At 43.5% G+C, this 72,089-nt stretch overlaps 4 protein-coding genes across 5 annotated transcripts in view; 3 read left to right on the top strand and 1 right to left on the bottom strand.

Moving 5' to 3' along the window:
• The window catches only part of LOC138788011 (microtubule-associated proteins 1A/1B light chain 3A-like), a 5,655-nt gene extending 4,380 nt beyond the window's left edge, over positions 1-1,275 (top strand). The window contains exon 4 of the mRNA XM_069965426.1: positions 809-1,275. Within this exon, the coding sequence (XP_069821527.1) occupies positions 809-968 (160 nt within the window). The 3' untranslated portion in view covers positions 969-1,275. The remainder of the gene's footprint in view (positions 1-808) is intronic.
• Positions 1,276-30,101: 28,826 nt separating this feature from the next.
• ZBTB3 (zinc finger and BTB domain containing 3) lies at positions 30,102-39,595 on the bottom strand. Of its 2 annotated transcripts, none has more exons than XM_069965417.1 (3): positions 39,306-39,595; positions 38,531-38,663; positions 30,102-32,934 (listed from the first exon to the last, which is right to left on the bottom strand). In XM_069965417.1, exon 3 carries the CDS (start codon positions 32,930-32,932, stop codon positions 30,824-30,826), a length of 2,109 nt encoding a protein of 702 aa, XP_069821518.1. In that variant the 5' UTR covers positions 32,933-32,934; positions 38,531-38,663; positions 39,306-39,595; the 3' UTR covers positions 30,102-30,823. The 2 variants fall into 2 exon arrangements, with proteins under 2 accessions (XP_069821518.1, XP_069821519.1); XM_069965418.1 differs by lacking the exon at positions 39,306-39,595 and adding an exon at positions 39,094-39,297.
• On the top strand, positions 39,424-59,102 carry POLR2G (RNA polymerase II subunit G). Its single transcript, XM_069965424.1, has 8 exons — positions 39,424-39,730; positions 46,484-46,593; positions 48,496-48,655; positions 48,965-49,015; positions 49,973-50,038; positions 54,860-54,931; positions 58,182-58,215; positions 58,957-59,102. Exons 1-8 carry the CDS (start codon positions 39,479-39,481, stop codon positions 58,968-58,970), a joined length of 759 nt encoding a protein of 252 aa, XP_069821525.1. The 5' UTR covers positions 39,424-39,478; the 3' UTR covers positions 58,971-59,102.
• Positions 59,103-66,582: 7,480 nt separating this feature from the next.
• Positions 66,583-69,253, top strand: LOC138789243 (mRNA decay activator protein ZFP36L2-A-like). The gene is made up of 2 exons (XM_069967847.1): positions 66,583-66,606; positions 68,528-69,253. The coding sequence occupies exons 1-2, from the start codon at positions 66,583-66,585 to the stop codon at positions 69,251-69,253; spliced, it is 750 nt and encodes a 249-aa protein (XP_069823948.1).
• The last annotated feature ends 2,836 nt before the right edge of the window (positions 69,254-72,089 follow it).

Genomic DNA, 72,089 nt, shown 5'->3' with positions numbered 1-72,089 from the left:
GCTGTCTCTGCAGAGACTGGCAAAAAGCCAGAAGGAGACTGGGGGAGTGTGGAGAGTTAAGCACAACATCTTTATTAATTTACCAGATTGTTGCTTGCTTACCCCACTGATCATGCTGTGTTATACAGCCCTAAGCCTAAACAAGGCTTAATTGTGTGGAAAGGCTGCACAAAATATCAAATTAGCAGACAAACAACTATTTGCTTGTTTGTTGGCTGATTGCTGAACTTTCTGGACAAGATGATCTTTAAGATTTTTGGAATAAAGTAGCTGTGATTTTTCTAACCCTGGATAACCCCTTTGACAGCTGTTTATGGGGGCCTTCTGACTCTCCCCTTAAGGATCTAAAATCTTGGATTTTCACGGCTAAATGAGCCGAGTCTTGAAGCGGCTTACTCCCCCTTTCCCCACTTAGTATAAATGAATAAAGCATCGCTGCTTACTTCTGAAAGGCAATCTTGCTGGGCCAGGTGCTCTGTGCCGCCCAGTGAACACGAGCAGTGAGATATAAACGTATGCCTTGCTGCTCAGGAAGTACTGGGCATTTGTTACTTTTAGGTGAATAATTTCATGCAGTTTCAATGTACTCTGCTGAGATGCAAATACTTCCTGGTTATGTAGAATCCATTTTAGTTACTTTTAGGTCAGCCTTACTTTCATTTTCCTATATGAACACCAAACCCTCTCTATATTTATCATTAACAGCTGGATCATTGTGTTTCTACGGTTACATCCCCAGTAACAATACCAAATTAAAATAATTTATCCCACACCGCCATGGTTCTAATGGACCTTACTGTCTACACAGGTGCAGACTCTCCTTGCCTCCGTCGCATTCACTCTGTGTACTGGTCAATGAACATCAGATGGCAAGTTTATCCCTGACAATACTGGAAGTTTACACAGAGCACCGGGACCAGGATGGATTTCTATACATGACTTATAGGTCACATGAAGTGTTTGGGTGAAGGTCCCTTCCCATTGACAGTGCACTGTAGATGTTAATCCATCTAGACTCAAGGTGTGTCCACACAGAGTTCTGGCAGAGAAGACCCCATGATCTCATAACCTCTACAGGGACAGTAACAAGGAGCAGTGGTATTTAGGGGAGGAATTACAATTCTTACAGGCATGTTAATAAATACTGCACACAATTAGAATGATATGTGTTTCACTAGTGACTACAGGTACATAAAAAATAGCAGATTGCTCTTAAAAGAGATACTGGTCAAAATATGTTTTAGTATAGTAATATTTTAATTGAATATTTGACAACCAGAGGATGCCCAACTGGACAGTGTTGTGAGAGGGTACTGACTACACCATACCTTGGCAACAAGTGATCTTTTTACTAGAAATAAAACTGTAGTGTTGCTGAGAACATAATTCTTCTACTCGTTGCACAAATATGCCTTCATACAGAATGGAAAACAATTGATTTCCTACAAATTACAAGAATATTCTTGCATTTGTGTAACCTAAAAAAATATACTATTTGTCCAACAGCAAACTAAACGTGTAAGAAACTTTTGTCTCAACTGTATGTCAATGGCTACTTAACATGCTTTGCCCAACTTCAGACAGATTTGGAGCTGCCTAATTCTGTATCTTTCAGATACCTTCAGTTAAGACATGCAGTGGAAGGGCAATTTGGAGGTGTCTCTCTGACTATTTCAGCTCAACCACTTTTTCATACAGTAATGATGGGCACAGAGTCTAAGGACCTGATCTCTGGGATTTATAGAGTACTACTGCATTAATCACTTATCATGAAGAAAGGCCTTTGGTAGTCAAAGCAGTGGGAGAGTGATATAAAGCCAATAACTGGGAAGCATTAGTCTGATATATTGTGGTTCACAGCTAAGTGTGCGGTCTGTGAGGCCCACAGGATATCTCAGATATTCTTAATTCATCGGGTGTCTAGATTCCTTCACAGAATAGGTATTCGTCGTAACTCTACATGTCCGCATTGTGGAGAGGATGATGCCCATAAAGTACACTTAAAGTCCGGCCAAAATTAATTTTTGATATGTTGTTACTTATGAAAAGTTATACAAATTTCTAATGTACATAAATTATGGGAAATGCACATATAGGGCTATTTCCCTTAATTTAGTAGATCAAGATTTAGTGTCTCAGATCCAGTGACGTCACGACGAAAGGTGTAATTCCTATGGAGTGTCCAGCAGGGGGCGCTCTTTATATAGAAGTCTATGGGACTTTATTGTTTCTATGGATTTCTATGTAATGTAATGTAGTGTAGTGTACAGTGCTTTATTGAATGAATACATCTTTGGAATACTTTGGGGAGCAAGTGTCCTTGCTCCCCAAAGTATTGCATAAATGTATTCATTCAATACATTAGGATATCACAGTAAGCCCGCTGATCCGCCGCATTCCCGCCGATCCGCCACATATACACTGAACTACAGCTCCCATCATCTGCTTATAGTATGAACAGGTGATGGGAGCTGTAGCTGGGTAATGGATATCACTTGCCTGCGATGCCACTGCTTATGCCGCCGGGCGCAGGGGGGAGCCGCTCAGTACACAGGAGCGCTCCCCCCTCCTCCTCCTCCCTGGATACCTTCCCCCTATAGCACTGCTGACTCCCCGTCTGGCCGCCGCTCTCCGCTCTCATATACCGCCTCCCGATGCTTCAGCGCGGACACCAGGAAGCATCGGGAGCCGGTAAATGAGAGCGGCGGCCAGGCGGGGAGTCAGCAGTGCTATAGGGGGAAGGTATCCCGGAAGGAGGAGGGGGGAGCGCTCCTGTGTACTGAGCGGCTCCCCCCTGCGCCTGGCGGCATAAGCAGTGGCATCGCAGGAAAGTGATATCCATTACCCAGCTACAGCTCCCATCACCTGTTCATACTATAAGCAGATGATGGGAGCTGTAGTTCAGTGTATATGCGGCGGATCGTCGGGAATGCGGCGGATCGGCGGGCTTACTGTGATATCCTAATGTATTGAATGAATAAATTTATGCAATACTTTGGGGAGCAAGGACACTACATTACATTACATAGAAATCCATAGAAACAATAAAGTCCCATAGACTTCTATATAGAGAGCGCCCCCTGCTGGACACTCCATAGGAATTACACCTTTCGTCGTGACGTCACTGGATCTGAGAGAATTCTAACACTTCCTGATCTACTAAATTAAGGGAAATAGCCTTATATGTGCATTTCCCATAATTAATGTACATTAGAAATTCGTATAACTTTTCATAAGTAACAACATATCAAAAATTAATTTTGGCCGGACTTCTCCTTTAATGTGAAGTTGCAGGGAATAAGAGATGTACTGGCAGTAAGTCTTAACTCCTCTTAGAAGAGTATATGGTATTACAATTCCACCTGACCCGTTGAAATGTTTACTGGGTTTGATAACATCTGAGAGAAGCCCTCAGGCATAGCGGTGGCAATATGCAGGATATTGTAGCAGGCTAGGAAACTCATAGCAAGATACTGAATTCAGTCTACCGTGCCAACTATTGCTGAGCTGACGGCTAGACTGATATTATTAGGCTGTTCCCTCTGTTGTTAGCTAGATGTAACAGGGAGCTGTTAGAGAGAAGCTGATAGGTGGGGGAGGAGGGTAGGTAGGCCAACTGGTGGGTGCGGTGAAAGGAGCGGAATCACTTGGTTCTCCTAAACATTTCATGATAAGGTTACCTATTTTCCAATTTTTATGTATTAGGGTCCATTTACACAGAAAGATTATCTGTCAAAGATTTGAAGCCAAAACAAGGAACAAACTATATACAGAGATCAGGTCATAAAGGAAAGACTGAGATTTCCCCTCTTTTCAAATCCATTCCTGGCTCTGTCTTAAAATCTTTGGCAGAAAATCTGTCAGATAATATTTCTGTGTAAACGAACCCTTAGAGACTTATGTATGATTACCAGGAAGGGTTGATGGGTGAGCTTCAAAATGTTCTACCCTCCACTTGCCATGTAGTAAAGTTCCTTATTTGTGTACTTCCACGTTGTTGTTTCACATAAGTTACTACTGTTTGTTGTGGGGTGGTGGGTGGGAAGAATGTAAGAGGGGGTTCATGGGATTGTAAAAATGTAACTTGCTTTTATGAAAAATTTTGCAATAAAAAGAATCTGATTAAAAAGAAACTAGATAATGATCTACATTTAACAGGTATCAGACAGGGTTGTGCTTTCCCCAAAAATTAGCTGTAGCTAGAGCATGGTCACCTTAATATACTCTGCTTTAAGATGTATTACCATGCGGGACATATATGGCATATACTACCTCTGCACCCAGACCTTGAGCCCCGCCCATCCAGGTTGCATTCGATAGTTGTAGTTGGAAAGCTCAAAACAGCTAAGCTGCAGTTTGACATTGCTCCCATTGGCAATTATAGTTGTCACAATAGCAGAATTTGGACTTCAATGCCAGAACTGTGTTTAGTATCATGGTTCTCAATACCAAAATGATAATTTAACAAAAAAAAAACAAAAAAACACAAGTGCTAAAATCTGTCCATTTTCTTAACATAAAATGAGAATTGGTTTATTGAAGGGGAACTAGAAGCAGGTTAGACAAATCTAACCTGCCGATAACTCCCTAATGGGCACGGAGAGCTGAGGATGAATGTAGGTCTCTGTTCCGATGCTGCCAGTAGTGCCCTGTAAGCCCTTAAGCGCACAGGGGGTGTGGTTACCAACACTCCTAGCACCATTCTGGTCTATCCGCTCTATTGATAATGATTGGAGGGGATGGGTGGGCCCCCATAACAGCAATCAAGCCCCTCCCTTCAGTGCTTCTAACAGCTTACTGGGCACAACTAACAGCAAGGAAACAGCACTGAGGATTAAGGTAAAAGACATACCTTCATCCTCAGCACCCTGTGCCCACTAGGGAGCTATTAGCAGTTTAAACTTGTCTAACCTTCCCTTTAAGGCTTAAGACAACAGTCTTAATATTCCCCCACCTGTACACAGGCACACCGGATTTATGTAGTGGCGCACCCCCCTGAGCTGCCCATGTGCCGTTAGTGAAATCTATATCTGATTAGGACTTTCAGTCACAAATGTACATTGTACAAAAATGCCCCAAATGGCAATACTCCTTTAAAGGTCAGCATATTAAATTTACAGGCTGAAGCCTAAAGAGTAATGTGAAGATGTTTTTGTGACATAGGTAGGGCAAATATGTAAGTCAACTGTATTCATAAGCCCAGTGTTGCACTCAACCCCTGGGTGATAGCTGCCTGGCTATACAGGTAAATAACTGCAGAAGCTCTATTATTACTCAGGGTAAGGTGTCATGCATATTGCTACATAGTTTATCTTACAATCTGACAGGGAGCCACACAAATGATTTTTCTTTTTTTGCAGAAATTTGATTTCTGCACACAAATGCCTACTTTCAGGTGAAACAAAAGGTATTAATAATTCTGGCAACTAATCAACCTGTACATCAGTGCTTCTCAAACTTTTTGTACTGGAGCCTCAACCAACAGAGCAAAACGATGCCTGGACCTCACCTGACTCACCAAGAGGATGTCGGGGCCTCACCTTCTGGGGTCAAAATCCATGAAAAAAATTTAAACTATTGCTTAGTCTACCATTTATTTGACTGAAAAACTGTGTATAACATTAAAACCAGTACAAAAAGAGTAATGTTCTTAAACCAGAGACTGTCTGAGCCAGGGAAAGGACTGTGCAGCTTTTAATCACTTTTGTGAAAACTGCCTCCCCAGCTGTGACACACCAGCAACTAGGGGATCCTGCTACCCAACATCTCTGGATGATATTCCAGCGAAGCACTGCGCAGTGTAAACTGTGAATCCAGTACCAGAGTGATATCTACTATTCACTATAAGCTCCCACAGTCACTGTGCAGTCTCTGTCTGCTTCTGGCTTTCTCCAGTCACTCCTCCCTCCTCTCTTGCAGGGCTGTGGAGATGGTAAGCCGCAGCTCCAGGGGAGTTAATTTTCACATTGGTAAAGTATAAATGTCTCAGCAGCTTCTTCCTAATGTTCTACATGATCCTGGGGCAACATCTGAGTGAATAAAACAAAGATATGAAGCAATTTTTCTGTGTGCGCGCAGTGGATACAGCTAGGAACTGAAAACAAGACTAAATAGACCAGGTGGTCTTTTTCTGCTGACAATCTTCTATGTTTCTAAGTAAATATTCACCATACAAAAAAGAAGACTGCTAACAGCTTGCTCACTGCTGTGGTTTGCTGACAAGTGGTTGATATAAGTAGAGTTTAACCCCTTAACGACATCGGGCGTAAACTTACGCCCTCGCGCCCTGGTACTTGGCGCATCAGGGCGTAAATTTACGCCCGATGTTTCCCCGATCGCTGCGTGTTCACACACAGCGGTCGGGGAAGATGGCCTGCTATAAATCATAGCAGGCCATCTTAGCTTCACGGCACGGGGGGTGGTTAACACCCCCCGTGCTTACGATCGCCGCTATAGGCTGATCAATTCAGATCAGCCAATAGCGGCGATCGGAACCTTTCCGGGTCATCGGCGACCCGATGACCCGGAAAAAAATGGCGGTCGGTGCTGTCCGAGGACGGCACCGACCGCCATTACTGTAAAAAGTAATGGTGATCGCCGTGCCACCGGCCCGATCGCCGTGAACGGCCGGCCGGTACCGGCCGGCCATTCACGGCGATCGGGCCGGTGGCACGGCGATCAGAGTCCCACAATATAGTAAATACCTGCCCTGGACCCCTCAGCTAGGTAGCCGAGGGGTCCAGAGCAGGTATTTGTACATTACTCACCTGTCCCGGGCTCCTGATCGGCGTCTTCCGGGTTCGCGGCATCCTCGTCTTCGTTCGGGTCTTCGGCTTCTTCCGTGACGTCACGTTCGGCTTCTCTCGGCTATTTTCGGCTCCAGCGTCGGCTCTTTCCGTATTTTGCGCTCTGCTGCCCTCTAGCGGCTGATATGTGTAATACACTTATCAGCAGCTACAGGGATGTTCAGAATGTAGATTTTTTTTTTTTTTTTTTCAATTTTTTTTTTTTCTATTTTCCGCACCCTATCGCCGCTGAGTGTTGATCAGCATCGCACGAAAGTGCGCTGCTAATCAGCAACTCCTCCTTTTTGGCGTAGGGTGTTTTTTTTCTATATTCTACTGCCAGTCTGCTAATAAGTGCCGCACATAAGTGCGGCATTTATCAGCAACTCCTTTGTTGGCGTAGGTTTTTTTTTTATACTTACTGTAAAAAAACACGTAAAAAACACTACATTACACCATACTACATTGAATAAAGTTTGACACTACACCACTACATACCCCATATACCAATCCCCGTATACAAATGGCCCCCAGGGTGTTTTCGGCGTCAGAGGGATACGTTATTATTGCCTCCGACACCGAAACAGCCAGTGAGGATGAATGGGGGGATCCTTCTTTCCTCCATTCATCCTCATCATCCTCATCATCCAGTGACGTGTCTGGGGGTAGCGTAGCGTACGCTGCCCCCCAGACACGTCTTTTCCGCCAGTACCGTCCCAATAAGAGATGACGGTATGGTGTGAAATTCTACACACTCTGTGAGAGTACCTCAGGGTACACTTACAGATTTAGGGTACGTACACACTGCGGAATGGTGCAGGATAACCCTTCGTGCATTCCGCAGCTGGCACCCACCGGCGGACTGATGGAGGCGCGCGTCTCCACCCGTGTCATAGACTCCATTATATGCACGGGCGGATTCCGTCGTCCATCCAAAGAATGAATACGTTGGACGGAGAGCGGAATCCGCCCGTGCATAGAATGGAGTCTATGACACGGGTGGAGACGTGCGCCTGCATCAGTCCGCCGGTGGGTGCCAGCTGTGGAATGCACGAAGGGTTATCTGTCGCGATTCCGCAGTGTGCATGTACCCTTAGAGTGTATGTAGGAAGGGACACCCGAATCCAGCCCCAGATGCCCCCAGATGCCCCCTCCACCCCCCATCCTCTGAGTTAGTGGGGAGATCGTTTGGGAACTGATCTTCCCACTGCTGGATAAAGGTCACCACCTGTACGGGGATAACTTTTATACCAGCACCCCCTCTTCCGGTCCCTCGCTGCCCTGTAGCTTGCGGCACGATCCGAAATATCAGAAGCAGTAATAGAGCCCTAATATTTAGCAGCCATGGAGAGGACCCAGCGCTTCTGGATATGAGGGACCCCGTATCGCACCAGGACAACATTTTCCAGGTGACGTCCCCCACACTGGAAAACAGGAGACCCCAGAAGAAGTGCAGAGTGTGGCGTAACAGGGGGATCAGGAAGGACGCCATTTTCCCGTGTGACACCTGTCCTGATCACCCCGGCCTCTGCATACAGGATCGCTCCAAGGCGTACCACACGTCATTGGGGTTCTACATTTTCTAAATTCTGTCCCTTATTCCTATTTTAGGGGTCACGTTGATCCGGGGATTATTCTGATCGCCATTATGGAGTCGGGAAGGAATTTTTTCCCTGTGATGAGGCTACTGTCGTCTGCCTCACGAGGGTTTTTTGCCTTCCTCTGGATCAACACAGGTTGAGTTTGATGGACACCTGTCATTTCCAACCTTATAAACTAATAATTGGCCTAATACCCCCAAATAAATTAGAATTGTCCCTTTTCCCCAGCTAAGTAGTTATGGCCGCCATTCCCATTAGAGGATGCCATGATGCAATTACAAAGCCTCTGTGCGGCCAGGACAGTAGAAACCCCCCACAAGTGACCCCATTCTGGAAACTACACCCCATAAGGAATCTAAGAAGGGGGGCAGCGGGGATATGGCCCCCTGGTGACGGCCACATTTGGGACGTGAAAATGAAAAAAAATTTATTTTTTATTTTCTCGGCACATGTTCTACGTAAGTGCCCGTCACCAGTGGGGTCCATATGCTCACTGCACCCCTTGTTAGATTCCTTATGGGGTGTAGTTTCCAGAATGGGGTCACTTGTCGGGGGTTTCTACTGTCCTGGCAGCACAGGAGCTTTGTAATTGCGACATGGCCTCCATCCTCCATTCCAGCCTCTAAATGGCGCTCTGTCCCTTTGGTGACTTGCCCTGTGCCCATATGGCACATTATGCCCACATGTGGGGTATTTTCGTACTCAGGGGACACTACCCTACACGTTTTGTGTTCATTTTCTTTTTTAACCCCTTGTGGAAATGGAAAAAAATCAAGGCTAGACCAACATTTAGTGTAATTTTTGTAAAATTTTACTCTAAATCATTAATCTTGTCATGTTTTTTCATTTTCACAAGGGGTCAAAAGATAAAAAAAACATTTAATGTGTAGAGCAATTTCCCCTGAGTACGGAAATACCCCACATGTGGACATAAAGCGCCATGCGGGTGCAGGGAAAGCCTCCGAAGGGAAGAAGCGCCATTTGGTTTTTGAAGGCTGGATTTGGATGGAATGGATTTCGAGGGGCCATGTTGCATTCAAAAGGCCCCTGTGTTGCCAAGACAGTTGAAACCCCCCACAAGTGACCCCATTATGGAAACTGCACCCCTCAAGGAATGTAACAAGGGGTGTAGTGAGCATATGGACCCCACTGGTGACGGACACAAATGTGGAACAATGTGGCGTGAAAATGAAATATTACATTTTTTACACTATAATGTTGGTTTAGCCTTGAATATATCATTTTCACAAGGGGTTAAAAGAGGAGAAAAAAAAGAAAATGTGTAGAGCAATTTCCCCCGAGTCCGTAAATACCCCACATGTGGACATAAAGCGCCATTCGGGTGCAGGGTAAGCCTCCGAAGGGAAGGAGCACCATTTCGTTTTTGAAGGCTGGATTTGGATGGAATGGATTTTGAGGGGCCATGTTGCATTCAAAAGGCCTCTGTGTTGCCAAGACAGTTGAAACCCCCCACAAGTGACCCCATTATGGAAACTACACCCCTCAGGGAATGTAACAAGGGGTGTAGTGAGCATATGGACCCCACTGGTGACTGGCACAAATGTGGAACAATGTGGCGTGAAAATGAAATATTACATTTTTTACACTATAATGTTGGTTTAGCCTTGAATTTATCATTTTCACAAGGGGTTAAAAGAGAAAAAAAACACACAATATGTGTAGAGCAATTTCCCTCGAGTCCGTAAATACCCCACATGTGGACATAAAGCGCCATGTGGGCGCAGGGCAAGCCTCCGAAGGGAAGGAGCGCCATTTGGATTTTGGAGGTTGGATTTGGCTAGAATGGATGATGAACGCCATGTCGCATTTACAGAGCCCTCGTGCTGCGAAAACACTGGAAACCCCCCACAAGTGACCCCATTCTGGAAACTGCACCCCTCAAGGAATCTAACAAGGGGTGCAGTGAGGATATGGACCCCTTGATGACGGGCACATTTGTGCCATGAAAGTGAAAAAATGAAATTTTTCCCTTTCACGTCACATTGTTCCACATTTGTGCCCGTCACCAGTGGGGTCCATATGCTCACTGCACCCCTTGTTAGATTCCTTGAGGGGTGTAGTTTCCAGAATGGAATCACTTGTGGGGGGTTTCCAGTGTCTTGGCAGCACGAGGGCTCTGTAAATGCGACATGGCCCTTGAAATCCTTTTCAGTGAAATTCAGCTTCCAAAAGCCAATTGGCGCTCCTTCCCTTTGGAGGCTCGTCCTGCGCCCCCTTGGCACTCTATCGCCACATGTGGGGTATTTCTGTACTCGGGAGAAACTGCGCTACACATTTTTTGTCTTTTTTTTGCCTCTTATCCCTTTAAGAAAATGAAAAATTGAAGGCTAGAACAACGTTTTAGTGTAAAAAATAAATTTTTCTTTTTTTACGCCATATTGTTCGGAAAATCTGTGAAGCACCTGTGGGGTCCAGATGCTCACCGCACCCCTTGTTACATTCCTTGAGGGGTGTAGTTTTCTAAATGGTGTCCCTTTAGGGGTGTTTTTTAGGTTTTGACACCCCAGAGCCTCTGCCAACCTGAAGTGGTACAGTCAAAAATGACCAAATATAACGGAGGCGTTGAAATTCACTAGGCGCTCCCTTATATCTGAGGCTTGTGGTTGCGTCAAATAGCGCAATAGGGCCACATATGGGGTATTTCTATAAACTGCAGAAACGGGGCAATAATTATTGGGGTGCATTTCTCTGGTAATAGGTTTATAATTATGAAAAATATTGGATTACAATAAAATCTCTGCACAGAAAATTAAAATTTTCAAATTCCTTACACACTTAGCTTTTATTTCTGTGACTCCCCTAAAGGGTTTAAAACACTTTCTGGATGTGCTTTTGCAGAGTTTGGGGGGTGCAGTTTCTGAAATGGGGTGCTTTGTGGGGCTTTCTAACATACAGGCCCCTCAAATACACTTTAAATCTGAACAGGTCCCTAAAAATATCTGATTTTGAAATTTTACTGAAAATTTGGAAATTTGCTGCTAATGTTTTAAGCTTCCTATCGTCTAAAAAAAATGAAAGATAGTTTAATAAATGCCGCCAACATAAAGAAGACATGTTGCTAATGCTATTTAATATATAATTTATGTGGTATAACCACTTTCTGTATACGCAAAGAAGTTTCAAAGTTGGAAAAATGCATTTTTTCACATTTTTTCACATTATTTGGGTTTTTTTCATAAAGATTTGTTATGAGTATCGACTCCAATTTACCAGAAATGTAAAGTACAATATGTCACGAGAAAACAATCTCAGAATCAGCCGGATAGGTAAAAGCATCCCGAAGTTATTAATGACTAAAGTGACACTGGTCATATTCATAAAATTTGTCTCTGTCATTAAGGCCATTTCAGGCTCTGTCCTTAAGGGGTTAAAGAGGAGTTGCTGGTGATTCAGTGGGTTTGGAGTGACTGATATATTGCTGTTTTTGTGCAATTGTGTGGTGTTCATTGCTGCAGCGCATAGATAGTTAGTACCATAAATGCATAGTTAACCCCTTAGCGACCCATGACGTATCTGATACGTCATGGTGCCGCGGGGGATGTTTAGAGCGGGGTCCTGACATGTGCAGCCGGGCAGTGCCTCTATTAGCCGGCGCGGGTCCCGTTGCCGGGCCGGCTAATTAAGCCTCTAAGTGCAGTGTCAAACCTGACAGCTGCACTTAGAGGCTTCAGACCTCACGTCCCTGGTGTCTAGTGGGACGGATCTCCCCCCCGCGATGCGATCGCGGGGGGGGGATCCGTTCTTCTGCCCGTGCCCGGCCTCAGCGTCGGAATGACGCTGATCCCGACTCGGCAATAGATTGCTATGGCCTGCAGCAGGCCATAGCAATCTATGACCGATCTCATCGATCTGTGCTGTGTATATACACAGCATTGATCTCTATGAGAGATCATTGCTGTTTATATACAAGTCCCCCAGGGGGACTTCTAGTTAAAGTAAAAATAAAAGTAAAAATGTTTATTAATAAAAAATCACCCCCCTTTTCCCATTTTATAAATATAAATTAATAAATAAACAAATAAACATATTTAGTATTGCCGCGCGCGTAATCGCCCGAACTATTAATTAATCACATTACTGATCTCGCACAGTAAACGGCGTAAGCGCCAAAAAATTCCAAAGTGCAAAATTGCGCATTTTTGGTCGCCTCAAATCCAGAAAAAATGTAATAAAAAGTGATCAAAAAGTCGTATATGCGCAATCAAGGTACCGATAGAAAGAACACATCATGGCGCAAAAAATGACACCTCACACAGACCCATATACCAAAGGATAAAAGCGCTGTAAGCATGGGAATAGAGCGATTTTAAGGAACACATATTTGTTAACAATGGTTTGAATTTTTTACAAGCCATCAGATAATATAAAAGTTATACATGTTATATATCATTTTAATTGTAACGACTTGAGGAACATGCATAACAAGTCAGTTTTACCATAGGGCGAATGGCGTAAATGCAAAACTCCCCGAAATCAAAACAAATTCCTTTTTTTTTTTCAATTTGACAGCGCAAATGATTTTTTTCCGGTTTTGCAGCATATGTTATGGAAAAATAATGCCTGTCATTGCAAAGTACAATTGGTTTCGCAAAAAATAAGCGCTCATATCCGTCTATAGGTGAAAAAATGCAAGCGCTATGGACTTTTAAACATAAAGTGGAAAAAGCAAAAGTGCAAAAACGAAAATTGGCTTGGACCTTAACCCCTAGACGACCCTGGACGTAGGGTTACGTCATGGAAGTCTGTCCCCAGACGACCCATGACGTAACCTTACGTCATGGGTGTTATTCCCGCTATGAAGCGCGCTCCGGAGCGGAGCGCGCTTCATAGGAGGTGGGGGCCGGCTGCAGTGAGCAGCCGGGACCTCACCGGCAATGACACGCTGCAGCGATCGCGCTGCCGCGTGTCATTAACCCCTTAAACGCCGCGACGGCGCGACCGCGGCGTTTAAGTGTAGGTGACAGGGGGAGTCCCCTGTCACTTACCGATCGGGACCCCCGCAGTGTGACTGCGGGGGTCCCGATCGGTAAAACGGGCCGCCGGAGCTCTCTCACCTGCCTCCGTGCGGTCCGATCGGCGCTCTGGTCACTGAGCCTGCACAGGCAGGCTCAATGAGCAGAGCGCCGATAACACTGATCAATGCTATGCCTATGGCATAGCATTCATCAGTGTAAAAATCCAAGTAGTGTATGTAAAAGTCCCCCAAAGGGACTTCAAATGTGTAAAAAAAAAAAAGTTAAAAACACTAACACACTACCCCAAAACCCCTCCCCCAATAAAAGTCTAAATCACCCCCCTTTCCCATTATATAAATAAAACATATAAAAATAAATAAATAGATAAACATATAATATACCGTAGCGTGCGGAATTGTCCGATCTATTAAAATATAACAAGCGTCATTGCGAACGGTAAACGGCGTACACGAAAAGAGGGAAAAAAGTGCGCGGATTACCGATTTTATGTTACATTATATATATAAAAAAATTAATAAAAAGTGATCAAAACGTCCGATCTTCACAAATATGGTATTAATAAAAACTAGAGATCATGGCGGAAAAAATGACACCCCATACAGCCCCATAGGTGAAAAAATAAAACCTTTATAAGCGTCACAATAGTCCCATTTTATTTATAATTAATTGCCAAAAAAAAGGATTTCATTTAAAAAAAATATATAACATTAGAGAATCTGCGTAAACCTGCATATGGTTGTGTTCGTACTGACCTATAGAGTAATAGTGTCATGTCGCTTTTACCATATAGTGCATTACGTAGACACAGGAACCCCCCAAACGTTACCATATTGCATTCTTTTTTGCGATTTCACCAATTTATATCTTCATAAATAATATATTTGGAATTCCATCATACATGTTATGGTAAAATGAATGACGCCATTACACAGTACAACTATTCCTGTAACAAATAAGCCCTTACATGGCCTGTAGATAAAAAACTGAAAGTGCTGGAGCTCTTAGAAGGGGAGGAGGGAAAAACGGAAACACTAAGATCAAAATTTGCGCGGTCCACTGGGTCATTTTGGGCCTGGTCCTCAAAGGGTTAAGGGGTTAAACAGCTCCAAACTGTTTTGTTTTTTTTCTCTGGTCTGCTCTGCACCTGGGGGTGGGGTTAATTGATCTCAGGTGCTTAAATCAAGCTCAGTGCTCACTGTGTGTGCTTGCTCACTGCTGTGGTTTGCTGGCAAGTGGTTGATTTAAGTGGAGTTTAAAGAGGAGTTGCTGGTGATTCAGTGGGTTTGGAGTGACTGATATATTGTGGGTTTTTTTTTTGCAATTGTGTGGTGTTCATTGCTGCAGCGCATACATAGCTAGTACCATAACTGCATAGTTAAACAGGTCCAAACAGTTTTTTTTTCCTCTGGTCTGCTCTGCACCTGGGGGTGGGGTTAATTGATCTCAGGTGCTTAAATCAAGCTCAGTGCACACTGTGTGTGCTTGCTCACTGCTGTGGTTTGCTGACAAGTGGTTGATATAAGTGGAGTTTAAGGGTACAAACCCACTTGACGTATTTGCTGTGTGAATCAGTCTTAAAAATAAGCAGGCAAAACGCAGGTTGGCTTTATACAATTGTTCTGCGTTAAAATACGCAATTGCGTATTTTTGAAGCGTGAAGCTACATGCGTTTTTCGCACAGGTTGTTAACAACTGATGCTTTGCTAACAACAAGCTTCACGCTTCAAAAATACGCAATTGCGTATTTTAACGCAGAACAATTGTATAAAGCCAACCTGCGTTTTGCCTGCTTATTTTTAAGACTGATTCACGCAGCAAATACGTCAAGTGGGTTTGTACCCTAAAGACGAGTTGCTGGTGATTCAGTGGGTTTGGAGTGACTGATATAATGTTGTTTTTGTGCAATTGTGTCGAGTTCATTGCTGCAGCGCATAAGTGGAGAAAAGAGGAGTTAAAAGAAGGAGTTACAAGTTCTGGTAAGTGCTAAATCTTTCTTCTTCACTTTTTTTGCACTGAGGATGATGGCTAGTGAGATGGGAGGTTTCATTCAGTGCGCAGTCTGCCGCATGTACGCACAACTGGAGCAGGAGTTCCAGGGTGATTACCGCTGTGACAGATGTGAGCATGTTGCCCATCTAGAAGCTCGAGTTAGAGATCTGGAGAAGCATATTGCAACACTGAGGGAAATTCACCAACTTGAGAGGGAACTGCGGCTCACTGAGCAGGAGGTTAGTGGGGTAGAGATGGAGGGTGATGATACAGAGCAGGAGGCCCAAGTAAGTAGCTGGGTTAATGTAGTTAGAGGGACCAGAAAGGGATCCAAGAAAAGGAAGGCCACTTCTCCTACTATATGCCCAAGCAAAATTGCCAAGTTAGGTGATGATGCGAGGGCATCAGTGTCAGAAATGGCAGCTCTAGTGGATCCTATTCTCCCTAACAGCCGGGGGAACAGTCCAACTAGTAGTGGGCGGGATGGTATTGTAGGTAGGCCTAAACAGCTAGTGGTTGTAGGGGATTCTATAATCAGGAAGACGGATAAAATAATTTGTCGCCAAGACCACCTCAACCGAATGGTTTGCTGTCTCCCTGGCGCCAGGGTTCGGCATGTGGTGGAAAGGGTGGATAAATTACTTGGGGGGGCTGGGGATGACCCAGCTGTCGTAGTCCATGTGGGAACCAATGACAGGATACAAGGTAGGTGAAGGTCTAGTAAAAATAATTTTAGAGAACTAGGTGCTAAGTTGAAGGGAAGGACCTCCAAGTTTGTATTCTCTGGAATACTGCCTGTGCCATGCGCATCGCAGGAAAGACAGTGGGAGCTTAGGTAGTTAAATGCATGGCTCAAGTCATGGTGTAGAGAAGAAGGGGTTTGGGTTTTTAGAGCACTGGGCTGAATTTTCATTGGCGTACAAACTGTTTTCCGCAGATAATTTGCACCTTAATGGAAGGCGGTCCGCTGTGCTGGGGGAGAGAATCCTAGAAGGGGTGGAGGGGTTTTTAAACTAGGGATGTGGAGGGAGGACAATGTAATATGTAATATAGTGGCGGATAGGTTAGAGAGGGGACAGAACATTGAGGTGGGAGGAGAAGGGTCATGTGGGGAGAGGATAAGAGCAGTGGATAGGGAGATCTATCTGTTGCAGATGAGCAGTGAGGATGATTGTAGCCACAGCACTGTAATAAATCCTATTTCTTATAATGAAGTGGTTAAACTCGATGGTAATATAAAGTGTATGGTTACTAATGCCAGAAGTATAGCCAGCAAGATGGGGGAGCTAGAGGTCTTGGTTCTTGAGGAGTCCATTGATGTGGTTGGTGTGACTGAGACATGGCTGGACTCCTCACATGACTGGGCTGTCAATATTCAGGGATTTGTGTTGTTCAGAAGGGACCGGGTGGGCAGAAGGGGAGGAGGAGTATGTCTGTATGTCAGAAATGATATTAAAGTGAGTGTAAAAGATGCAATAGTGGGCGATTACGGTGATGATGTGGAAGCATTGTGGGTAGAATTACAGAAGGAGGTAAAGAGTGAAAAAATTATTCTTGGTGTAATCTATAGACCCCCCAACATTACTGAGGTAATAGATGGTCAGCTAAATAGACAAATAGAGTGGGCTGCCTGGGAGGGGACAGTAGTGGTAATGGGGGACTTCAACTACCCAGATATAGATTGGGGTCACGGTTCAGCTAAAACCACAAAGGGGAGGGAATTTCTTAACCTTCTGCAGGATAATTTTCTGGGCCAGTTAGTGGAGGAGGCAACTAGAAGTAATGCCTTGTTGGATCTGGTTATTTCTAACAACGCTGAGCTGGTTGGGGAAGTCACTGCCCATGAACACCTGGGTAATAGTGACCAAAATATAGTGACTTTTAGCTTAAAGTGTAGAAAAGAAAAACATGTTGGTAGGGCAAAAAATTCTAATTTTAAAAGGGCCAATTTCCCAGGGTTAAGGGCTGAACTTCACGGCATAGACTAGAAGCGGCTGCTGGCACATACTGATACAGCTAATAAATGGGAAATCTTCAAATCCACATTAAAAAACTGTACTGCCAAATATATTCCTATGGGTAACAAATATAAACGGTTAAAATCAAATCCCACATGGCTTACAACCGAGGTTAGAAGGGCTATAAATGACAAAAAGGGGCATTCAAAAAATACAAATCAGAGGGGTCAGCTATAGCCTTTAAACATTACAAAGAAGTCAACAAAACCTGTAAAAATGTAATAAAAGCAGTAAAAATTCACAATGAAAGGCAGGTAGCCATAGATAGCAAAAGAAACCCCCCAAAATTCTTCAAATATATTAATGCAAAAAAAACAAGGTCAGAGCATGTAGGACCCCTAAATAATGGTGATGGGGAGTTAATAACTGTGGATCATGAGAAAGCTGAGTTACTTAATGGGTTCTTCAGTTCTGTATATACAAAAGAAGAGGATGGAGCTGTGGTGGGTGGAGCCAGTACTGCTAACACATGTAATGTACTGAACTGGTTTACTATAGATATGGTCCAAGATAAATTAAATAAACTCCAATGTAACCAAAGCTCCAGGGCCTGATGGATTACACCCCAGTTCTTAGGGAACTCAGTTCTGTAATTTCTCTACCCTTGTATGAAATATTCAGTGATTCTTTGCTGACTGGTATTGTGCCAAGGGACTGGCGTAAGGCAAATGTAGTGCCGAACTTCAAAAAGGGCTCTAGGTTTTCCCTAGGTAACTATAGACCCGTAAGCTTAAAGCGTAACTGTCATGTTTTTTTTTATTGCAGAAATCAGTAGTATAAGCGATTTTAAGAAACTCTGTAATAGGTTTCATCAGCCAAAAAAGCCTCCTCCTGTACTCAAGAAGCAATCTCCCAGCCTCCCCCCCTGACTTCTTATCTGTGCATTATCAGGCAAACACGTCTTCATTACAGAGAAGCCAGTGAAGACGGGTTCTGCTCTCTCCATTGTAAACCAAGAAAACACAAAATTGAGTATTGTAGCATAAATTTATTTCACACCATATTAAAATACAAAAAGAATCTAACAAAAATGTGATCAACACTAAAAGCAGGGCGGCAATCCTGGAGAGATATCATATGTAACAACCAAATGTAAGAACAATTCATGAAAAAGAACACTGAGACTGGACAACAAAGTGCTAAGTGCAAGATAGTAACGCTGGAACAATGTCCTAAGTATATAATACAAGTCCGTCCCACCCCATATCTGAACTGTATATATTACCAACAAGTCACAGGAATCAAACCACTCTCCAGGACGCCACCACCCCGACGCGCGTTTCGTGTCCTTCCCCCGGACGAAGGACACGAAACGCGCGTCGGGGTGGTGGCGTCCTGGAGAGTGGTTTGATTCCTGTGACTTGTTGGTAATATATACAGTTCAGATATGGGGTGGGACGGACTTGTATTATATACTTAGGACATTGTTCCAGCGTTACTATCTTGCACTTAGCACTTTGTTGTCCAGTCTCAGTGTTCTTTTTCATGCATTGTTCTTACATTTGGTTGTTACATATGATATCTCTCCAGGATTGCCGCCCTGCTTTTAGTGTTGATCACATTTTTGTTAGATTCTTTTTGTATTTTAATATGGTGTGAAATAAATTTATGCTACAATACTCAATTTTGTGTTTTCTTGGTTTAGTTTAGCTATGTTGAGGTAGCATCACGGCTTAGGCACCATCTTTTGATGGATACCCATTTGGGGATTATATATGTGTAACAGTGGGTGCCTTACGTTTATGCGATTTTGGTTAATATATCTCTCCATTGTAAGCCTATGAAGGGGGGAGGGGCTGAGGGAGATGAGGGAGCAGGAAGAGGTGACATGAAGGTTAGCTGTTTGTAGACTCTCTGGGCACCCAAACCGCAGGATTCTGGGGTCAGAAAGGTCAGTGCTTCTCTATGAACTTACTGAGAGAAGATTGCAGGGTGTTGTGCTTTGCAGAACTCCTCCGTGCTCAGTCACTCCTAACAGCCCCTCCCCTCTCCATAGCCACATAATGGAGACAGAAATCCTGCTTCATTTGATGTGAGGGGGGAGGCTGGGAGATTGCTTTTTCAGTCCAGAAGGAAACTCTTTTAGTACATAAAACCTATTACAGAGTTTCTTAAAATCGCTTGTACTGTTGATATTTAATCAGAAAAATGACCCTGAAATGACAGTTACGCTTTAACGTCCATTGTGGGGAAACTATTTGAGGGGCTTATAAGGGACTACATCCAGGCATATGTAGTGGCTAATATTATTATAAGTGATAACCACCATGGTTTTTTTAAGGACAGAAGCTGTCAAACCAACCTAATATGTTTCTATGAAGAGGTAAGTAGAAGCCTGGATGGCGGTGCGGCTGTGGATATCATGTACCTGGATTTTGCAAAAGCGTTTGACACAGTTCTTCCAGCTCAGAAACAAGTTGCCAAATATTAACCTCCAACTTTTCCCCCACCACCCTTATCTAATAGGGTTAGAGCTTTATTACTGATATATGTAGAAAATTCTTCACCCTTTTTAACCAAATGTATGTGAAAAACTGTTTTTCAGTTTTTAATAAATAAGGGACATACAATGCTTGATGACACTGAAATTTGTGGTGATAAAAAAAATTGGTATGCTTAACTGAAAGTGCTGGAGTTCTTAGAAGGGGAGGAGGGAAAAAACGAAAACACTAAGATCAAAATTTCCGCTGTTCACTGGGTCATTTTGGGCCTGGGGTAAAAACTATGACAATACCAAATGGCTTTCCAAATCTCTAAAACAGTAGAATGACAACCTAGCTACAACTAAATGAACATTGTAAAGGCTTAAGGCCCAATTACGGTCTGCTTTAACCTCTTAAGGACCCATGTCGTACCGGTACGTCATGGATCACTGTCACTTAAGGACCCATGACGTACCGGTACGCGGGTCCTTTAAGAGGGCGCCGCGGACCGGCCGCATGCGATCGGGAGAGATGGCCTGCAGAAATACACTGCAGGCCATCTCTCCCTGTCGGCATGGGGGGCTTGTTAACCCCCCCCATGCCGACGATCGCCGCTATTGGCTTATCAGTTCAGATCAGCCAATAGCGGCGATCGGAAAAAATGGCTATCGGTGCTGTCCGAGGACGGCACCGACCGCCATTACTGTAAAAAGTAATGGTGGCCAGGTGCCACCGGCCCGGCCGGCCGTTCACGGCGATCAAAGTCCCCACAAGTAATAAATACCTGCTCCGGACCCCTCAGCTAGGTAGCTGAGGGGTCCAGAGCAGGTATTCGTACATTACTCACCTGTCCCGGGGTCCTGATCGGCGTCTTCCGGGTCGCGGCGTCCTCGTGGTCTCGTTCGGGTCTTCGGCTTCTTCCGTGACGTCACGTTCGGCTATTTTCGGCTCCAGCGTCGGGTTTTCGGGATTTTCCGCTCTGCTGCCCTCTAGCGGCTGATATGTGTAATACACTTATCAGCAGCTACAGGGATGTTCAGTATGTAATAAAGTTTTTTTTTTTTTTTTTCCAATTTTTTTTTTTCTATTTTCCGCACCCTATCGCCGCTGAGTGTTGATCAGCATCGCACGAAAGTGCGCTGCTAATCAGCAACTCCTTCTTTTTGGCGTAGGGTGTTTTTTTTCTCTATCCTACTGCCACAGTCTGCTTATAAGTGCCGCACATAAGTGCGGCATTTATCAGCAACACCATTTTTGGCGTAGGTTTTTTTTTTTTTATACTTACTGTAAAAAAACACGTAAAAAACACTATATTACACCACACTACACTACATTGAATAAAGTTTGACACTACACCACTAGATACCCCATATACTAGTCCCCGTATAAAGATGGCCCCCAGGGTGTTTTCGGCGTCAGAGGGATACGTTATTATTGCGTCCGACACCGAAACAGCCAGTGAGGATAAATGGGGGGATCCTTCGTTCCTCAATTCATCCTCATCCTCCAGTGACGTGTCTGGGGGATAGCGTAGTGTATGCTGCCTCCCAGACACGTCTTTTCCGCCAGTACCGTCCCAATAAAAGATCACGGTATGGCGTAAAATTCTACTAACTCTGTGAGCGTACCTCAGGGTACTCTTACAGATTTAGGGTAGGTGCACACTGCGCAATGGCGAAGATAAACCTTTGTGCATTCCGCAGCTGGCACCCGCCGGCGGACTGATGCGGGCGCATGTCTCTACCCGTGTCATAGACTCCATGTTATGCACAGGCGGATTCCATCGTCCGTCCAAAGAATGAATATGTTGGACGAAGAGCGGAATCCGCCCGTGCATAGAATGGAGTCTATGACACAGACGGAGACGCACGCCTGCATCAGTCCGCCGGTGGGTGCCAACTGCGGAATGCACGAAGGGTTATCCTTCGCCATTCCGCAGTGTGCACGTACCCTTAGAGTGTATGAAGGAAGGGACACCCGAATGCAGCCCCCAGATGCCCCCTCCCCCCCCCATCCTCGGAACAAGTGGGAAGATCGTCCGGGAACTGATCTTCCCACTGCTGGATAAAGGTCACCACCACCTGTATGGGGATAACTTTTATACCAGCACCCCCTCTTCCGCTCCCTCGCTGCCTGAGCTACTGTAGCTTGCGGCATATTCCGAACATATCAGAAGCAGTAACAGAGCCCTAATATTTAGCAGCCATGGAGCGGACCCAGCGCTTCTGGATATGAAGGACCCCGTATCGCAGCAGGACAACATTTTCCAGGTGACGTCCCCCACACTGGAGAACGGGAGACCCCAGAAGAAGTGCAGAGTGTGGCGTAACAGGGGGATCAGGAAGGACGCCATTTTCCAGTGTGACACCTGTCCTGATCACCCCGGCCTCTGCATACTGGATCGCTCCAAGGCGCACCACACGTCACTGGGGTTCTACATTATCTAAATTCTGTCCCTTATTCCTATTTCAGAGGTCACGTTGATCCAGGGATTATTCTGATCGCCAATATGGAGTCGGGAAGGAATTTTTCCCCTGTGATGAGGCTACTGTCGTCTGCCTCACGAGGATTTTTTGCCTTCCTCTGGATCAACAGATTGAGTTTGATGGACACCTGTCATTTCCAACCTTATAAACTAATAATTGGCCCAATACCCCCAAATAAATTAGAATTGTCCCTTTTCCCCAGCTAAGTAGGTATGGCCGCCATTCCCATTAGAGGATGCCATGATGCAATTACAAAGCCTCTGTGCGGCCAGGGCAGTAGAAACCCCCCCACAAGTGACCCCATTCTGGAAACTACACCCCATAAGGAATCTAACAAGGGGGGCAGCGGGTATATGGCCCCCTGGTGACGGCCACATTTGGGACGTGAAAATGAAAAAAATGGTATTTTTTATTTTCACGGCACATGTTCTACACATGTGCCCGTCACCAGTGGGGTCCATATGCTCACTGCACCCCTCGTTAGATTCCTTATGGGGTGTAATTTCCAGAATGGGGTCACTTGTCGGGGGTTTCTACTGTCCTGGCAGCACAGGAGCTTTGTAATTGCGACATGGCCTCCATCCTCCATTCAAGCCTCTAAATGGCGCTCTGTCCCTTTGGTGGCTTGCCCTGTGCCCATATGGCACATTATGCCCACATGTGGGGTATTTTCGTACTCAGGGGAAATTACCCTACACGTTTTGTGTTCATTTTCTTTTTTAACCCCTTGTGGAAATGGAAAAAAATCAAGGCTAGACCAACATTTAGTGTAATTTTTTTAAAATTTTTACTCTAAATCATTAATCTTGTCTTGATTTTTTCATTTTCACAAGGGGCTAAAAGGTAAAAAAAAACACTAAATGTGTAGCGCAATTTCTCCTGAGTACGGAAATACCCCACATGTGGACATAAAGTGCCATGCGGGTGCAGGGTAAGCCTCCAAAGGTAAGGAGCGCCATTTGGTTTTTTGAGGCTGGGTTTGGCTGGATTGGATTTCGAGGGGCCATGTTGCATTTAAAAGGCCATTGTGTTGCCAAGACAGTTGAAACCCCCCACAAGTGACCCCATTATGGAAACTACACCCCTCAAGGAATGTACCAAGGGGTGTAGTGAGCATATGGACCCCACTGGTGACTGGCACAAATGTGGAACAATGTGGAGTGAAAATGAAATATTACATTTTTTACACTATAATGTTGGTCTAGCCTTGAATTTATCATTTTCACAAGGGGTTAAAAGAGAAAAAAAAGCACAATGTGTAGAGCAATTTCCCCCGAGTCCGTAAATACCCCACATGTGGACATAAAGCGCCATGTGGGCGCAGGGCAAGCCTCCGAAGGGAAGGAGCGCCATTTGGATTTTGGAGGTTGGATTTGGCTAGAATGGATTATGAACGCCATGTTGCATTTACAGAGCCCTTGTGCTGCCAAGACAGTGGAAACCCCCCACAAGTGACCCCATTATGGAAACTACACCCCTCAAGGAATCTAACAAGGGATGTAGTGAGCAAATGGACCCCTTGATGACGGGCACATTTGTGCCGTGAAAGTGAAAAAAATGAAATTTTTCACTTTCACGTCACATTGTTCCACATTTGTGCCCGTCATCAGTGAGGTCCATATGCTCACTGCCCCCCTTGTTAGATTCCTTGAGGGGTGTAGTTTCCAGAATGGGGTCACTTGTGGGGGGTTTCCAGTATTTTGGCAGCACGAGGGCTCTGTAAATGCGATGTGGCCCTTGAAATCCATTCCAGTGAAATCCAGCTTCTAATCGCTCCTTCCCTTTGGAGGCCCGTCCTGCGCCCGCTTGGCACTTTATCGCCACATGTGGGGTATTTCTGTACTCGGGAGAAACTGCGCTACACTTTTTGTGTCTTTTTTTTTCCTTTTATCCCTTTGTGAAAATGAAAAATTGAAGGCTAGAACAACGTTTTAGTGTAAAAAATACTTTTGTCTTTTTTCACGCCACATTGTTCGGAAAATCTGTGAAGCACCTGTGGGGTCCAAATGCTCACCGCACCCCTTGTTACATTCCTTGAGGGGTTTAGTTTTCTAAATGGTGTCCCTTTAGGGGTGTTTCTTATGTTTTGGCACCCCAGAGCCTCTGCCAACCTGAAGTGGTACAGTCAGAAATGACCAAATATAATGGAGCCATTGAAATTCACTAGGCGCTCCTTTGTATCTGAGGCTTGTGGTTGCGTCAAATAGCGCAATAGGGCCACATATGGGGTATTTCTATAAACTGCAGAAACGGGGCAATAATTATTGGGGTGCATTTCTCTGGTAATAGGGTCATAATTATGAAAAATATTGGATTACAATAAAATCTCTGCACAGAAAATAAAAGAAATTTGAAAATTGCTTACACACTTAGCTTTTATTTCTGTGACTCCCCTAAAGGGTTAAAAAACTTTCTGGATATGCTTTTGCAGAGTTTGGGGGGTGCAGTTTCTGAAATGGGGTGCATCGTGGGGCTTTCTAACACACAGTCCCCTCAAATACACTTTAAACCTGAACAGGTCCCTAAAAATATCTGATTTTGAAATTTTACCGAAAATTTGGAAATTTGCTGCTAATGTTTTACGCTTTCTATTGTTTAAAAAAAATGAAAGATAGTTTAATAAATGCTGCCAACATAAAATAGACATGTTGCTAATGCTATTTAATATATAATTTATGTGATATAACCATTTTCTGTATAAGCAGAAAAGTTTTAAAGTTGGAAAAATGCATTTTTTCACAATTTTTCACGCTATTTTGTTTTTTTTCATAAAGATTTGTTATAAGTATCGACTCCAATTTACTAGAAATGTGAAGTACAATATGTCACGAGAAAACAATCTCAGAATCAGCCGGATAGGTAAAAGCATCCCGAAGTTATTAATGAATAAAGTGACACTGGTCATATTCATAAAATTTACTCCGGTTCTTAAGGCCATTTCAGGCCCGGTCCTTAAGGGGTTAATAGGAGTGGCAGCAGCAGACCGCCGCTATCTTCTTAGGTTCCCCCGCTTTTACCCACTCGCTGTCGGTGCATGTAATAGCACCAGCAGCGAGTGGAGCAAGCGAGCGCTGATCCGACAGGTTGGTGCTCGCTAGCTCCTCCAGATTGGCCCGTTTTGTCTGCAAACTGACCCTATAATAGCAAAAAGTTCATTTCACAAGAAAATAAATCTGATTTAGGCCTGTATTAGATCCCCATCTACTAGACTAGTACAGCAAGATTACATTGTCATGTCTAAGAATATTTGCAGATGTAAATAACAGATCAAGTACAGATGTAAATGCAATGTAGATTTTTTTTTTCTTACAGATGTATATTAACTTGAGATGAGCGAACCTCGAGCATGCTCGAGTCCATCCGAACCAGATTGTTCGGCATTTGATTAGTGGTGGCTGCTAAAGTTGGATAAAGCTATCTGGAAAACATGGATATAGACATTGTTTGTATCCATGTTTTCCAGACAACCTCAGAGCCTTATCCAACTTCAGCAGCAACCGCTAATCAAATGCCGAACAATCGGGTTCAGATGGACTCGAGCATGCTCGAGGTTCGCTCATCTCTCATATTAACCTTAAAGTGTCACTGTCGTGAATTTTTTTTGTAGAAATCAATAGTCCAGGCTATTTCAAGAAACTTTGTAATTGGGTTTATTAGCCGAAAAATGAATTTTTATCATGAAAAAGCAAACTGAAGCTCTCCCCCCTGTGTTCATTGTTTTCTTATGGAGAGAGGAAAATAAAACACCAAAACAGGACAACAAAGAGTTAATCTACAGTTAATCACCTGGCTATCTCATCTGACAGTCAGCACTGACCTCTGAATAGTTGTCACCCAGCTCTGTGTTGTATAATCCTTTGTTCTCAGCTCTCTGCTGCTGGCTAACTCCCTCCTCCCCCTTCCCCTCTCTATAGAACAGACAGGGTTGTGTCTGATGCAGTGGATGACAGACAGGAGAGAGGGGGGGGTTGGGAAAGGTCTTTTTAAATGCAGATAACGGCATATTTGCCTAATAAACCCAATTACAAAGTTTCTTAATTGCCTGGATTATTGATTTTTGACAAAAAAAAAAAAATCACGACAGTGACTCTTTAACCCTTTAAGGACGGGGCCACTTTTTGTTTTTGCGTTTTCATTTTTTCCTCCTTGTGTTTAAAAGGTCATAGCACTTGCATCTTTCCACCTAGAAACCCACATGAGCCCTTATTTTTTGCGTCACTAATTGTACTTTGCAATGACAGGCTGAATTTTTGCATAAAGTACACAGCAAAACCAGAAAAAAATTCAAAGTGTGGTGAAATTGAAAAAATAAAAAAACGCATTTCTTTTATTTGGGGGGATTGTGTTTTTACGCCATTCGCCCTGGGGTAAAACTGACTTGTTATGCATGTTCCTCAAGTCGTTTTCGATTAAAACAATATATAACATGTATAACTTTTCTTGTACCTGATGGCCTGTAAAAAATTCAAACCATTGTTAACAAATATACAATCCTTAAAATCGCTCCATTCCCATACTTAGAACGCTTTTATCCTTTGGTCTATGGGGCGGTGTCATTTTTTGCGCCATGATGTGTTCTTTCTATCGGTACCTTGATTGCGCATATACGACTTTTTGATCGCTTTTTATTAAATTTTTTCTGGATTTGATGCGACCAAAAATGTCCAATTTTGCACCTTGGGATTTTGTTTATTTACTTTTATTTAAAACCTGTGAAAAGGGGGGTGATTCAAACTTTTATTAGGGGAGGGGGCTTTTTACCAATAATACTTATTTTTTTTTTATACATATACTAGAAGCCCCCCTGGGGGACTTCTAGTATATACACTTTGATCTCTCATTGAGATCTTTGCTGTATAGTTATATAGCAAAGATTAATGAGATCGGCACTCGTTTGCTTTCGGCTGCTGCAGCCGAAAACAGACAAGTGCCAAGCCAGGGACGCCGCCATCTTGGAGCGGTCCCCAGCCGGCTTCAGTAACGGAGATCGCTCCTCCGGGACATCACCACCCACTAGACACCAGGGAAATGCTGCATCCAGTAATCGGATGCAGCTGTCATGTTTGACAGCTGCATCTGATTACTGTATTAGCGGGCACGGCGATCAGACCGTGCCCGCTAATACCCGCGGTCCCAGGCTACAAGGGGCACCCGGAACCGCAGCGGTTCATAGCGGGGTCGCTGCGTGGCCCCGCTCTGAACACCTCTTACGGGCGCATGACGTACGGGTACGGGTCCTTAAAAGGTTAACCCTTAGAGGACCGGGCCAATTTGAATTTTTGCGTTTTCGTTTTTTCCTCCTTGTGCTTGAAAGGCCATAGCACTTGCATTTTTTTCACCTAGAAACCCACATGAGCCCTTATTTTTTGCGCCACTAATTGTACTTTGCAATGACAGGCTGAATTTTTTCATAAAGTACACTGCGAAACCAGAAAAAAATTCAAAGTGTGGTGAAATTGAAAAAAAAAACGCATTTTTATTTGGGTTTTTTCCTTTTTTACATTGTTCGCCCTGGGGTAAAACGGACTTGTTATATATGTTCCTCAAGTCGGCGCTGACCCCGGAAGGGGTAAGATTTGTGGATCGCTCCTCCGGGAGCAATCCTCTCCACTAGACACCAGGGAAGGGCTGCATCAAGTAATCGGATGCAGCTGTCAACTTTGACAGCTGCATCCGATTACTGTATTAGCGGGCACGGCAATTGGACCGTGTCCGCTAAGAGCCACGGTCCCAGGCTACGAGCGGCACCCGGGACCGTGGCGGTTAAGGGTTAAAGTGTCACTGTCATTTCGTGTTTTATGGGATAAATTAATAGTACAGGCGATTTTAAGAAAATTTGTAATTGGGTTTATTAGGCAAATATGCCATTATCTGCATTCAAAAAGACTTTCTCCCCTCCTCTTTCTCATCCACTGCTCATCATCGGGAAATCTCAACTCTTCTATATCAGTCGGGCCCTGTCTGTTCTATGAAAAGGGAACGGGGGAAGAAGGAGGGAAATTAGTCGCCAGAAAAGAGCAGAGAACAAAGGATTAGGGCCCTTCTACGCGTGACACTTATCGTGCAAAAAATTGTTATATTGTTTGAACTTACACAATAATCGTTCTGTGTAATTGCAGACAACGATCGAAAAATCGTTTGTATGTCGTTGATTTAGATCTGAACCTAAAATTATCGTTAATCGTTAGTTAATCGTAATTCCACATTCATTCGCTCAAGTTCCGCACTTTTTCACTAATCGTTCAGTGTAATTGCACATTGTTTATTGTTTTGCTGGGATCAGATGGAATAAACGATTGCAGTAACGATTGTAACAAACGACCATTGTTCTGTGTAATATGGTGAACAATTTCAGGTTAATAAAAAACTATATCTCATTTGCGATGGTTTATTGTTGGTCGTTAAAAATCGATCCGTGTAATAGAACCCTTACACAGCAGCAGAGGAGATTTCCTGGTGATATAGCTGTAATTTAACTTTTTGTTGTCCTGTTTGGTGCCTCATTTCCCTCCACCCCTCCCCTTTCCATAGACAATTATGAAGACAGGGGGGACAGCTTCAAACTAATTTTTCATGATAAGAATGCATTTTTCCGCTAATAAACCCAATTACTAAGTTACTTAAAACTAATTTTTCATGATAAAAAAAAGCATTTTTCCGCTAATAAACCCAATTACAAAGTTACTTAAAAACGCCTGTATTATTGAGTTCTGCAAAAACTTTAAAAGGGATTTTCCTTATCTTTTTAAAAGACGACTTTTCCTTTCTCCCCCCCCCCCCCCCGATCAATTGCTCACACAGTTAATTTTGATTGGAGCTGAAGTATTATGTATTGTGGCCACTAAACATTGTACAAAGCTGTCATCTTCTGGTTCTACTGTATATATGGGCACTTCAGCAAACAGCTGTGGTGGTCCTGTGTGTCAGACTCCCACTCTTGAGGGTAGGCCATCAATGAAAAAGTCCTAAAAAAAACCCTTTAAAACAGTAGAAGAATCCTCAGATTGTTGGTAAAACCATCTGGTCCATAACCTGCATTAAGGGATTTTTTTTACAATTATAATTTATCACTTATGTTCAGTGGACCTGTCAAACTGTTCACATTCGACAACGTTCTTGAAGCGACTCTGTACCCACAATCTGACACCCCCCCCCCCCAAACCACTTGTACCTTCGGATAGCTGCTTTTCATCCAAGATCTGTCCTGGGGTCCGTTCAGCAGGGGATGCAGTTATTGTCATAAAAACAACTTTTAATCTTGCAGCGCTGTGTCAACGGCCGGGGCTTACATTTTTATATGCATTAGGCTGGCACCACCTCTCTGTCCTTTCTTCCCACCCTCCTCATCATTAGGAATGCTCCAGGAACATTTACTGCTGTTTGAGCTTTGAACAGGTGTATTAACGATCCAGCCCATGTTCATTATGCACACAGGTGGGGAATAGGAAGCAATCTGCCTGGAGCATTCCTAATGATGAGGAGGGTGGGGAGGAAGGACAGAGAGGGTGTGCCAGCCTAATGCATATTCAAATGTAAGCCCCGGCCGTTAGACACAGCGCTGCAGGATTAAAAGTTGTTTTTATGACAATCTGCATCACCTGCCGAACGGACCCCAGGACAGATCTTGGATTAAAAGCAGCAATCTGAAGGTACAAGTGGTTTGGGGGGGGGGGGGGTCAGATTGTGGGTATAGAGTCGCTTTAAAACCCAAGCACAGCATGTCCCTCTCCGCAGGCGATGAAGGCTGACTTTTTCAGCCATCACATCCAACTTCAGGCATAATCAAATGCAGCATGCTTAGGTTGTAAGAACGTTGCTGAACCTGAACAGTTTGACAGGTCCGCTCAACACTACTTATCACCAATCCAAATGACAAGCATTTACTGGGGGTAAAACTGTTTGATACCCCACAAATCACAAGGACAGACAGGCATTATTGTCCCAGTTAATGATGCAACCACACACAATTTTTACCGCCAATCCACCCTCTCTATTATGTCACCGCTAAAGACGTATAAGTGATGTTATAATTTTAGGATAATCCCTGTCAATATTTGAAAAGAACTCTGTATGTGATTTCCTGGCGCAATTTCATACACACAAACAAGATACAGTTTAATGACTTATGTCCAGTTACTCTTGTAAAGACACCACTGAGATTACAGAAGATCAGAGCACAGAGCAGCACACAGCATTATTTCAATGTTGCAGTCTTCTCAGAGCACGCTGGTAATGTAAAAGGCTAATACTTTGATGTATAACAATACTTTAATAGCTACCTTGTTTTAATTATTTAGCAAGTTCAAGGCTCTGATCAATTCTATACTCAGAAAAAAAACACAACATTACTGTGAATAAATTAAAACTGAGAACTTCCACAAATGGATATAAAGGAGATATGAACTTTGCCTGATCCGCAAAGGACAAAGATCTCCCAACGAGTTTGAACTCTCAAAATTACATACCACTGAAAAGTCAGTCAGTCATATAATTTCAATGATGTAAGGGGTAACCTTCCAACATTTTAAGGCAAGTTTGGGGCTGTAGGCTCCATGTCCCCCTTGGCTTTTTTGGCACCCAGTTCCTGTTGACTGTGTGCCTTGCGGATATGTCTATATAAGTCTCCACTCTGTGTATAACTGCGTAAGCAATAACGGCACTCATAAGGACGTTCCCGCGTGTGAACTGTAGCATGCCGACGAAGAGTATATGAACAGGAGAAGGTTTTTCCACATGTTTTACATGTGGGCACATCTTCAGGGAAAAGAGGAAAGCCAGGGTGTCCTTCAAAATCATGTAAATACATACCCTCTGGGTGCATGGAAGCAGGCAATATGCCTCCATAGTTTGGATGATGCCCACCTGGCACAGCAATCATATGGTAAGGCACATACCCAGATTCTTCTTCTCCTTCCTCCTCTTCATCATATCCATGCCTTTTAAATGTCCCAACTGCCCTCTCACACTCTTCATCTGATATTACAATGGCCTCTATCTTTACAGATACACCAGGAGCTGGCTGGCCCTCACTAACAGTGGAGCTACATGGACTAGGTGCAGCTGCTGTTTCCATGCCCGGCTGAGTAGTGGTGGTGACAGTCAACTCAGATTTGGTGCATTCTCTTTCTTCTTTCTTGGCAGCAGGAGACTCTGGACTATGCAGAGGGTATCTTGATGTTCCTGGAAGTGCCAGTGCATTTGTTCCAGATTCTGGACTCTGAAGAAAGCATTGTGATGGTCCAGGAGGAGCAGCTGTGCTAGCTGTGGGCTCCTGAATTTGCAAATTATATCTGGCACGCATTGGCACTCCCTGTATGCTTCCTGTGGTTTCTTGTAAAGAAAATCTCGACAAGCTTGACTGTGCTAGGTTGTTGCCTGCCAAATCTGGACTCTGTAGAGAATATCGTACTGTACCTTGTACTGCCAAAATGTTCCCAGTGGGGTCCTGAGTTTGCACAGAGTATCTGGAGTTTCCTACCACTGGCAACGTAGTACCAGATTCATCTTGTGACTGCAAAGAGTACCTAGGTGGAGGTAAAGATTGAGTACCAATGCCAACAGTATCCTGTGTAAGATGAGCATATCTAGAGTTTCCATTTCCCTGTGTGCTTCCAGCTGGCTCTTGCCTCTTTGGGGAGTTTCTAGAAAGGACTGTATGCCCACCTGACCCAGTATCTAGATTCTGTGTGGAGAATCTCAGATTAGATGGCATGGCTGTACTTTCAACTGCTTCCTGGACTGAACACCTTCCAGCCTCTTCCAGGTGTTCACCATCTGCCATGTCCTGCACTTCAAACCTAGAGCTTCCTGCAACCTCCTGGTTGTTGACTGTTATTTGCTGCACCTGACATTTATTGCTACCAGCAACTGCTTCACTACTACCTGCTCCTTGGTGTGGGTCAAATCTAGAACTTCCTGTTATACACTGACCACTTTCTGTAATGCCTTGTAACTCAAACCGAGAGACACCAGCTCCTCTTCCTGATGCTTCAGGACCCTGACATTTTATACTTGTTAAGATTTTCTGACTATTTCCTGCTGTATCCTGCCTCTGATATCTGTTGCTCCCAGCTACTTCCTGCAAATGGTACAAGGCATTTCCAGATGGTCGATGTGCATTTCCTGCAGATTCTTGCCCATGATATTGCAAGCTCTTTTCAGCTGTCTGGCCACCCTCTATGTCTTCATGCCTCCGGTCTCCATTATTATCCTCTATACTTAAACAGTTAGTTCCACTTTCTTCCTCTCGTCGCGTACTGTCTGCTTCTGCAGGTGCTCGACCTTGCAACCTTTTCTTGCACACCCTTACAACATCATCCATGTGCAAATAGCTAGCAGCTGCTAGCACATCCTCAGTAGGTGCCTCTTGAAAACTGAGTCTTCCACAATACATGAAACTGAGAAGTAAAGAAAATGCTGGAGCTGTGACAATCTGGTTGTTAAGTGTGAGTTCTTGCATTTCTGGTCGCTCCCTGCATGACATGTGGAAAAAAGGGCTGCATGATGCCAGAACTGAACGGTGGGCCAGGAAGCGAGCTGTGCCAACTGACACTTGGCAATCACAAAGGAAACCCTGGGACTGTTGGTCTCTAAGACTGTGCAGTATACGACGGCTGTGATCAGGGAACTCCATGGCTGGGGAAAAGAAAACACAATAAGGTAATCAATACCAATACATGACTGACGTAAGCAGTATGTGTATAAAACGACCCCGACAATTTCTGCTACATATGCAACAAATACATTATTGATGATTAGCACAAGAATCTGAGAAAGCAAGTGTTTCTAGCTTACAAGTACTAAGAGTTCAGACCAGTACCGATCGTAAGAACAAGCGGGAAGAAGACCTCGCTAGGCGCTGTCCTCTCCCAGCTCCGTGTCACGTGGCAAGACGGGCTCCTAATGCAAGTCTACGGAAGGCGACTCTTTTTCTGACACAAACAGGTTTACAGGTTTGAACACTCAGACAGGGGCCGATCAAAACTCTTGACATGTCAAAAGTCTTTTTATATGAATGACAAGTACACGTTATCATATGGATATTGGACAAGTTTTAAATCGGAGAATCCCTTCAAATCAGTACTGCACACTTTTGAGAGTCCAGTGCTTGTCCATCCTGCAGCAGGAAGGGCAATAAAAACTGATGGGACTGATCCTGAGGAAGAAGATGATGTTGATTGGCATGATGTAGTTCCTGATACAGAAGAACTGGAGATGATCAGATTTAGATGATCTGGTAAGAGATCTATCACTATCTATAGAAATGTCAGAACTAGAATGGAGTTTGCTACAAAGACGTACCACAACTTTAAAATATTGTGATCAGAACACCAAGTTAGCTGCATACTATGCAATGGAAGACTGTGTCTGTTTCTGCAATAATGTAAACCTTCTTATTATTGAGTTACATTGTTCACATGTTCCCGATAAATGAAGGCTATTTATAGATTCTAGACAAAGGAATTTAAAAGCTGTCTTGTTGCACAATGGTAATGAAAATGCGGTTGGAATCAAAAAAACTAGAGATGAGTCCGAATCGCACTTATCTCTAAGAGACCCATATTTCTATAAAATTTTGAAATTTATCAGAGATCAGTGTAGTTATATTAGAAGTCATCCAGGTTGACTTCAAATTAATGTATAAGTAAAAAAAACCTAAGTTTTATTTATTAATAAAAAATCCCCTCCCCCAATAAAAAGTTTGAATAACCCCCTTTTTCAATTTTATAAATAAAAAATAAACAAACAAAAAAAATTTCAAAGTGCAAAATTGCGCATTTTTGGTTGCATCAAATCCTGAAAAATGTAATAAAAAGCTATCAAAAAGTTGCATATATGCAAACAATTTACCGATGTAAAGTACAGATATTGGTGCAACAAAATGACACCTCACATAGCCCCAAAGACCAAAGTATAAAAGTGTTATAAGCATGGTAGTAGGGGAGATTTATCAAACATGGTGTAAAATAGAACTGGCTCAGTTGCCCCTAGCAACCAATCAGATTACACCTTTGATTCCTCACAGACTCTTTGGAAAATGAAAGGTGGTATCTGATTGGTTGCTAGGGGCAACTGAGCCAGTTACACTTTACACCATGTTTGATAAATCTCCCCCAAGGTTTTTATTTTTTAAAAAGATAAAAAAAATTTAAAAGCTGTCAAAATAAAAGTTATGCAAGTTGCCTATCATTGTTATCGTACCAACTTAAGGGAAATATATAACATGTCAGTTTTACCATAGGGCGAACGGTGTAAACACAACCCCACCTCCCCCAAATAAATTTTTTTGAAAAGCGTTGTATTTTTAATTTTACTGCGCAACTAATTTTTTACTGGTTTCTCAGCATATTTTATGCAAAAATTAAGTCTATCACTGCAAAGTACAATTAGTCGTGCAAAAATTAAGGGCTCATGGGTATGTAGGTGAAAAAATACAAGCGCTATGGCCTTTAAAAACACGAGGAGGAAAAAAGAAAAACGCAAAATTGAACATTTTCTCCATCTTTAAGGGGGTTGAACTTGGTTTAATAAAAAATGTTGTAGCTGCAATGGATCATGAGGAAAACAGTTTCCAGCATTTAAACCTTTAATGGCTGAGCTATAAAGGTCTGTATGTCACAAGACAGTGGAAGCTTCTTTCCCGCCATGAGGCCAAGCAACCAGACATGGCCTAAGTGGGGATAACGCTTGATATGAGACAAACAGTGTGATAAAAGTTGGGGTGCTATTCATTTTACAAGCTATGAGTGGAAAATGTTCCACAAATGATGCATTTGTCAAAAAAAAGCAAATTTAAAATTTTGTATCTGATTTTGGAATAATCCCAGTCTCACAGTAAGGGTCTAAAGTGCTCACTGCTGGCGTAAATGGTTGCTTTAGTTTTCAAAATGGGGTAACTTATGGGGGTGTGGTATCGTTCTGTCAGCTTTAATCCTTGGCAAATCCAATATGATGCCTGTAAAACATCTTAATAGAAAAGACGGCCACAAAAACCACAGGGTGGTTCTTTATTTCTGAGGCCCGTATGCATGCCCAGCACACGTGGCATACTTCTAAAAACTACAGATTTCGGGTAATATATATTCTATTAAATTTTTCTATTGCTCTACCTGCTGTGTTACGGAAAAAAATAGGTTAAAATTGAACATTTGCAAAAAAAAGTTTCCTGTTTATAGTCTGTTCCTGGCTCTGGCTTCAAAAATGTCAGATAAATCTCTCTGTGTAAACACACCTTCACGCAGGATGACATATTCAACCAAAATTCCACCATGGAACTTGGGATGCATTTGTGCTAATAATGAAAAACTTCCTTGGCAACAAATGAGCAAAAAACTATGCTAAACTAGTAGACAACATGCTTAAAGTTTACCCGTCATTATAACTTTCAAAATCTAAATCAACAGTGATATAAAGCAAGTTTGCAATACACAGTCATTGTTTGTTTGTTTTTTATCATGCTTTCCAGAATTCCAGGTCCAGTCTCCTCAAGGCAGCTTTTTAGTCTTGTGCTGGTCGGAAAAAAAAGAGACTATACACATGACGTCTGGCCAGTACAGAAAGTCATGGCTCAATGTGTATCAATCACATGGCTGCCTTCTTTGTTAGTGCGCATATGACCTGAGAAACACTGGACTTCCTGTGTTTAGACTCTTTAAAAAAAAAAAAAAAAAGTCAGAACACAGGAAGTGCCATTTTTTTTACCATGATAACTAAAAAAGAAATAATAAATGTAAATTGCAAGCTTGCTTTATTTCACATCTACTCTTGATTAGGTTTTAAAAGTTATAACGACAGGGACACTTTCAAGGAAAAGTCCAACCAGATTAAAAAAGTCAGGAAGTCAGTGGGTGCAGGAAAATAATAAACTAAACTTACCCATTCTAGTGCCCCGTAGCGAGGCTCTCATTGACAGCCTCCGGTAACCTGAAGCTCTCCTAGCTGCAATGTCATGTACCCGGCTGAATGATTGCCCACTCAGCCAATCAGTGCCTGGAGTGGGATTCCTTCCCAATCACCGATTGGCTGAACAGGCAATCACTCGGGAATGACGTTGCCGCTGGAGGAGCCAGGTATGTGACGTATCTGGTTTCCAGCCGAAAATGACTTCTAGTGGTTGTCAGCAGGACTCAGGAGCAGTGCAATGGAGTCACGGGGACAGGTGAGTGTAGATTATTTTCATGCACCCCCCTGTCGTTTTAACCCCTAGATGACCCAGCACATTCAACAGACAACTCTGGGCATAACGGTACGTCCTTATGCCCCTATGGAGCTATAAAGTGCGCTCAGTAGCTGTGTGTGCCTCATAGCGGGTGGGGGCCAGCTGCTATCCGCAGCCAGGCAATAACTGTTAATGACAGGCTGCACAGATCGCGCTGCAGCCTGTCCGTAACCCCTTAAACGCCGCAATCCTGTCACTTATCAATCGGGACCCCAGCAGAGTAACTGCTTGAGTCCCGATCGTTTAGCCTGACCATTGGAGGTGTTCTGCTCACCTCCATGCGATCTGATGGGCACACTTCTCATACAGCCTGCTACAGGCATAGCAATGATCAGTGTGTGTGTGTAATCTAAAGATTGCATGGGGGACTTAAAGTGTAAAAAACAAAAAGATAAAAATGTTTTAAAAAATACCCCAAAGCCCCTCCCCCAATAAAAGTAAAAAAAAAATGAATGTGAAAATGTAAAATGTAAAAAATAAATAAAGATATTATATACTGGAGCGTGCATAACTGTTCGATCAAATAAAATAAAACAATATTGTCCGTGAAGGGCGTAAATGAAAAGAGAGGAAAAAAATGCCAGTATTGCAGGATTTTTTATTACATTATATATATGGTTGTTTAATAAATGAATTTAATATAAAGTGATCACGTCCGATCAAAATGTCCGATCGACAAAATTATGGTATTAATAAAAACTAAAGATAGGTAAAAAAAAATTTAACCATTATAAGAGTCACAATTATTTTACTAATAATTATTTGCAAAGCAAATGGTTTCAATAAAAAAAAACAAATGAAACATTAGAAAAGCTACGTAAAAATGCATATCATTATTTTCGGACTGAGCTACAGAATAAACATATGTCAGTTTTACTGTAAAGTGTATTACATAGATATGGGATCCCACCAAAAGTTACAAAATTGCATTCCCCCGCCCCAATTTCACCCCAATATTGGGGTTCTGTCTTACATTTTATGGTAGATTAAATGGCATTACAAAGTACACTTGTTCCTGAAAAAACAACCCCTAAATGCGCCTGTAGATGGAGAAATAACAGCGCTATAGCTCTTAGGTGGCGAGGAAGAAAAATCAAAAATGCAAAAATGAAAATCGGCGTGGTCATTTAGGTAATTTTGGGTTTGGTCACGAAAGGGTTAAATTTGGTGGGACTTCTTAAACTGATTTGGCTAACTTTTGCATAAAAAAAAGTTTTTTGTTATGTTACAACAATTCTGACTGGGTTTGGAATGTGCTTACTTAAAGGGAATCTGTCAGAACCTATTTTGGTTCTGAGGTGCTGACAGTATGATGAAGGTCTGCGTCTTAGTGTGGTGGGTTACCTTTTTTTGTCCGATCGGTGCTGTAGTTTGTCTTCACGACTGTCAAAGAGGGGGAGTGGTGATGTCTTTGTGCCGTATTTGGGCCGCCTCACCACTACCTCCTCCTAGCTTGTCTTGAATATTCATGGCACCCGTCCTCCAGCCTCCTGGCAATGTCATCTGTAGCTTTCTGGTTCTGTGTACTACGCGCGCTCCCGCGGCCTGATTCGTGCATGTGCCGTAGTGTGTCGGAGCGGCGCAGGCGCACTGAGGGCCAAAGCCTATGCCCTCAATGGCTTCGATCAGTGCCGCTCCAACGCACTACGGTGCATGTGCGAATCTCGGTGCGGGAGCGCGCGCGCACTACACAGAACCAGGAAGCTACAGATGACGTCGCCAGGAGGCCGGGCGCCATGAATATTCAAGACACGCTGGGAGGAGGTAGTGGTGAGGCGGGCCAAAGTGCAGCACGAGGACATCACCACTCCCCCTCTTTGACAGTTGTGAAGACCAACTACAGCACTGATCTGAAAAAGAAAGGTAACCCACCACACTAAGAGACACAGACCTTCATCACACTGTCAGCACCTCAGAACCAAAATAGGTGCTGACCGATTCCTTTTAAATTAGTACAGGAGAAATTGTTTTTGTCCAGTAGCAGACAGAAAAATGTTGTTGTTTTTGACTTACCTTCTAAAAAAATTATTTTAAAAATATGTGAAAAGTTTAAAATCTGATTAAAATGCTTTTCTTGTTTCTTGCACCAGGTATGCCATCATGACTGGCAGAGGCAAGGAAAACCTCCTGGAAGGCCAGGAAACACCTGCAAACAAACACACAAAATATATATAACACTGAAAAGAATGAAAACAGACTGCATATCTTTTACTATATGTGAATGCCATTATTACTACTGGCTTCCTTTATCTAAGACACAAACGTTAGGCCCCCTTCACACAGTCATATGTTGCTCCACAATGTGCAATCCATGATTGCAGGCGGCCCACAGATGATCTGGAATCACAGATGGAGCATTTTGATGTTTAGAGCCCAGACTGCATATACAGACCGTATAGGTGCAGTTTCTGCTTTTTATGGTCCTGTCTCTAGGCAAATCCAGTTAGGTTCATTTGCCCATAGACTATAACAGGACCAATAACGTCTGTATTTGCAGAACAAAAATTGACAGTCCATAATACAGCTGTGGGAAAGAGGAATGACTATGATTATTAGTCAATGTAGGAAGCACTGACCTTCCAGTCATCCAGTCATTGTATTGTCAGCTTGTGCATTCTGTATGCAGTCCTCACACCTTGTACACTACAGCTTTACGACACAAATACATGGATTGCTTTATGGCTTCTCTTTTTTTCAACTCACGGGACCCCTCTCCTACCGATATTACAGTATTTAATTGTGACTCATGTGACCATCCCCCCGCCCGCTCGCTCTCTCTGTCTCTCACCTGCACAAAGCAAAGCTCGTAAAAGCCCGCCTCTTCCAAAATCTGATTGGAGAAGAGATGACTTGACCTCGCTGCGCTGATTGGTTGGTGACCCACGTGATTGATAGGACTCACAGGCAATAACTAAAAAGGTCCTCTGTGAATCCGTTTAAAGTGGCGGAATTCGTACTATTATGTGTAGGCGTCCGGCGTCCCTTCTCTCGTTAATAGGAACGTCACCTAGTGCGAAACACGGAGCACTAAAGCCGGACCTGGGGCACACCACCGCCGCCGCTACGTCACTTCCTCCATTGTGTGACGCGTATTGCGGAATTTCCGCCAGGAACAACCATTTGAACAAGCTTTATTGTTTAGACTGTGGACAAAGAGGATATCCAGTGCTCCGTTTTGATAAGAAGAGCTCTCTTCGCGCTATGTTTTATCACGTGAGTATATAGTCTTATTTATAGATTACAGGGATATTTAACTTACACTAGCAATGTTCGTCGTTACTCGTATTAGTAACTAATAAGTGCCTAGCTTTCATCTCGCAAATTGCTGTGGTAACATAAGAGCTGAGGTTGGTTGTAATGGGCTCCTATGTGTAAGAAGGAGAGACAAAAAGGCAGATAGGACCTTGTGTAATTCTGTCCTGGATACAATGTAATGAAGATAGATGAGAGAGGTATTGGTGAACCTGTATGCCCCTTGAGGTTAATGCACATAACTAGAGATGAGCGAGCAATACTTGACTGAGTAACTATTCGATTGAGTATTTCACTACTCGAAAGACTCGTTTTCTATCGAGTATCTGATCAAAAATTCACGTCTAAACGAGCTTTACTAAAACAGCTGCACAATTGTTTATCTGTTTTAGTAAAGTGTACCGTAGTTACCTGTCCACATTTCCCTGGCGTCCTCTTATTTAAATATCCTGGAATGGTATTAGCTAATACCGCTCCCTGTAACAGTTAATATTAATTAAAACAGCAATATGAAAACAGAAATTTGCTATTTTTAACTGTAAAGTTAATAAATATATTTATTTATTTACAGTATATTCAATTATAAGAGCATTTTTTTTGTTTCACTGCTGGGGGCTGCTAAATATGGCTACCTGTGATAGTGGTGTAATACTGCTTCCCTGCTTTTCCAGTTGCATTCCAGAGGTGTTGGCATCATTTTCTAAAGATATCATTATGTACTTGGTGACCCCCGAATGGTCGCGTTTAGGTTTCCAAGAAACAAGCACTTTTTTTCCGTTTACTTTAATGGGGTACAATATTCGATCGAATAGTCGAGTAACACGGTCTATTTGAATCGAATTTAGAACTTTCGAATATTTCACTACTCGCTCATCCCTCTGTTATGATTCAGAGATGGCTGCTGTTTAGATGATCCAACAAGGGGGATACTTCCCAGAGTGGTGGCCCGCTTCATAAGGCAAAGAAGGAGAGGGGCAAAATGCTGATATAATCCTAGAGCTGGCAGTGAAGGTTCTCCGACAAGGCAGAGGTTAAAGGGAACAATCACCTAAAAAAAAATGCTCCTAATCCATACTAATACACTCCCTGACACACTTTCCCAGTGTATATCTATAGCTTGGCTGCCTCTCAGGTATACCCTGAAAACTTACTTTTATCAATTCCTGTGCTGTATTCTAATAAACTTCTTCTAGTCATCTGGGCATTTCTGCAGGTCCAAATAGTCACTGCTGTGGGGCTGGGCTTTGCTGTAATCATACCTCTATGAGCGTGATTCACAGCTCTTTGCCAATTAACAGAAGTATTCATTCCAGGGGACATGTGCAGTACAGCTGTGTGCTATCCCCGTTGTACTGGGCATGTCTAAAATAGCCTCAGACTCATTGTACTGCTTATGTCACCTGGAAAGAAGATGTCTGCTGCTAGGCCCGCTTCTGCCTGAAGACTGACACAGAGCTGTGAATGAAGCCCATAGAGGCATGATTACAGCAAAATCTAGCCCCTGCACCGTGACTAGTTGTACCTGGAGAAAGGTCCAGATGACTAGATGAAATCTATTAGCACATGACGCAGGAATTGATAAAAGTATTTTTTAGGGGTATACCTAACAGGCAGCCAAGCTAAAGATATGTTGGGAAAGTCGCTTGGGGTGTATTATGCTTGATTAAAGGGGTTATCCGGCTAACAACAACAATATTCTAAACAATCGCCCTTCCTAATACCACCTTTATGTCTAATATACATATATAACCAATCTTGCAGCTTGCTTTTTTTTTTTTTTTAAACTCTCGGTCCACTCAGACCATGCTCAGCTCCCTCTTCCTCCACCCTTTGTAGTCTAAGGACATGTGATCACCTCTCTGGGGGCCGGGTTATGGTCCTTTTACACGGGACGATTGATTGTTCGTTTTTGCACGATAACTGTCGAATTCGAACGATAATCGTACGTGTAAACGCAGCGAACGATCAAACGACCAGCAAAAAATCGTTCATTTTGATCTTTCAACATGTTCTCAAATCATCGTTGATCGTTCGCAAAAAATTCGCAGATCGTTCCGTGTAAACATTCTTTCAGCGATTTCACCTATGCGTGAGATAGGCTTAAACGATCGCAAAACGATTGCATAGCGAATTTTCCGTACGATGTATCGTTCCGTCTAAACGCTGATCGTTATAAAAAAAACATTGTTCATTCAAAATCGTTAATCGTGCGATCGGGCGAATTATCGCTCCGTGTAAAAGTACCATTAGTTTGTCTATTGACTTGGTAACAAGACCACCAGGAGACATTATCTGCTTCATCTCCATGCACCTGCGCTGCTTCCATAGACTTACATGTGTCTCTGAGCCTAGGTTTCTGTAATATGAGAAGTTATAGTTCCATCTCTGCTTGCTGTCAGTGAATGCAGGCATATGTACCTGTCGTTGTGTCACAGCTCTGTATATTGTAAGTGTTATGGATGTTCTTAGAGTCTGTATGGAACTAGAAGGTTTTCATTCACATTCAGCAAGCAGAGATCTAAAACTTCACTACACCCCCTACCCCCAGTGAACAGATGCCCATTATGCAGTACATAGCTACACCATGCAAGCGTCAGCTCTGCTACATCATCAGCTAGTATGGAATTAATATGGGGGTGATGCTAAATCAGTGAAAATAAGTCCTGTGATTACTGTGCAATAGTGGCAGCAGTGGGCAGGAGAGAACGCTAAGGGGTGTGTATGCAAATGGACCAATCAGGGAAATGCATGATGGGAAATGTAGTTTGCTATCTTGGATATAGATCACTTTAAGGGTACAAACCCACACACCGTATACGCAGCTTATTTACTGCTGCGATACGCAGCAAACACGCAACAAATACGCAGCAGATTAGATCTAAATAACTGGACACAGCATCAAATCTGCTTCAAATCTGCTGCGTTTTTGTTGCGTATCTGCTGTGTATACGGTGTGTGGGTTTGTACCCTAAGGGTACAAACCCACTTGACGTATTTGCTGCGTGAATCAGTCTTAAAAATAAGCAGGCAAAACGCAGGTTGGCTTTATACAATTGTTCTGCGTTAAAATACGCAATTGCGTATTTTTGAAGCTTGTTGTTAGCAAAGCATCAGTTGTTAACAACCTGTGCGAAAAACGCATGTAGCTTCACGCTTAAAAAATACACAATTGTGTATTTTAACGCAGAAGAATTGTATAAAGCCAACCTGCGTTTTTTGCCTGCTTATTTTTAAGACTGATTCACGCAGCAAATACGTCAAGTGGGTTTGGTTTGTACCCTTAGGGTGCCTTCACACCTACCGGATCTGCAGCGGATCTCACTTCTGCGGATTAGCAGCGAGATCAGCTGCAGGTCCAGTATCAATTCACCCCTATGATAGCACATACTCGCAGCGGGATTGACATCCCGCTGTGAATAAGTGCTTTAACCCCCCCGCTGTCCGCAGCCCCGCCGCATCCCCCATCCCCGGCCGCATCAGCCCATCCTCCCATCCCCGGCTGCATCCTGCATCCCGCATCCCCCCATCCCCAGCCGCATCCCCCCCCATCCTCCCATCCCCAGCTGCATCCCGCATCCCCAGCCGCATCCCCGGTCGCATCCTGCAGCCCGCCCCTGAGAGCATACAGTACCTGCTCGGCGACGCGGCTGCAGTGAGGCTGCCGGCTCCGGTCCTGCTCAGATCAGCTGAGTGGGACCAGAGCCGGGAGCCTCACTGCAGCCGCGCCGCCGAGCAGGTATTGTATGCTCTCGGCGGCGGGCTGCAGGATGCGGCCAAGGATGGGGGGATGTGGGATGCGGCCGCGGATGGGGGGATGCGGCGGGTTGCAGGATGCGGCCGGGGATGGGCTGATGCGGCGGCGGGACTGCGGACATCGGGGGGTTAAAGCACATATTCACAGCGGGATGTCAATCCCGCTGCGAGTATGTGCTATCATAGGGGTGAATGGTACCGGATCCGCTGCGGTCCTCACTACGAATTCGCAGAAGTGAGACCCACTGCGGATCCGGTAGGTGTGAAGGCACCCTTAGAAAAACTTGTTACTCAGGAATGGCAGCAGCTAGAAAGGCAGGAAACGGCTCAAAATACTCAGGGGGACTTGGTGAGTAAGACCAGCTAGCATTTTATTTTTTTGCTCTTAGGTGGATAACCACTTTTAAGAGCATTAAAACATTTAATTAAGGTGATTGGGTGAAGTGCTTTTATATTTACAAACCAATAAAAAGTACAGTATATATATAAAACCAGTAACACTCAAAAAAAAAAAAAGGCTACATCTTAGCCCCCAGGGGTTGGGGCCGTTGATCCTCCAGCATATGGGCCTTAAAGGGTATTCCACCCCTAATCTTTTTTTACACTATGTGAAAGCTCACTCATAGCTTCACATATTGTTCAAAACAACTAATTGTGCCATTTTAGGGCTTTTATTGCAGACTCACCCCCTCTGGATACAAAGAAATGAGCTATACAGAGTCCTCTCTGTCTTGTTCCTTCCTCCTGGACCCCACCTTTCAATATGTGGATCACATGTCCTCTGTCCCTTCAATGAGCTGGGTTAGCGATTATAACCCGCACACTGGTGGGCCTGCCTGCTACCTGTGTGATGAAACCCCCCTCCCCTCTGTGACGCGGCTCCATTACAATCAATGGAGCCGTGTCATAGAGGGGAGGGGTTTTCTCACACTGGGGGCGGGCAGGCCTGCCTCCAGTGTTTCAGGCTGGGCCGATGACCAGAAATAGACTGGCGCAGCGAGCGGGGACTGGCCCGCGGTTCTAAAAAAGGACTGCGGAACTAGCGCTGGTCTATTCATATGAAGAACTTAAAGGGGTATTCCAGGATATTTTGACATTTACTCTACAGATTAGTCTTGTAATATAATCAATTTGTCTCATTAGTTTCTATTACGAATTTTGTCTCTTTCTCGCAATTTTTACATGAGTCACGTGGTCCTGTGACGTCACCGAACCGGAAGAGTGTTGACTTGCCGACTCAGCCGGCCTCTAGTTAGATATTCACTTAGCAGGCTTCAGAGCCTTACAAACGGCCCTCCCTGAGCACGGGACGTCACATGACGCCCTGTTCCAGAGCTGGCCTGTCAGTGTAATCACCTCAATCCTCCCGGCCCCCCTCCCTGTGTAATGATTGCGGACCCCTCAGCCCCGGCCCCCCTCTCTCTGTAAATCATTGCGGACCCCTCCCGGCCGCGTCCCCCATCCCTGTGTAAACATTACGATATACAGATCACTCACCCCCTGGTGTAAGCCTGTTGCATCGCTGGACCCGATTTCGGTGCCTTTTTCAAGCAGCTATCCTCAGCTGACAGGCGCTCTGTGTGAGGCAGGAGAGATTCCTTTCCTGCTACAATACTGACTGAAATATACGTAGTGTGAACCCAGCCTCAGGCTGGGTTCACACTACAAATATTTCAGTCAGTATTGCGGTCCTCATATTGCAACCAAAACCAGGAGTGGATTAAAAACACAGAAAGGATCTGTTCACACAATGTTGAAATTGAGTGGATGGCCGCCATTTAATGGCAAATATTTGCTGTAATTTTAAAACAACGGCTGTTATATTGAAATAATGGAAGTTATTTACCGTTATATGGCGGCCATCCACTCAATTTCAACATTGTGCGAACAGATCCTTTCTGTGTTTTTAATCCACTCCTGGTTTTGGTTGCAATATGAGGCCCACAATACTAACTGAAATATACATAGTGTGAACCCAGTCTAAGGCTGGGTTCACACTACGTATATTTGAGGCTGTATATTTCAGGCCTCATAGTAACCAAAACCAGGAGTGGATTGAAAACACAGAAAGGCTCTGTTCACACAATGTTGAAACTGAGTGGATGGCCGTCATATAACGGTAAATAACTGCCATTATTTCAATATAACAGCCGTTTTAAAATAACAGCAAATATTTGCCATTAAATGGCGGCCATCCACTCAATTTCAACATTATGTGAACAGATCCTTTCTGTGTTTTCAATCCACTCCTGGTTTTGGTAGCTATGAGGATCTGACTTGAGGACCAAATACAGCCTCAAATATACGTAGTGTGAACATAGCCTAAGGGTGCATTAACAGCTACAGGATCTGCAGCAGATTTGATGCTGTGTTCAGTTATTTAAATGAAATCTGTTGCGGATCCGCAGCAGAAAATCAGCTACGGATCTGGTAAGTGTGAACGTACCCTAAGGGTGCTTTTACACGTACAGGATCTGCAACAGATTTGATGGCCCAGATTTAATTTGCTTTGAATCTGCAACATCAAATCTGCTACATATCCTGTATGTGTGAACAGACCCTAAAGGGAAACTGACAGCACGGATATGCATAGATCAGGAGTATTGCTTTCGTACCTCTAGCACTGCGCTATGATCTGGTGTCTTTGTAAAAGTCAGCCCATGTTTGGCTATAAATCATGAAGAAAATGAAGAAAGTGGCACTCCCATAAAATTCAGGCTTTATTTCTAAAATTCAATATTAAAGTGTCCGCAAGAGGAGTAAGGTTCCTGGCCTATGGTTGTTTCACGCATTGTTGCGCTTTCTCAGAGCCTTCAGAAGGCATTTGAGCTGCTGATAAAGCGGACATCTACAGATTGAGGGTGAGCAGACCTCTTCCACAGTTTTATTACTTTACTAGGCATAAAGGCGCTCAAAGGTTGCTTTAGTAGATGTTATTTTAAATATATATTTTTGCCATAGATCTCACTGGAACATGAAATTCTTCTGCACCCAAGATATTTTGGGCCTAACCTCCTCAATACAGTGAAGCAAAAACTTTTCACCGAGGTAGAAGGAACATGTACTGGCAAGTAAGTATCACTGATAATAGAAAGTGTTACAGCAGGGGTTATATACTTTTACCAGTTTCCACTGTCTCAAGTATACTTATCTGTCATCCATACAACCATACATTTACATTACTGTATTTTTCTTTACATTACTGTATTTTTCTATGCAAGCCAAGAATGTATATCAATCAATCTGCTAATCTCATTGTGCATAACTATTCACCTCCCTAAAGTCAGTACTTTGTAGAGCCAATTCTTCAAGGCAAAACTGCTCAAGTTCCTTTCTTCCGCAGATGAACAGCAATCATCAAGTGTGACCGCAGACTCTCAGTTTGATTAAAGGGAACAGATTAGTAAAAAAACAAATATAAAGCTAATAATAAATGTTCTGATACAAAAGGATTGGTCAGCCACATCATCCCTCTTGTTTAGAACAAGTACAATATATACATGCTCCATTTACATGCAGCGATCTTTGCCATTAGTAGCCGCAAACGAGCATAGCGCTTGTTTGCAGTGCCTCTGCACGTCTTATTGTGTGGCTGGGCCGCAAAAACAATCACTGCTTTTTCATGCGGATATTTAAATATATTGCTATTAGCCACCCATCTCCTGTTTAGGGTCCATTTATACAGAAAGATTATCTGACAGATTATCTGCCAAAGATATGAAGCCAAAGTCAGAAACAGACTATAAACAGGGAACAGGTCATAAAGGAAAGACTGAGATTTTTTCCTGGCTTTGCTTTCAAATCTTTCGCAGATAATCTTTCTGTGTAAATGGACCCTTATGCTGGGTTTACACGAAAGGATAATTGGCCTGATCGTACGATTAACGATGTCGGAGTAGCAATTTTTCTTTCATAACGATCAGCGTTTAGACGGTACGATATATTGTACGGAAAAATCGTTTTGCGATCGCGCGCCCGCAGCCCGGCCGCCCCGGTCGCCACCCCCGCCGGCGCTGCTCCGATCGCCCGACCACGGCAGCACTGATTGGCTGAAGAGGGGAGCCGGGAATTTCAAACGGCTCCTCTTCAGCCAATCAGTGCTGAAGAGGAGCACTATTTGGCTGAAGAGGAGCCGTTTGAAATTCCTGGCTCATCTCTTCAGCCAATCAATGCACTGAAGAGGGGAGTCGGGGATTTCGAAGACCAGGTAGCAGGTAACGTATGCTCGTGGCCGGGGGGCGATCGGAGTGGCGGAGGTGGCGATCGGGGTGACGATCGACCCGGCGCAGGGGGCTGCGGATGAGCGGGGGGCCTGGGCTGCGGGTGGCCGGAATTTTGCGCAACGACTGTTTACACGGAACGATCGGCGAATTTTTTACGAACGACGATTTAAGAACAAGATAAAAGATCAAAATGAACGATTTCTCGCTCGTCGTTCAATCATTCGCTGCGTTTACACGTACGATTATCGTTCGAATTTGATAATCGTTCCGTGTAAACCCAGCATTACACAGGGATGATTGGCTCATTTGTCTACCTTGGGAAGAAGTCTGGTGTGATGCTGGTTTTGCTGCTCAACTGCTGATAACAATGTACTGTTGAAGAAAACAGATGTGTCCAAGTGTAACCATGTAAGGAGAGGATACATGGATAAAGGCAAGGGATATGAGCAACAAGAGAAAATTGCTAATGCAATGGCCTATAATCATTGTGCCTGAAACCAATAGAGTCTGGTTTTGCTCATAGCAACCACACTATCACAGCACGGCTTTCATATCTCAATGAGCTTTGGTAAAATGAAAGCTGAGCTGTGATTTGGTTTCTTTTGGATAATACCAGACAGTTATGCTTTCAGAAAGCTTGATAAATTGGCTGTATATACTGGTTTTAGATAAAAGGAAATGTGCTTGCCCATTTCTTGTCCTTTTTCTTCACATTCCATTTATTTATTTTTTTTGTTCCTTTTTTCTCAGGTACGGTTTTGTGATTGCAGTTACCACCATTGACAACATTGGTGCTGGTGTTATCCAGCCTGGCAGAGGCTTTGTGCTGTATCCTGTCAAATATAAGGCTATTGTTTTTCGACCTTTTAAAGGAGAAGTGGTAGATGCTGTTGTGACCCAAGTTAATAAGGTGAGTTGGCCATGCTGTACCAGTTTGGGTGTTCTCCTGTTCTCTGCTTAACGTACAATACACAACTTTAATTATGTTTTAATACATACAAGCTGTACAGATCACTGCCTATTCATGGATTAGCTAAAATTGTGAGTGTGTGAATAAGCACGTTAAAAATCAATGCATTTTGAAATACAGATTTTGTAGATGCGTCAATGAGGCCTAACAGTATCGATATCGGTTCCAATGCAGCCTCCCATATAAGATACTTTGTATCTTTACTGTGTCTCATTGAAAGATACCCATAATGGTTTTTCTTCTTTTCAGGTTGGATTGTTCACAGAAATTGGACCGATGTCCTGTTTTATCTCTAGACATGTACGTATGTTAGTGGGTGGTTTCAGTTTAAAACAGTATTCCCATCTCAACTAACCTAAATAAACTCGAGAGCTCATCAAGTTTTTAAATAATTTTGCAGATACATTGATTTAGCAAACTTGCCTCCTCCTGTTATGCCCACATTGTTGGCAGCTCATTGTCTGGGTTGCTGAGCACTGTGCTCAGCAACCCAGGCGCTTAATCAAATTGGATTAATTCACCCAGTGACTGCTGTACGATTAAAATTTTTGCCCAAATTGCAAACTTGATTTTGTCCTTGCCATCTGGACAAAATGGTGAAGTTACATTCGCTTTAAGTGTTCCACATGTATAGAACAGCGCTGGTGCAGGGAAGCCGATGCCACGGCCCGATTCCCGTGTGCAGCACCATTCTATTCTCAGGCACCGGCCCAGGCTTAAGCACTGGAAGTGGGCCAGTCTGCCCTCAGTCGGAGTAAACCCCACCCCTCTATGAATCTATTGATTCTAATGGAGCCGCATCATAGAGGGATGGAGGTTTTCTCCCACTGGGGATGGGCCAGCCCACCTCCAGTTCTTCAGCCCAGGCCGGTGCCCGGGAATAAAAAATAAATAAAATAATACATGTGCACATGTGCAGAACTCGATGGTACATTCGCTCTAAGCTCTATTCACTTCAATAGAACTGAGTTATAAAGCCCCACCCAAACTGGAGACGAGTGGTGCTGTGTCTGGAAGAAAGTGGCCATGTTTTTGTAGAGCTGGATAACCTTAATTATATGTACACTTGCTTGTAACATTTTTATGATATTTAAGAGAAAAAGGCTATACAATGCCCACTAACGTCAACCAAAAAAAAAAGTATGATGTGCGGATAAAATTCAGACTTAATACTCTGTAGACAATTGAGGTTTTCTTTTCTTATAATCTTTTCAAAGTTGCCTTATCAGCCATGTCTCAATCAATTTTCTGTTTCAGTCAATTCCATCTGAAATGGAGTTTGATCCAAATTCTAACCCACCATGTTACAAGACTGTAGATGAGGTAAGACACCTGATGATAGACACTTATACAGGCAGTTTTATTTCCGATAAGTATTTACTTTATCTACATTGTGTGTGTGTGTGTGTGTGTGTGTGTGTATTAAGCTTTTAATGACTGCTGATACACCTTTTTACAGGTCCTTTTTCTCAATCAACAAGACAGCACCACCAGAAAGAGGGACTTTTCTCTTAGGCACAGGAAACCTGGAGAATAAAATGGTAGTCCCTTCTCTCCAGCTTTAGTGTTTTCCTGTCCCTGTGGAAAGCATGGAGCAGGACCTAGTAGGTCCTGAATATTGTTTGTGGCAACCCAGGGAGACTAAGGCCTCCAGCATATTTTACAGGCAATGTCAGTCACATGGGTGGGGGGTTGTATTAGTAGTGCCATAAGAAGTAGCGCAGTTCAGTTCACCACCATACTAGCAGAAAATTGTTGGTCTCTCTCGGGCCTGTAACTGTGCGGGATTCCATTCTGGCTTACCTGCGGGTAGCATGCTTCAGACATCCTGCTTTTTCGTTGGGGTTCCTGTGTGTAGCGGCATAGCTGCTCTGTGCAGAAATCTCAGGACAGCATGCCAGATATGACGTCATGCATCTGTGAACTCTTAAGTGAGTTGATCCTGGCGTATTTTGGAATTGGCACATCCTGAAGCCGGGTTGATGAGTGGCCAGCGTTCGCCCTCAGGGTGTCAGCTTCTCAGCTTGAATTAATTGTGGTTGGAGGAAGCAAAGAGTTCCTGGCTGACCTTCCACCTCCAGGGTATCTACTGGTTTTCTTCCCCTTGGGTTGTGAGAGATGCTTTTAAATTCTCTGTTTTCTATATTAAAGGGTATTTATTCCTGTCTTGTTGAGCCTGAGACCCCCTAGAAAGCCATTAAGAAAAGTAAGCATAAGGAGTGTAGGCTTTGCAAGGGACATTGAAGGCCTGACTGGCTTACTTTTGAAGCTTGTGTGACCAAAATGGTAGCGGCAGAAATACCGTCTTTTTCCTAGATCCTCTAATCTGTTTTAGACTTGAAGAAGAGATACAGAGCTTACTCCGAGCAGTGACTGCTTTCAAGTGGTGTGCCACTAGGGTCTGTTCTGAGTCTTGTTCCTTGGCACTTAAAGAACAAGTGCCATGAAAAACTTTTTCCCAGTAATTGAAGCACATTACAAAGTTATATAACTCTGTAATGTGCTTCAATCACCTATCTGCCTCCCTTCCTTGTCTTTCCCCCCTCCACCCCCCACCAGGAAGTGTCCTAACTCACACAGACCTGATTACTGTCGTCACCGTCACCAAGCTCTTCTCTATCAGCTCCTGTTACACTAGCCTCCCCCCCCCCCCCTCCCCTGCCTTGTCAGGTGACAGGCTTGCTCAGCTCCCATTGGCTGAACAACTGCAAGCCATCACTTGGACTGGGGAGGGGGGGCTGGTGTAACAGGACCTAGAGCAGCCCTCTTGCTGATGACTCACAAGAAGGAGCTGCCTGGTGACAGTGACGACAGTAATCAGGTCTGTGTGAGTTAGGGCACTTCCTGGTGGGGGGTGGAGGGGGGAAAAGACAGGGAAGGGAGGCAGATAGGTGATTGAAGCATATTACAGAGTTATATAACTTTGTAATGTGCTTCAATTACTGGGAAAAAGTTTTTCATGGCACTTGTCCTTTAATAATATCTGACAATAAAATGCTAATAAAATGTCTTTCATTGTGTAACCCGTGTTTTCCCAATATTTAATTATATATGCCTACATGAGGTAGTTCATTTCCCTCTCTCCTGCAGGCCATCCTCTGGCAGTAGATGCTGTAGCACAGAAATTTACTTGGAGCATGACATACACTTTTCCTTTCTTTGCTCTGATACCAGGGTGATTAGAAAGATCAGGCAAGACAGGGCTACTGTAGACCCAGTAGTGCGCTTTTGGTCTTGGTAGGTCTTGATGACCCTTGATCATTACCGGATCAAGGAGATCATTATCTTAGGGCCCATATTTACATCCTCAGGCCAGGAAATTGCATCTGACTGTCTTGCTCTTTGAAGGATGAGTTGTAACTTACTTTAGATTTTATTTTTTTTAGGGGGTTGGCCTGAGTTTGATTTTTGACAAGCCTAACTTTGGCCAGAGTGCAGATTTTCTACAGCTTGGATTATAGAAGGGCTTAAAGTGTCACTGTCATTACAATTTAATCATCTTATAATCTAAATCAACAGTAGATGTGAAATAAAGCAAGTTTGCAATTTTACATTTTTTTTTTTTAGTTATCATAGAAAACACGGCACCAGGGGCGTTGCTAGGCTCTTAAAACATCCGGGGCACGGGCCCCCTGAGTTGACTTCTGCAGTGACGTTACACACACATAATATATATATATATATATATATATATATATATATATATATATATATATATATATATATATATATATATAATATGTGTGTGTGTAACTTTTTTTTTTAGACAGATGATCACATAGGCTAGTATTTGAAATTGTGACTCACAGTTGACGTCTTCTCTGATCAGATTCGCTTTTCTCTTTCTTTTCCATTCAGCCCAAGCCATAACCCCCTTCTCTACAGAATCTGCCAGGAAAAACATTTTAGGCTCCTTGCTCCAGCACACACAGTAATTAGGTCTCCTCTGTGCCCTACTATCCCCATTTGAGCCCCCCATACACACACTACTATCCCCATTTGAGCCCCCCATACACACACTACTATCCCCATTTGAGCCCCCCATACACACACTACTATCCCCATCTGAACCCCCCATACACACACACTACTACCCCCATCTGAGCCCCCCATACACACACACTACTACCCCATCTGAGCCCCCCCATACACACTACTATCCCCATCTGAACCCCCCATACACACACACACTACTACCCCCATCTGAGCCCCCCATACACACACACACTACTACCCCCATCTGAGCCCCCCCATACACACACACTACTACCCCATCTGAGCCCCCCCATACACACACACTACTACCCCCATCTGAGCCCCCCATACACACACACTACTACCCCCATCTGAGCCCCCCATACACACACACTACTACCCCCATCTGAGCCCCCCATACACACACACTACTACCCCCATCTGAGCCCCCCATACACACACACTACTACCCCCATCTGAGCCCCCCATACACACACACTACTACCCCCATCTGAGCCCCCCATACACACACACTACTACCCCCATCTGAGCCCCCCATACACACACACTACTACCCCCATCTGAGCCCCCCCATACACATACACTACTACCCCCATCTGAGCCCCCCCATACACACACACTACTACCCCATCTGAGCCCCCCATACACACACACTACTACCCCCATCTGAGCCCCCCATACACACACACTACTACCCCCATCTGAGCCCCCCATACACACACACTACTACCCCCATCTGAGCCCCCCATACACACACACTACTACCCCCATCTGAGCCCCCCATACACACACACTACTACCCCCATCTGAGCCCCCCATACACACACACTACTACCCCCATCTGAGCCCCCCATACACACACACTACTACCCCCATCTGAGCCCCCCATACACACACACTACTACCCCCATCTGAGCCCCCCATACACACAAACTGAGTACTACCTGGTCACACACTGCCAGCCCCCATCCCTCCGCCCCAAACACACACAGTAACCCCCCCGGGGGCTACAATACTCATCCCTGTGCTGCAGCTTGAGGTGGAGGAGAGCGGCAGGGGAGAAGCTTGGCGGCGCTACAGCCGGCTGTGACGTCCCTGGAGAGCAGGAGAGAGGTGGGCCGGAGCGTGCAGCGTCCACTGCGCCCAATGAGGAGAGGGGTGACGTCACGAGGCATCTGGAAGTGGTGCCGGCCGATCCCGCTCCCGCGGCCCGCCAGCGCTGAAGTAACAGCAGCCTGAGGCCTCTGATAGTGATCTATCACAGACCCGGCTGCTGTTACTTCAGCGCTGGCTGGATCAAAAAGACTTTCAGGGCCAGGCTGAAATCATTCGGGGCTGGGGCCCCGAATGATTAAGCCTAGGGACGCCACTGCACGGCACCCTCTGTTTTCTGACTCTTTGAGAGAAAAAAAAAAAAGTCAGAAAACAGGAAGTCCTGTGTTTTCCTGACCATCTAGGAAGCTCCCAGAGAAGGCAGTCCTGTGGCTGATGGACGTATTGAGCTGTGACACTCTGTACTGGCAGGAATTCCTGTGTTTAGTCTGTTTTTGTTTTTTTCTTCTTTCAATCAGCAAAAGTCTAAACATCTGCCTTCAGGAAACATTTAGTTAAAGAAAACCTGTCATCACTTTCATGTAGCCTGAACCATGAGCCATTGGAGCATTTTTTTTTTCTGCCTTACATGCCTGCCTTGACTTACACATCTCTCCCTATATCCAAACAGGTAATGTCAATCAAAGAAGTCTAGTGGGGCAGGGAAAAGCTGTCTATGACCGCCCAGTGACTTGTTTTTCAGGCAGCATGAAAGGATGACTAGTGTGTAGTCTTGTTTATGGCAAGATTCTGTGGCTGGCTGGCTTATGGCTGGCTGTGTTGTATGTCTCTAGAGAGTTTATGCTTGTTTAAAATTCCCATATCAAAGAAAAATTGCATATTCAAAATTCAATGAATTGCGAATCAAAAGATGCAGAAAATATGCATATGACTGACCAATCCCAGACATAATGTCAAACCAGATGTGTGATCAGCCCTGATGTGCATTTTACCATCAGGCTGTCTCCAGAGTTTTACAATGGTGGTATGTCTAGTCTTTCCGCAATTAGACTTATGCCACAGCTTTTTTATTTATTTTTCTTTTCCTTTTTGTAGGATGTAGTTATTCAGCAGGATGATGAAATTCGCCTTAAAATTGTTGGAACCAGAGTGGATAAGAATGACATAGTAAGTGTGATTTGGACACATTTTGGTCTCTGACAAATAGCAACCAATCACAGCTCAGATTTTTATTTATTTTTTTCATAATGGACTTTGGTTGCTGTCTGTCTAATTTTGTCTCCAATAGATTGAAAAATCCAAGCCACTGTGTTTCAAACTGCAACCTAAAAACTGTTTGCAAAGCTTCTGAAAAATCTCCAGTCCCATCCTTCTGTATAAAAAATAAAGGAGTTGTCCAGTCTTAGAAAAACATGGTTGCTTTTTTCCAAAAACAGCACCTGTCCTGTCCTTAGTTTTGGTGTTGATTTGCAGATCAGTTTACCGTATTTTCTGGCATATAACGACTTTTTAACCTCGAAACTTCATCTTAGAAGCAGGGCTGTGGAGTCGGTAAGCCGCAGCTCCGACTCTTACTCCGACTCCTGAATTTTATTAGGACCGACTCAAACTCATATGCCAGAAAATATGGTAAACTGATCTGCAAATCAACACCAAAACTAAGGACAGGACAGGTGCTGTTTTTGGAAAAAAGCAACCATGTTTTTCTAAGTCTGGACAACTCCTTTATTTTTTATACAGAAGGATGGGACTGGAGATTTGAAACTTCATCTTAGAAGCAGGGCTGTGGAGTCGGTAAGCCGCAGCTCCGACTCCAACTCTGACTCCGACTCCTGAATTTTATTAGAACCAACTCCGACTTCTGCTCCTTCATAAATGGCAAGTCATATACCAAGGGAGTTATTTATCACACTGGCTTAGCAGCTTCTCCCTAATGTCCTACATGATCCTGGGGCGACTTCTGAGGGAATAAGGAAACATATAAAGCAGCTTCTCCTGTGTGTGCAGTGGATGCAGCCAGTCTCCAGCCTCCATGTCCTGAACTACTCACAATTAGACTAGATGGAGCAGGTGGTCTTTTCTGCTGACAGTCTTCAATTCACCATACTTACAGCGTAACTGTCATTTCAGGGTCATTTTTCTGAAAACATTAAATATCAACAGTACAAGCGATTTTAAGAAACTCTGTAATAGGTTTTATGTACTAAAAGAGTTTCCTTCTGTACTGAAAAAGCAATCTCCCAGCCTCCCCCCTCACTTCATAAGCAGCAGGATTTCTGTCTCCATTATGTGGCTATGGAGAGGGGAGGGGCTGTTAGGAGTGACTGAGCACGGAGGATTTCTGCAAAGCACAACACCCTGCAATCTTCTCTCAGTAAGTTCATAGAGAAGCACTGACCTTTCTGAAACCTGAATCCAGCGTTTTAGGTGCCCAGAGAGTCTACAAACAGCTGACCTTCATGTCACCTCTTCCTGCTCCCTCATCTCCCTCAGCCCCTCCCCCTTCATAGGCTTACAATGGAGAGAGCAGAGCCCGTCTTCACTGGCTTCTCTGTAATGAAGACGTGTTTGCCTGATAATGCACAGATAAGAAGTCAGGGGGGAGGCTGGGAGATTGCTTCTTGAGTACAGAAGGAGGCTTTTTTGGCTGATGAAACCTATTACAGAGTTTCTTAAAATGGCTTATACTACTGATTCCTGCAATAAAAAAAAAATATGACAGTTACGCTTTAAAGAAACACTGCTAACGATGCCAGATACCTGTAATATAGAGGTCACACATAGTGATATACAGGGGGTCACACAGTGATATAGAGAGGGGTTACACATAGCGATATAGAAGGTCACTGTGGGGGCACGCAATAGCGCACACACACACACACACAGCCTGCTGCAGCTATAGCACACACACACACAGCCTGCTGCAGCTATAGCACACACACACACAGCCTGCTGCAGCTATAGCACACACACACACAGCCTGCTGCAGCCATAGCACACATACATACAGCCTGCTGCAGCCATAGCACACACACAGTCTACTGCAGCCATGGCGCACACACACAGTCTACTGCAGCCATAGCGCGTGCACACACACAGACACACACACACACACACACACCTGCAGCCATTGAACACTGAAGAAAAACACACAATCTTCTTCCAGAGAGAAAACACCACACTGAGGACAGAGGTTACAGCTACACTACTTATGTCTTCTCCTCCTCCTCTATATTACACAGGATATCTTCATATTACACTGCTGCTCATATACAGTCATCCAGCATCCAGGAAGAGAACAGCACAGATCTCCCCACACACAATGGACTCTTCCAGCTCAGAAACAAACTGCCAAATAATGACCGACAACTTTTCCATGACCATCCTTATGTAATAGGGCCAGTGTCCTATTAGAATGTTGCTTATAATATATATGAGCAAAACTTGTAAAATTCATATCAAAATTCAATTCTACATTTTTTTTTTTTTAAAGCTGGAGTCGGTACATTTTTTTTTTTCCGACCCCAGCCAAAACTAGCTCCCACTCCACTATTCCGATTCCACAGCCTTGCTTAGGGTCGTCTTATACGCCGGGTATGGTCGCCCCATACAGTGGGGGAGCTAAAAAAATGGCCGCATCCCCACAGTATGGGGCAACCACTATAAAAAAAAAAAAAAGTTAACTCACCTGAGGCCCGTTCCCGGCCTCCACGCACCTCCTGGCCCGTTCCTGGTGCAGGCAGTGTGACGTACACTGGATGCACCGGAGATCCCCGAAGCTCTCTCGAGCAGCCTAGAGTCTTGTCGAAGAAGCTCTGAGACGCTTGGAGAGCTTTGGAAGAATGACAGAGGCTTCGGATACTTCCAGAGCCTCTGTCATTCTTCCGAAGCTCTCCTGGCAGCAGAGTTTCTCCGACGAGACGCTCGGTAGAGCTTTAGGGATCCCCGGCGCAGTCAGTGTACGTCACACTGCCTGCACCGGGAACGTGTCCCAGGTGAGTTAACTGTTTGTTGTGTTTTTTTTTTAATTTAGCTGCAGTTAACCCCTGCCTGACCGCATGGCTAATATCTGCAGTTCAGAGAGCGCACATCATGAGCCCTCTCTGAACCTCCCTAACGGCGGCATGACTAGTATACTCGTCATGTCGTCAAGGGGTTAAAGTAAATAGAGCTAAATTGCAATACCAAACACAACCTGAGGGCACGGGTGGTGCAGATTTTGGAAGAAGGTAGATGTGCTTATTTTAATCCTGGATAACCCTGTGATATTGGCTCATGTGCTTCCTGTGACTGTGATGCACAAAGGAAAGATAATTGCTCACTATATGCTTAGAGCACCAGTGTATGAATTGGCCTTTCAGTCGGCAATGAAGCGTTGACACTTACTTTTCTGACTCTCTCTCTCTGTTCTTTACAGTTTGCTATTGGCTCTTTAATGGATGATTATCTAGGTAAGTGCTTTATTTCACTATAAACTCGAGAGTTGAATCCTGTTGTAATTGCACATCTTGCTGCTTGATGTAATACTTGTGCCAATATGTCTACTCCTTCAAGAAGATGCTTTCGTACAACCAATCCACTTTAAAGTAACTATGCACGTGGAATTTTTTTTAAGGTTTCTGTGGTCTGTCTCCATCCACTATGGCATCTAGATCCAAATAGGATAAATGTTTGTAGTAATCGAACCCCTTTGAGAATCTGCTGCCAGGTTTATACTGCCTATATAAGCAGTTTTTATAGTAGTGTTTCACATGGCGAAAAGTTTCCATAAAATCACAGTTTACTAGGTGTAGAGCTCGAGTACTTTTAGTGAGGAGTCTTGAGCAGTGGACTGCCCCTGCCCACTCAATGCAGACAGATTTCATAGTTGGGACTTAGACACACGTCCTCAATATATGGTCTGTGCACAAACAGTATACTGCGCAACAGACCTTTTGGCTCCCGGCATCAGAATTCATTATGATGCCAGGGGCTCCAAAACTGTTTGCGCTATTGTACTGACACACTGTACTAATTAAACTGAGCCATTTCTAAAACTACCACATACTGACTCAACCCTGTAATTGGGGTTTCTGTCACTAATTTAATCAACTTTCGCATAGGGAAGCATAACCATGATTCTAGCCCTGTTAGGAAAAATATGACATGTTTAACCTTCTTGCCTTTTTTTTTTTTTTTTTTGTCTCCTGCAGGTCTGGTCAGCTGATGTGCATCTGATTTTTTTTTTCTGCTCTTGGTCCATGTTGTTTTGCATTTTTTGTGTCGTTTTTGTGTATTTCAGAGATTTTAACTCTGTTTGTGACAGAATCTAATTTTATTAAAGAAACTGGGTAAAATTTTTAGTTTGTTTTCTTGTGTAAAGAAATTATATATTCACACTGAAGAAAAGATTTCAGATTCTGTGCTCCAAATCTGCACTACAGGTTCTAATACAGAAACAAAATCTGTTTTGTGGTCTGGAAATATATAAAAATGTGCTAGTTCTTTTCTTAGGTTTGAAGACTCTAAACTTCCTCCTTAGCACTGTGTTTTTTATTTTTTTTATTTTGTTAAATCTTCAAATGAATATGTAAATTAGGTGGTTTGTTGCATTCGGGCACTTCCACCCACTGCCTCCTCATGAATATTGAGGAGGTGTTATGCAGTGACTTCACTCCGATGCTCATCACTCCAGAGCACTATCCTAATATTTATGGTAAATGATGGGGCGAGTCAGTGCCTTGAAAACGTTGCTGAAAATGACCTTTATTCTCAGCATCGAAACCTTTTAAGAGGTTATCTGGGACACAAAATGAAACTGAAAAATTTATATATTAAGGCTGGGTTCACACTACGTATATTTCAGTCAGTATTGTGGTCCTCATATTGCAACCAAAACCAGGAGTGGATTAAAAACACAAAGGATCTGTTCACACAATGTTGAAATTGAGTGGATGGCCGCCATTTAATGGCAAATATTTGCTGTTATTTTAGAACAACGGCTGTTATATTGAAATAATGGCCGTTATTTACTGTTATATGGCGGCCATCCACTCAATTTCAACATTGTGTGAACAGATCCTTTCTGTGTTTTTAATCCACTCCTGGTTTTGGTTGCAATATGAGGACCACAATACTGACTGAAATATACGTAGTGTGAACCCAGCCTAAAGGTGTTGCCCAATACCTTTTATTATTTAGCACTGTTAATCTTGTCTTGGGGTTAATGGGCAGTTTCTTAAAAATGGCCCCTGTTACAGTAGTATGACACAACCCAACCTAGCACACAGCAGGACTGATTTTGTTGTGACACGGAGAAAGACTGACCCTTGCCATCTGTGCTGCTCTTCCTGGGATTACCAGAATATTTCACCTTATTACCATTGCATGGATAAATATGAGTTGCTCGAGTCTGCCATTATTACACTTTGCGCGTTCGTCCACTGTATCTGTGTGCACAAAAGGCTATGCAGAAATGGAGCACAGGAACGCTGCTGAAATGGTAAGAAGGATAGATGAGGCTTTTGAGGGTAATGTAGTTTTAGGACAGCACACATTTAATTTTTAATACTACCCTGTTTCCCAGAAAATTAGACCTAGTAGAGTTATTGCTGAATTGCCTGCCGCCATTGTCCCCTACCTTTACTGTCCGTTGCAGAGCAGCTGCATGCAGAACATGGACACTGTCACCTGCACCAACCCCGATGTTCCCTTCCACGGCGCCAGATGTAGAGCTGCTCACAATCTGCCGTTATCCTGCTGCTATATTGTATGCTGTCCCTGCTGTGCTGTACAAGTGTGCTGTGATGAGCTCCCATTGGTGGCTGGAAGCTGCATTACTGTCCCTGTTGTACAAGTTGTCCAGGAACAATAAATAGAAGCTGATAGTACCACATGTGCCACCTTGTGACTGTAGGCAACCAGAACTGCATTTTTTTTTCCAGCTCTGCAAGAGAATTGTAGCTCTGTTTCAGAAAATCTGAACCTCCACTGCTATAGACACTTATAGAAACAGTACAGAATGTGTTTGAGCAAAAAAAAATTAAATAAATAAATAATGGAATAGTAAGTTAACTGGACATGTATAATTTACTTCTATTTAAAAATCTCAAGTCTTCCCATACTTATCAGCTGCTTTATGTTCTGCAGGAAGCTGTGTTTTCTTTTCCGAATTCTCTCTGCTGACCTCTCTGTCCGAGACTGTAACTGTTCAGAGCCGGAGAGGTTTTCTATAGGAATTTGCTGCTGCTCTGGGCAGTTCCTGTCTCGCACAGAGATGTCATCAGAGAGCACTGTGTTAGGGTATGTGCACACTGAGGAATTCAGATGGAACCTCCGTTGCGGAAATCCCAGCTCGCGGACTGCAGCGGGCGTGCACGTCACCGCCCATGTCAGACTCCATTCTATGCACGGGCGGATGCCTTCCTCATCCAAAGAATTAACTTGATCATTTTATGGACGGAGGGCAGAATCCTTCCGTGCATAGAATGGAGTCTATGACGCGGGCAAAAAAGCGCGTGCCCGCTGCAGTCCGTGAGCTGGGAATTCTGCGACGGAGGTTCCATCTGAATTCCTCAGTGTGCACATACCCTCAGACTGAAAAGAAAACATTTTTTCTCGCAGGACATACAGCAGCTGATAAGTACTGGAAGACTTGAAATTTTAAAATAGAAGTTATTTATACAAATCTATATAACTTTCTGGAACCAGTTGATCTGAAGAAAAAAGATTTTTGCCGGATAACTCCTTTAAACTCACTCATGGGTAGGTATGCCTGCCTAACCACCACCTCATTCCACAGGAACGTTGTGATCCCCATTAGGATCATACACTTATCATCTATCCTGTGGATATGGGATAGTTTTAATGGTAGGATATCCTCATTAAACAACTGGAAATAATAAATGGATCAAATATAAAATAATCCCCTTCAGAAAAATAGATTCTTTAGCTAAATACATTTTATGGAAAAAAAAAACTGATCAAAAAGATGAGCTCAACAAGGAATAAGTAGCTCAAATAATGATAGGGGGTCAAGTAAAATCATTTAAAGATCAAGGAGTAGTTCTTCACAGGAAAATTATCTAATTGATAAACTGTTACAATGTTTATGAGCAGTAAAAGTGTATTAAAGCATTCCAGGAAATAAAAATGTTACAATCCCAGATTTAAGGCCCTATCTGACAAAATATTGAAGCCAAAGCCAGGAATGGAGTAGAAAAGAAGAGAAATCTCATTATTTCCTTTATGACCAGTTCTCTGTTTATAGTTTGTTCCTGGCTTTGGCTTCAATAAGCTGTCAGATAAATCTGTCTGTGTAATAGGGCGTTTCAGGCCTTATCCACACATCAGTCTTTCCGCAGGACCAGTAATTCGCCAGGATCTCAGTGTGACATAATTTTTTGCAGATTAGCAAAAACTGACAGGAGGTCAGTAAAAGGCCACAGGGTGGAACCTGCCAGGGCTTGCTGGGCAATGCTTTAAACCGTGTAAGTGCAGATCCTACTTTTTTTTTTTTTATTGAATCAGTGGTCCGATGTGTGGATGACAACATTGAAATCAGTGGGTTCTTTTTCATCTAGAGTCAGGATCCTCATTTACGTACAGAAAAAAAAACAACTGACGTGTGGATGAGGCTGGTTTCACACCTAGCTAAAGAATAGAATGTGCCATAGTGACTTATGCTTTGATAAGTTTGGAGTCTCTTTAGACACTGATTTAACTTTTCACCACTTATTGGTTGGCTTACTTTATGCCAAAATCATGTTACAGTACCATCAGGCAAAATCTTACCTCATGCCACTCACCTCTTGCCAATCTTACCTCATGCCACTCATGCCAATCTTACCTCATTCCAGATAAGCAAGGTCCATTTTACTGCTTAGTACACAACTCATTTTAAAGTCTTATGGTGTTTTTACACAGAGAGATTTAACTGACAGATTTTTGAAGCCAAAGCCAGGAACAGACTATAAACCGAGAACAGGTTTTAAAGAAAAGGCTGTAATTTCTCCTCTTTTCAAATCCATTCCTGGCTTTGGTTTAAAAAATCTGTCTGTATAAACTGAGTTTACACGAAGCGATAATTCGCCCAATTGATCGTTTAACAATTTTGAAGCAACAATTTGGTTATTGCGATTGTTTTTAAGGTTGCTTGAGCCCATCTTTCACATAGGGTGAATCTTTGAAAGACTGTTTACACGAAGCGATCTGCGAATTTTTAGTAAACGACTATTTGAGAACATGAAATGTTCTCGTCGCTTGATCGTTTGCTATGTTTACTCAAATGCAATCGTTATTGTGAAAATTCTAACAATAATCGTTCAATGTAAACGCAGCATCAGTTAAAAGTTAAAGTGTCACTGTCGTGATTTTTTTTTTTTTGCAGAAATCAATAGTCCAGGCGATTTTAAGAAACTTTGTAATTGGGTTTATTATCCGAAAAATGCATTTTTATCATGAAAAAGCAGTTTGAAGCTCTCCCCCCTGTCTTCATTGTTCTCCTATGGAGAGAGCTAAAGAAAAGACCAAAACAGGACAACAAAGAGTTAATCTACAAATCCCTCACGGGATATCTCCTGTGACAGTCACCACTGACCTGTCTGAGCTCAGATTACAGCTGTCACCCAGCTCCGTGCCTGTAATCCTCTGTTATCTGCTTTCTGCTGCCGGCTAACTCCCTCCTCCCCCTCCCCTCTCCCTAGAGCAGACAGGGGACGTCTCCTGCAACAAGTCACAATTTTCAGATTTTTCAGAGTGGATGAAAAAGAGGAAGGAGGGGGGGACCTGGGAAAAGGCTTTTTACATGCAGATAATGGCAGATTTGGCTAATAAACTCAATTACAAAGTTTCTTAAAATCGCCTGGACTATTGATTTCTGCAAAAAAAAAAAATACGACAGTGACTCTTTAAGTTAATCAAAGTGTGTGATGGTGTGTTTACAGTCAGATTTATCTGACAGATTTTTGAAGACAAAGCCAGGAGCAGACTATAAACAGGGAACATGTCATAAAGGAAAGACTGAGATTTTTCCTCTTTTCAAATCCATTCCTGGCTTTGGCTTCCAAAATCTGCCAGATAAATCTGTCTGTGTAAACGCACAGGTCCATTTACACAGAAAGATTATCTGCCAGATTTAAAGCCAAAGCTAGGAATGGATTTGAAACGAGGAGAAATCTCATGCTTTCCTTTATGACCTGATCCCGGTTTATAGTCTTTTCCTGGCTTTGGCTTCAAATCTTCTGCAGATATTCTGTCAGATAATCTTTCTGTGTAATTGAACCTTAAGGGTACAAACACACACACCATATACGCAGCATATTTACTGCTGCAAGACGCAGCAAATACGCAGCAGATTAGATCTAAATAACTGAACACAGCATCAAATCTGCTGCAGATCTGCTGCGTATACGGTGTGTGTGTTTGTACCCTAAGACATCTGCAGCTCATCCTTTTTCTGCTTTTCAACTTCTGGCAGCCACAACTGGGCCCTCAATCTGAAGACAGGTGCCTGTCCAAGACATCTATAAGGAATGTATGGCATGTCACATGAACAGATGGGAATACCGCTGTAATTCTGTTTGGTTGACTCATAGATAAAATTGAATAGTAGTAAGGTCTCGTTCACACGTTCATTGATTTCTCAAGTCTGCATATAAGTCCTCTATTCGTACTCCGTGACCTGTGAAAAATAGTCACTAAATCCACAAAAATGTTGAACTGATAAAAAAAAAATAGTTGATCTCATAGACTTCTATTGGTAATGCAGCTCTGCAATAGAACAGAATAGCCCAATAGAAATTAATGGGCAATAAATTGATCTGTAATTGTGGATCCACAATCACAGACAACTTTGCAGGACATTTGAAAAGGGCCTATGGCATGTGACCTTAACCCATGGGTCTCCAAACTGCGGCCCTCCAGCTGTTGCAAAACTACATTTCCCATCATGCCTGGACATTCAAATCCAAAGCTTTAGCTTTCCAGGCATGAAGGGAGTTGTAGTTTTGCAACAGCTGGAGGGACGCAGTTTGGAGACCCATGCCTTAACCAGTGGGCCTGGTACAAATGCACCCTCTGGTTAAACATGCACAAACTTATGCATTTTGGCACCAAAAAAAGACGTGGAAACTACATTGCAGCAGAGGCTCCACTGGAAGTCCATTTTAAATTAACGGACAAAAAAAGTTGCATGTACTGCTTTTTTTTTTTAACTCATGAGACTCCATTACAACAATAGAACCCATTAAAATCAATAGGGTCTGTCTGGCTCCATTTGTCAAGGCCCTGCTGCATCCAAAAGGACATCTGAACAGAGCCTAATGCTGCGTTTACACGGCAATTATCGTTAAAATTTTCGCAATAACGATTGCATTTGAGCGATAATCGTTCCGTGTAACACAGCAAACGATCAAGCGATGAGCGAAAAATCGTTCATTTTGATCTTTCGACATGTTCTCAAATCGTTGTTCATCGTTCGCTAAAAATTTGCAGATCGCTTTGTGTAAACAGTCTTTCAAAGATTCACCCTATGTAAAAGATGGGCTTAAGCGATCTTAAAAACGATCGCATTAACGATTTTTCTTACAAATTTTCTTAGGATTTCTATAACAATTTATTTGTCTAAACGCTGATCATTATAAAAACCAAATCGTTGCTTCAAAATCGTTAAACGATCGATTGGGTGAATTATCGCTCTGTGTAAACGTAGCATAAGGGTCCTATTACACTGAGTGATTTTTTACGATTAACGACTAACGATAAACAATCGCAAATGAGATTGTTTATCGTTAACCTGAAATTGTTCACCATATTACACAGATCTTATTGTGATCGTTACTATGATCGTTTATTCCTTCTGATCCCAGCAAAACAATGATCAATGTGCAATTACACTGAACGATTAGTGAAAAAATGCAGAACTTGAGCGAACGAATGTGGAATTACAGCGAACAATTAGCGAATGATTAACGATAATTTTAGGTTCAGATCTAAATCAACGATACACAAGTGATTTTTCAATTGTTGCCTGCAATTACACAGAACGATTATCGTTTAAACTCAAAAGATACAACGATTTTTTGCACGATAATGGTCCCGTGTAGAGATGAGCGAACCTCGAGCATGCTTGAGTCGATCCGAACCCGAACTTTCGGCATTTGATTAGCGGTGGCTGCTGAACTTGGGTAAAGCCCTAAGGCTATGTGGAAATCATGGATATAGTCATTGGCTGTATCCATGTTTTCCAGACAACCTTAGAGCTTTATCCAAGTTCAGCAGCCCCAGCTAATCAAATACTGAACGTTCGGATCGACTCGAACCCGGTTCGCTAATCTCTAGTCCAGTGTAATAGGGCCCTAAGAAGCAGTGTGGACCAGGCCCTACATCCAAAAAAAGCATTGCAAAACATGTTTTTCTGCTGTATGCAATAATGTAGTTATACCTTCATATATAGTAACATTTATAAATAATGAAATGGAAACAGTGTAAACACAAAATGGAGTGTGAACCCAGCCATATAGGTCACGTTTTATTTCTCCTAAGGAACTTCTTGAGGAAGCTTTACAGCAGCACGGTACCATAGTCGCATCCTGCCCTCCCCCATCAATACTAGGAATATACAGACCTCTTCCTATATAGTGGCCAGGATACCACGTGACCACCACATACACAAGTGTCCACAATTAATTTTCCCGCTTTGACTCCAGCCAATCAGCTGCTCGTCTGCTGTCTAGTCACGCCTTTCCCTTCGTCCCTGATCGGCCATATGTTTATATAAAACAGCAGAGGGGAGATGGCTGGGACAGGTTTGTGCTTAGAACTGGCTGGTATCCAACATTATGGACCTAAAGAAGGAGGCGAAGGTGAATGTATGGTGGGAGAGGGCATCAGAACATTAGTATAGGCTTTGTGTATGTAGAAGCTGGTCATCTCTATATAAGGTTTGAGAGCTATTACGGAGAGTCAGTGGGCATGCTGTCAGTTGTGGTGCAGCTAGCTCAGCTATAGATGGTGGAGTTCTCCTGGTGGCATGTTTGCTGGGGTTTACCTGTGCTGTATAGTACCATCTCTACCTTATTTGTGCATTAAACTTACATTTAGTAACTCATGGGGCCCTGAAGTCTTGTAGTCAGGCATAAACTTGTAATATGGCCAAGGAATGGTAGATAATAAGGTAAACAGAGGCCTGGTAACATGGGACAGTACTTACAGCTTTGTGTTTCTTCCACAGCAAAATAGGTAGGTGTACAATTTCCCAATGTCCAGTCCCCTGAGTTATAACTCTGTGCCAAGACACAAGATGGTGGGACCATGGCCAGAAATACATGGCTAAGTAGCCAGTTAGAGGGTCTTTACACTGCCTGATACAACAAAAAATGATGATATAGGTACATGCTCCCAATGGCTTACACCTAGCAGTCTAGTCATGGCTTTTTGGAATAAGGTGACTAATTAATTTAACCAGACTGTTACTGTGTTTACACAGATTTATCTGACAGAATTTTGAAGCCAAAGTCAGGAACAGACTAAACAGAACAGGTCATGAGACTGAGATTTCTCCTCTTTAAATCCATTTCTGGCTTTGGCTTCAAAAATCTGTGTAAAGGAACCCTCAGTCGGGCTGATTTGGCTCCCTAGAGCACTGTATAAAGCTCTTGTGCAGCCTGTGGCACATATGGGTAACGGCTGCAGCAGCTTAAGGGTGCGTTCACACATACAGGATCTGCAGCAGATTTGAGTGCAGATTTGAAGTTGCAGATTCAATGCAAAGTAACTCTGGGCCATCAAATCTACTGCAGATCCTGTATGTGTACACCCTTAGATGTTGATACAGTGTTTCTGCCAGTTCCCAAAGAAGCTGAGTAGAGTAACGTTATAACTGGAGATTAGGGTCCCTGCTATCAGCTAGCTTATTCTCTATGGGGAAGATGAGAAACTAGGTAATGTTTAGATTAGAAGGTGACATAGTAACAAACATGGGTTGTAAAACTAAGTTGACATAAATCTAGTTCAGCCTATTTTGCAATCCTAATTCATAGGGCAGCTCTGATTCTACCCTAAAATGTGGTTAAATCCTGTATATACAGGAGTTTTGTCCTGTTTAAGTTTGTATGGCCACTGACTAATGGAAATGGTTTACAATGTAAGGCTGTGTTCACACTGAGTAAAATTGGCCGTGGAGCTCTCCTGCATGTCTCAGTGTCTCTCTTGGAGGGCTTGCGCGCCGTCGCTCTCTGCGCAAAGAATTTACATGTCAATTCTTTATGCGGAGAGTGACGGAAGCAGAGGCACATGAGCCCTCCTATAGACACTGTGGGAATTCTGCTGCTTTTACTCAGTGTGAACATATCCTTACAGAGAAGTGAAGACAGATTTGCTGTCCATTATAACCTATGGAGGGGCTGAGGAGGAAGAATGAGCAGGAAGAGGAGACAAACAGTATGTGCAGTTTGGAGACCCCTTTGATAAATCTGGGCCGATTAGTTCAGTCATGTCAAACTCTGCTGACTAGCCTGGCAGTCTGCTTGTCAGCCTGCCGCCTTTGAACTCTGTGCAGCTCTGCTCCGGGTGCCTCGAAAAGCTTGGTTCAGTCATGGGACCTTCTCCCAGTTTCCCAGGACTGGATCCAGCTTTTCCAGGCACTAGGAGCAGCACTGAGTTAGAAGGCAGAAAGCTGATAAGCAGACCGCCAAGCTAACAAAGTGCTTCACTTTGTTATAACTGGTAATGTTAGTTGCTGGGAGTTCCTACTGTGGGAGCATAATCTAAAACTTTGTCTTGCAGAAACTACTGGAGCTCTCGAACAGTCTGGATATCATCTCTTCAATCAATTTACCTTTGGGTGATTTCCCATTTGTGTCCTGTGCTGCACCCAAGGGTACCGGGCTCTCCTCCATGCGCTACAAGACCGAGCTCTGCAATAGATATGCTGAAAGTGGCTTTTGTGCTTACAGAAATCGTTGCCAGTTTGCCCATGGCCTGAGTGATCTCCACCCACCATTTCAGCACCCAAAGTACAAAACGGAGCTTTGCCGCTCTTTCCATATCCTTGGAACCTGTAGCTATGGCCCACGCTGCCTGTTCATACATAGCCATAATGAAAAGAGGGAAGTGCCTGATACAATTCGTCTCAGGCAGCGTCGCCCTTCACCTTTTTACAGCAAAAAGCAATGCCGCCTTTGGCGCTCACCTGCAGGTTGTCCTTATGGCTTGGATTGCCTCTTCCAGCACCCTCGTGCAGTGCGTGATGTCTGCCGTCATTATGCAGCCCTTGGTGTGTGTCCATATGGTGTCCACTGCCTGTTTAAGCACACCCCACCTCCAGACCGCTGGGGAGCGGGAAGTAATGCTGGAAGTGGGTCCCTTTCCCCATCAGAACCTGATGCTGATAATGGGAATGAACTTTTCTGTGAGTCCTCTGCTAACAATGCTTTTAACTTTTCAAGTTTGCTTTTGCCACTTGCACTGAGGCTACAGATCCTAGGAGAAGAGGAGGACCTCTCTGAATGATCTGAGCGGGATGATAATTCCCAGGAAACAGTTTTTGACAAGCTGACTGTATATTGTGCTTCAGTGTTGCTTACATGTATCTTAAAGGGGGTTATCAAGGCTTAGAAAAAAACATGGCTACTTCCAGAAACAGCACCTCTCCTTTCCTCATTTTGGGTTTTGCAACTATGTTTCATTAAAGTAAATGAAGCTGAATTGTAACGCCTTGCACACAACCTGAGCGATGGTGGTGCTATTTTAGCAAAAGTAGCTGTGTTTTTCTGAATTCCAGATAACCCCTTAAAACTCTTCAGGTTCTGTCAATTGCAAATCTGACTTGCTTTTATCCACTGTTTCATGGCTCTTATGTACATAAATGTTTAAATTATTCCCTTAACCCTATATTTAGATGTAAACTTTAATATTCCTAATGGACCTTTATTGGGTGACTTATGATTTTATTGGACAAGATGTGTTAATGTCACTAATTAAAACTATGATTTTTTTTTTTTAATCACTTGTGTAGCATTATTCTTATGTGTCCATAAATTCGGCCAGCCACCTGATCAGTGCCACTGCAATTCTAGCAGTGCTACAAGTTCCTTATATTGTCTGGTCCCTGAGATCTCCTACAGTTCATATATGCAAGTGTCCGAACATCTTAAAGTGACTGTACCACCAGGCCCAGGCTGAAGCACTGGAGGCGGCCGGCCCATCCTTAGGGCGGGTTCACACTACGGAATTCTCGCGGACAATGTCCGTGGAATTCCATCAGCTGTCCGCCCGCACATCTGGGCGCCTTTCCGCCGGCCCCATAGACACCATTCTATGGGCCGGCGTATTCCGCTATACGCTGAAAGTGTCATGTCACTACTTTTAGGGGATCGTGGAATACGCCGGCCCATAGAATGGTGTCTATGGAGCCGGCGGAAAAGCCCGCGCGGGCGGACAGCTGACGGAATTCCGCGGACATTGTCCGCGAGAATTCTGTAGTGTGAACCCGCCCTTAGTGGGAGGAAACCCTAGCCCCTCTGATAGGGTTTCATTGATTCTAATGGAGTCACATCATGGAGGGGCTGGGGTTTCTTACCACTGGGGGTGGGTTGGCCCGCCTCCAGTGCTTCAGCCTGGGCCTTGTGGTACAGTCACTTTAAGTGCTCAGATCTCTCCTCTCCTTGGTGACATGCTTTCTTCAGAATGAAGTCTGTTCAGGTCTGGAGCATCAGAGGGGAGGGAGATATTGATGCACTTAGCCTGCCTCCAGTGCTTAAAACTAGATATCTGCATACAAAAAGTCTTAGGGCCTTTTTACACAGAAAGATTATCTGACAGTTTATCTGCCAAAGATTTGAAGCCAAAACCAGGAACGGACTATAAACAGAGATCAGGTCATACAGGAAAGCCTGAGATTTCTCCTTTTCAAATCCAGTCCTGGCCTTGGCTTCAAATCTTTGTCAGATAATCTTTCTGTGTAAAAGGGCCCTTAGGCCGCATTCACACGTTCTGTGCCCCACCTGGGCAGCATCGGTGATAAGATGCTGGGAACGGGAGAACTGTATGCATATGCGCCACAATGATGGCGGCTGATTGATTACAGCGTGGTGCATATGAATACAGTTTACCTGCTCACAGCATCTTATTACAGTTGCTGGGGGGGGGGGGGGGGGGGCATTACATGCATTCAACATTCGTGTTCTGTGAATGTGGCCTTAAAGTAGCAGAACAGAACAAGAAGTAATGTAGAAGTGGGTGCAGGTCTCACAAAACCAGACCAGGCACAGCCAACACCTCCAAAGCAATATAAGTTTAAAGGGGTTATCTAGCACTACAAAAGCATGGCCACTTCCCCCTACTGTTGTCTCCAGTTTGGGTGGGGTTTTGAAACTCCGTTGCATTGAAGTAAATGGAGTATTATTGCAAACCACACCTGAACTGGAGACAACAGTAGGGGGGAAAAGTGGCCATGTTTTTGTAGCTCTGGATAACCCCTTTAAAAGGGTTATCCAGTGCTACAAAAACATGGCCACTTTCCTCCAGAGACAGCCCCACTCTTGTCTCCAGCTTGGGCAGGGTTTTGCTGCTCAGTTCCTTGAAATGAATGGAGCTTAATTGCAAACCGCACATGAACTGGAGACAAGAGTCGTGTTGTCTCTGAAAGAAAGTGGCCATGTTTTTGTAGCACTGGATAACCCCTTTAAGCTCCATTACTTCAATGGAACTGAGTTTGACACCCCACCCAATCTGGAGACAGAGGGAGGGGGGGGGGGAGGAAGTGGCCATGTTTTTGTAGCGCTGGATAACCCCTTTAATGCACTGGTGTGCATTAAACCCACACTGCATTTGGATGTGCTATCTCTGCATGCTTTATTTCATTGATATCTGCATATATACAAACAGGAGGGGATCCCAGGCAGTGATGTAAGGAATGTACGGCACTGCTTTTATAGGGGGGGCCAAAAACACAAATATACATTTTTTTTATTTTTTTTCCCAGCTAGAAATTTAGGAACTTTTTTTTTTTTCCTTTATAGAGGATAAAATACCTGTAATGGTTTGTGCTAAACTGAGAAGGCCAGAGAAACTGCAAGCTATTTTTTTTTTTTTTTTGTGGTTTTTAATCTCAAAATGCCATGCAAAAGTTGTCTGAGGGAAGTCTAAAAAGACAACTGAAAATGACATAGCTTTCAGAATTGTGGTCTACGTTGTTTTCGAAACATGGACATGTGCCATTGCTAGTAAACGTTCCCCACAAGGAGCTGTTACTAGGTCTATTCACCTGGTTAAAGTGGTATTTCAACATAAAACTTGTCCAGGATAGAGGACAAGTAAGATTGGGGGGGTCCAACCTCTCTAACCC

This window comes from Dendropsophus ebraccatus, chromosome 4 (assembly GCF_027789765.1).
Source record: "Dendropsophus ebraccatus isolate aDenEbr1 chromosome 4, aDenEbr1.pat, whole genome shotgun sequence".
NCBI lineage: Eukaryota > Metazoa > Chordata > Amphibia > Anura > Hylidae > Dendropsophus > Dendropsophus ebraccatus.
This window is presented reverse-complemented; position numbering and strand designations above follow the sequence as displayed.

Bases quoted from the DNA above. Each gene is read 5' to 3' on its own strand.
- ZBTB3 (XM_069965417.1), bottom strand. From the start codon at position 32,932: ATGGAGTTCCCTGATCACAGCCGTCGTATACTGCACAGTCTTAGAGAC.
- POLR2G (XM_069965424.1), top strand. From the start codon at position 39,479: ATGTGTAGGCGTCCGGCGTCCCTTCTCTCGTTAATAGGAACGTCACCT. The intron at 46,594-48,495 runs GTAAGTATCACT...CTTTTTTCTCAG, and splicing joins GAAGGAACATGTACTGGCAA to GTACGGTTTTGTGATTGCAG. The intron at 50,039-54,859 runs GTAAGACACCTG...TCCTTTTTGTAG, and splicing joins GTTACAAGACTGTAGATGAG to GATGTAGTTATTCAGCAGGA.
- LOC138789243 (XM_069967847.1), top strand. From the start codon at position 66,583: ATGGACCTAAAGAAGGAGGCGAAG. The intron at 66,607-68,527 runs GTGAATGTATGG...TTTGTCTTGCAG, and splicing joins ACCTAAAGAAGGAGGCGAAG to AAACTACTGGAGCTCTCGAA.